The 62,546-nt window shown below is 42.4% G+C and overlaps 4 protein-coding genes and 1 long non-coding RNA gene across 13 annotated transcripts; 2 read left to right on the top strand and 3 right to left on the bottom strand.

Moving 5' to 3' along the window:
- Positions 1-2,374: 2,374 nt before the first annotated feature.
- On the bottom strand, positions 2,375-10,022 carry ropn1l (rhophilin associated tail protein 1-like). 7 transcript variants are annotated; one of them, XM_035618759.2, is made up of 7 exons: positions 9,333-9,489; positions 8,863-8,980; positions 8,604-8,727; positions 7,834-7,957; positions 6,857-7,018; positions 6,031-6,227; positions 2,375-3,298 (listed from the first exon to the last, which is right to left on the bottom strand). In XM_035618759.2, the coding sequence occupies exons 3-7, from the start codon at positions 8,723-8,725 to the stop codon at positions 3,178-3,180; spliced, it is 726 nt and encodes a 241-aa protein (XP_035474652.1). In that variant the 5' UTR covers positions 8,726-8,727; positions 8,863-8,980; positions 9,333-9,489; the 3' UTR covers positions 2,375-3,177. The 7 variants fall into 7 exon arrangements, with proteins under 7 accessions (XP_035474652.1, XP_035474650.1, XP_047185909.1 ...); XM_035618757.2 differs by lacking the exons at positions 8,863-8,980; positions 9,333-9,489 and adding an exon at positions 9,865-10,022; XM_047329953.1 differs by lacking the exons at positions 8,863-8,980; positions 9,333-9,489 and adding an exon at positions 9,865-10,021 and having other exon boundaries at positions 6,031-6,206.
- A 439-nt stretch (positions 10,023-10,461) lies between these two features.
- Positions 10,462-22,662, bottom strand: nup58 (nucleoporin 58). 3 transcript variants are annotated; one of them, XM_035618749.2, is made up of 14 exons: positions 22,221-22,662; positions 21,577-21,743; positions 21,437-21,469; positions 21,075-21,350; positions 20,628-20,793; positions 20,478-20,543; positions 20,148-20,322; positions 19,890-19,969; positions 19,540-19,658; positions 18,918-19,000; positions 18,456-18,657; positions 13,349-13,432; positions 12,515-12,613; positions 10,462-12,103 (listed from the first exon to the last, which is right to left on the bottom strand). In XM_035618749.2, exons 1-14 carry the CDS (start codon positions 22,298-22,300, stop codon positions 11,937-11,939), a joined length of 1,797 nt encoding a protein of 598 aa, XP_035474642.2. In that variant the 5' UTR covers positions 22,301-22,662; the 3' UTR covers positions 10,462-11,936. The 3 variants fall into 3 exon arrangements, with proteins under 3 accessions (XP_035474642.2, XP_035474643.2, XP_035474644.2); XM_035618750.2 differs by lacking the exon at positions 12,515-12,613 and having other exon boundaries at positions 22,221-22,661; XM_035618751.2 differs by lacking the exons at positions 12,515-12,613; positions 13,349-13,432 and having other exon boundaries at positions 22,221-22,661.
- A 1,529-nt stretch (positions 22,663-24,191) lies between these two features.
- Positions 24,192-33,608, top strand: mtmr6 (myotubularin related protein 6). The gene is made up of 15 exons (XM_035619490.2): positions 24,192-24,412; positions 26,322-26,453; positions 27,635-27,797; positions 27,921-28,078; positions 28,823-28,951; positions 29,117-29,251; positions 29,463-29,595; positions 29,756-29,865; positions 30,146-30,271; positions 30,711-30,760; positions 31,242-31,335; positions 31,454-31,560; positions 32,199-32,333; positions 32,477-32,603; positions 32,967-33,608. Exons 1-15 carry the CDS (start codon positions 24,389-24,391, stop codon positions 33,318-33,320), a joined length of 1,977 nt encoding a protein of 658 aa, XP_035475383.1. The 5' UTR covers positions 24,192-24,388; the 3' UTR covers positions 33,321-33,608.
- A 6,881-nt stretch (positions 33,609-40,489) lies between these two features.
- On the top strand, positions 40,490-45,334 carry amer2 (APC membrane recruitment protein 2). The gene has a single exon (XM_035619625.2). The coding sequence runs from the start codon at positions 40,645-40,647 to the stop codon at positions 42,709-42,711; it is 2,067 nt and encodes a 688-aa protein (XP_035475518.1). The 5' UTR covers positions 40,490-40,644; the 3' UTR covers positions 42,712-45,334.
- A 2,917-nt stretch (positions 45,335-48,251) lies between these two features.
- On the bottom strand, positions 48,252-49,866 carry LOC118291387. The gene is made up of 2 exons (XR_004786651.2): positions 49,515-49,866; positions 48,252-48,893 (listed from the first exon to the last, which is right to left on the bottom strand). It is a non-coding gene; the product is annotated as an uncharacterized LOC118291387 (long non-coding RNA).
- Between the last annotated feature and the right edge of the window lie 12,680 nt (positions 49,867-62,546).

The raw sequence follows: 62,546 nt of genomic DNA, 5'->3' as shown, positions 1-62,546 counted from the left end.
CGGAAAACAATATGCAGTATCACAAGTTAAAACAAATGCCATCTGTGTCAGATGTGATCTTGATCAGGCCCACAAGATATGGCTTTGAAACTTGTCCAAAGTCTCTCATATGCAAAAACATCAATATTTAAGTTCATTACATTTTCAATTCAAGTTTTCAGTTCAGCTTATTTGGAACCAAATCGTAACTTCAAAGCATTATCGCAAGACACTTTCCAGATCAAGACCATACAATAAACCGACAGTTCCAATGAGCAAGCACTTGGTGACGGTGGAGAGGAAAAACAGGAAGGAACCTACTGCAGAACCAGACTAAGGGTCGGCTAGAGAAGGAAGAAGAGAGTGCCCATTGTGCCATGGGAGTTCCCCCAGCAGCCTCGGCCGATGGTGGCCCAACGGAGGGAGGGTTCAGGGGTCACGCCAGCAAGTTCTAACTATAAGCTTTGTCGAAGAGGAAGGCTTAAAGCATCCCAATCAGAGAGCTGTTTCCACAGGAGAGGAGCCTGACAGCTGCCTCCCATTTTACTCTTGGGAAATCTATGAGCCACAGGTAAGCTTGCATTTTGCGAGAATTGATCTATTGGGGTAATAGACAATGAGGTCTTGAAGTAGCTTGGTCATTAAGGACGTTGTTCTCTTCTGGATTTTACAGGGAGCCAATGTAGAGAAACTTACTCAGGAGAAATCTGATATATTTTTCTAGTTCCTGTCAGTTGTCGATCTACAGCATTTTGGAGGCATTTCAAAGACTAATTGGGACGTTGTGATAATAAGGAATTATAGTAGTCCATTGTAGAGGTAACAGATTCATGGACTGTTACTTACACTTAACTGCCAGATTGACAGATGGTCCCTTTTCTCTCAGTAATTAATAACATCACTTTGCTCACTTCAGCTGTTATGGAAAAAACAAAACGGATTGCACAACAGTCCCAGTGTGTACCCATTATTGTTCCCTCATCTACCCCCAGCTGAGAGCTCAACTCTCGTGCGACTCTTCCATCTCTATGGTGTCATTCTGCTGCTGTGTGGGTGAGAGTGTTAGCAATATATATATATATTTGTCTGTGAAAAACTGAAAAGTTTCATTGGCCGGTCAAGCCACGGACACAATCCGAAGAGAAATGATGGATGATAAATTGGAGATGTTCCTCTCCGGTATTAGAATAAGTTCAAATTTGGTTAGTTCAGGTTAAAGTCGGGATCCTTGATCTGATGTAAACAGCTCATGGACCTGGGTTTAATGCACTGGTTCACTAATACATGCAATCACTCATGTATAGCATGTATAAAATGTCCTCAACAGTCCTAACAATGCCCCTAATCCATGACACTAATGTTTTCTGCTATTCCAAAGCTGTGCCGTGGTCCAGTTTCCACCAGCGGTTCCACTGCTGCTCAGTGAAACGTTCAGTAGGACACAGCTCCAGTGAAGTCAACAACTAGCTCTCTCAGTGAAAAGGAAATAGGCATATCTTGCAAGTCAATTAAATTGTTTTGCCTTTTATTTTAGTCAGTTATATTTTCGTTCCTCGGGTTTGATAAGTAGGGTTGATCTCGTCTGTTAAGCCTCTCAAGTCACTCAAGTCTTTGATATTTTCATTACTGGGGACACTAGATGCCGGGAGAACGCTCTTCTCTTCCTTCATTTGGTTATTCGGAGGATGATGCAGTTCCTTTGTGCTGTAAATCGCATCGTTTTCCTTGAAAACTGCGTCCCGGTGGCCGATAGAATAAAATGGCAAAGGCAAGGTTCATAGGGAACAATATAAATGCAGATGGTGTTGTTTTTCTTTCATCATTACACGTTACAAGTTTTAAGCTACAATGTGTTTTCACGTTTGTCTAATCTAAACTTGCTCAGTAGATCTCATATATGCCACATGGACCTCATGAGCACAACATGCCCTTACACTGCTGCAAGGTTTAGACAGGTTACCTGTATGGTTTCCCTCATTCAGTCATTCATTTATTCCCCCAAAAACCACAAACATCCAAAACACTCCAACACACCATGGCCTCTTCTATGGCGTACCTGGAGCAGGAGTGCTGTACAAAGATCGACTATATACGAGTCCCCTCTTGACACAAGCGCTCAACTGTTAGGTTTGTGTATGAGTGTGATGATAAATTTAATGTGGCCAATATCAAGTGTTTACGTCTCGGTTCTGAGGGGTTCTGCTTGTTTTTAAGATTTGCCTGGAAATGCTGTTTTGACCTCATCATAGTAAAGGCCCTAATGTTGTGACTATTAATAGCCTGATTAGAAAGTCTCCACATTATAAGTCAATCAGTTAATGAGGCCCAGACAGACAAAGCTGTCCAAGCAGAAGTTAACACCTACTGTAAATCCAGAGACAGAAAAAGCTTTTACTCTCAGTTGAATTAAGTTTTAATTAAGTAATCAGCCTCCAATGGCGCTTAATTAAGTTCTGTTTGAGATGCCTGTTTGCATATGTAAAAACTTCCTGGACAGAGTAAATTAATTTGTGGTCACAATATTCTGCAAATTATCTCAGACCATAAACAAAAGTCACAAAAAACATAGACATAGGATTTAACGATATATACCGTCATGCGAATTAGGACATTTTCTCACAAATGAGGCGAAAACAATTAGGTGTGACAGCACTGAGTTACACTTGATGATAAAAGTCCAAGCCACCTTGCAGATGAACTTGTTTGTCCACACACGCCCACACATAACCTCGCTGTAATGGTGAGGCCACGGGGTAAAGCCACTGTGTAGGTGAAATAACAGCGTGTTGGAATCAGTGGGAACATTTCACCAACTTTACTTGAAATACACACATTTCTTCAAGTTCAAGTCTAAATAATTAATTTCCCACCAGCTTGTGTGTCACAGTGAGGATTATTTTTACATTAAGTGGATAATGAGGCTTTGGAGGTGTTCGCTTGATTGACGAGTGCTTGTCCTCGTCCCACCTCATCATTAAGATGTTAAACACAAATCCTCAGTGTAAAATATTTCTTGCGAAAAATATGGGTTGTGTCAATAAGCATTACATCCATGTTTCCAGCAAATTTTGAACATGATATACGGTGTAGTGGTAGGCAAATTCTCTTTTCGATACACCTTGACAATGCGCCAACAGATCATTGAGGATTTGGCTCAGCTCTCATTGATAGACAGTTTCATTTTAAAGCTGCTGTCTTTCATAATTCTTCATCATCTCTCGACGTTGCTCCGGCCAGGGTTGATGAGTCAGGAGGAGTTTGGTACACGTAGTCTCGATGGATGAAGTCCAGAGGCGTTATCATCCCATGTTGGAGCTCCCTGGAAAACATAGTGCAGTTAGACATCTGTGACATTTGTACAGTACAATCTCTAATCCATACATTTACAACTGAACTGCTAATGCAAAAGCGCTGCCTTATATCTCACTGTCAAATTATAAAATCACTACAATTGTTCAAAATTTTGCAATTAAAATAGATGATTAAGATAAATGAATATTAAATTGAGCATTATAATCATGTGAATTCTTTTTTGAAACAATTCCCTGACAAATGCTGTAACCAAAATAGAGTGTAGCAGAAGAGGGCTGACTGATAACATCCATGTTCTGTGACTTCACAATACAGCATGAATCATGTTTTCCCTTGTCCTCACCCTGAAGTCTGTTACACAACAGTTAAAGAAAGGAACGCCTAAAGGGAGTTTTTGTGACCGCCCCTTTTCTCTCCTGTCTCTTTTGCACAGCTCTGCTAAATTCATCGTGTCCCTGGAGAAGTGACGTTACATGCAAAGCTTGAAGGAAACAGCAAAGGTTGTGCAACGGGGTCCAACCCTGGAGCTGAGACTCCTAAACCACTAACATCTTTACAATGACGTCATGTTTCTTCATCCAACAGCAGTGGAGCATTCATCTGAACTGTGACCACTGCACAGATGAACATTAAAATAAGTGTTAGTTACATGGAGGTTTGAGGATAGGCCCAGAAATGCTCTGTGATTAACAATAAACTGTTGACGGTGAGCAACGGTTCATTGTTATTCAATATAATATGCAAGGACAAGCACGTGAAACGTGGACAGTATCTGAACAGGAAGGCAGAACAGGAAGGGGCGGTCTGGCGTTTCAACGAATGATCGGAAAGGTCCGCGTCTATCTAGAAAGAATTGTCTGCCAGAATAGGTGTGACGTGACATAGTGTTGACAGAAACCAAGTGGTTTCACTTTGACACAACACAGAGTGGTGTTCTTAGTAGATATTGTGAGACTGCGACTTTTAAATCATTGCTTGGAGAGAGATTTGCAGAGGAAGCCAGGGATATTGAAAAAGCCCAAAAGGGCAAGGCACAAATGAGGAGTTTCTTCTGTTTTTCTGTTTTAATACATGAAAACAAGTAACATTGAACAAAATCCCCCACCAGAACTCCGAAATTCATAGTAACAACAGTCAGGGACTGCCTACAGCTTGAATGAATACAGTTAACACAATGTCCAGCACTGACAACACAAACCCAACCGCTTTCGTGCCACATGAAAGTGTACCAGAGCTGACGAGCACGGACTTTTTAGGGGAGAAGAAACTTTTCAAAATGGGGCAAAGTGAGTCAAGGTCTAAAACCTCTCTAATTCTGTTTGGGGAAATTAATCTTTATTTAATATTGTTTAAACCTTCTTGGAAAATGAGATTAGTTTGATTTAAAATTCAAAGTTTCTAACTTTTTTACTGAACGCTGAGTCACCCCCATCCCCATGCATGATCCTTGATTGATTTCTTGTGGTTGTGTGATGGTATTTAATGAACTAATTAGTATTAGTAGTATATTAGTAGTAAATTCCAAAATGCAGTTTTGACAGCTATAGTGCGAAATCTTTGATACCCAATATCTCAGTCAGAAACGATCTATCACAATTTGAATTTAAATGAATTCCGAACAGATCGAAATGAACACTGTTATTTTCAACATGCTGTGTAACTCAATTATATTGTCAGATTCACAGGAATATCTGTTCAAGCCCTGACAAAATTCATTCTTTGCTGTGTCACATGGGTGGAGAGCCTGCAGTCGTCAGACTATCAGGGATTCTATCTGTCCTCTGATCCCCTTTGACTCGGCTACAGCTGCAATCCTTCAAGGGGTAAGCTTCACTATGTGTGTGTGTGTGTGTGTGTGTGTGTCAGGGGAAAACATGTTTATGAGAAAACATGAACTTCATATTGTGCCTCCGTGACCAACCAGAGATTATGTTCTCACACACTGACATGTGAAACAGCATCTTCTGAAAATGTATTAATGTAAAAGCGAGGAAACAAAACATAGACTGGGTGAGACAGAGCATATAAATATAATATTGCACGGAGGAGTGAACCAAGCACAGGAGGTTTTAGGCCTTTAACATGAGCTGGAAATCACACTCTTGGGCCCCCAGGGGCTTATCTCTTTACCGCTCCTCGTTTTCCTCCGCTGAGTGAAATGAATACGCTGGCAGAGGGGCCAAATGCACTGAGTCTGCAGGCTGAAAGGTTGTGCGTATGATAAATGAACTTTGGCTGATCCAGACATAAGGGAATGGGCAATAAAAAAAAAAGCATACACACAAAGTCCATCTGACGGTCTGTGTGAGGCGGCTTCGAGTCTCTCGCTGCTCATTAAAATATCCTAACCTGACTTGAAAATATCAGCTGGACGGAGATGAATAATAACCCACTGTGCGTGATGCTAACAATTCATGGAACCAATTTCCAGGTAGTGAAACCACAGCTGTGCTTGAAGGAGAATTAGTGGGCCCATTTATTAATTGAACACAATCATTTCTGTTCCTTCCTCTGCTTTCTGTCTCTCCCTCGCTCGTGTCCCGCCAGGTCTAGAAGTTTGAGACCTTAATCGCGCCGTTCTCTTCGTTGCTGTCGGACACAGACAGTCAGTGCATCAGTGCACCGCTCGGCAGCATAAACGTTTTCAGAACCGTGTCAATCTATCTCATCTGAGCAGACCATGCACATACACACACACACAAAAACACAAGCGCGCAAACAGACACAAATGACACCTACACTTGTGGCTGCAGGCTGCTGAGGAAGTTGTCAATGTGGTCCCGTGGTATGTCCCCATCCAGCTGAGCCAAGTAAGTGTAGAGTTTGACAAAGGTGTCGAATGGGATCCTTGCGGCCCCGCCCTCCTCCTCCTCAGTCAGGATCTCACAGGCAAACTTCAGGGAACTCATGAGGGTCTGAGGAAGTGTATACAGAGACTTACACAGTAGGACTTATTTAAAAAAAAATAATAATAATACCAAGACATGCATTCAGCTTTCATGGATGATCACATGCCATTTAAGCATCTCAAGGAAAGATTGCAAGTAAACTTACATGTTCACAGACAGTTAAAAAAAAACTAATCATTATAGAACAAGACTGCCCTCATGTGGTTAAAGTGTTCAGAGGCTTTATTCACGCCAGCAAAATTGCCCAAACTACTGACACTGAGCACACAAAGTCGTTAATGCTGATCTGCATTTGGTTTTGCAGAGTCAAAGTCATCATGTGCTCTGCAAAGTTCCTCAAGATATTCTCTTTGATCTGTCTCCGCTGCTCTAACTGCGTCTTCTGAGCAAAACCCTTGGCCTAACAGAATAGCAAAGATCCACATAGTCAGAGAAAAGGATTTATTCAGTCATTCTTCCAGGAGTCTGGGGACCCTGGTTAGAGAAGTCTGCCCCACAGATGCCTGGATCTCGTTTAAACACCGGAAGACAAGACTGCAAAACTGCACTGGGCGCGGATCTCCAGCTGCGCGCGGCCTCACATTGGGTTTTAAGGCGCAAAGGAAGTGGTATAAAGTGGTATTAGCATTTAGATCAGGCCTTATATAACATCTCACCCCTCCCAGGGCACTGCAGCCCAGGGCGAGAAACTCCATCCAGTCAATGTCTGAGCTGAAGCTCCCCAGCGACAGCAGGGTCTCCAGCTGATCCACTGGTAGACAGAGACCCTTCCATTTCTTCTGCAGTTCCTCCTTGCTGCAAGTTTCCCCCAGGGACAGCTATGATTGGGTAAATTAAGTAAGGGTTAGGAGAGTTGAGGAGAACAACATCAGGCTATCTAGCCGATAACTGTAAAAACATATGACTTCTAATTATTCAGTCTTATGTGTGTAAATAAACAGCAGTATTGGATCTGGGAAATATGTTTATCAGTAAGCTCCCCTTTGCATATGGTCGACTGTTACACTGTATATGGGGAGCAATGTAATTAGGAGGAGTTTCTGAGTGTCAATGTTGCAAATCAACAGTACATTTTTATGTCAGTGGAAATTTTGTAATAAGCCAGCAGACTTTTTTTTTTAATTTACCAAATTTGCTTAAGTCTTAATTGTTCCAAATGTTAACATTGATATTACTGACATGAAAAGAGGCATCCTCACAAAGTGAAAACTGTTGCTCAAGTGCTGACCTTTAGGGACCTATTAATTATTCATTTATTTTAATGGGTCCACTGCATCAAGATGCCAGTAGATGCCCCAGGTGAGATGAGAATAGGCTTACAATAATATGAAACTTTAATGATCCACGTGGGGACACAGGATCACTGCAATAGTTAGATACAGAAAAAAAACCTAATATATGTGCAGGCAAATGTGGATATTAATAACACAACCAATAATTACACTCACAGAAACACAAAAGGTAATCAAATACAAAATGTAGCCTGTGCACAACATTCAAATTGAAAACGATAAAGCAGTCTGGAAAATATGCAGTAAATTAAATGCATTGCTTATCTTCCAGCTGCAGAAATGTGAAGATTATGGTCATGTGATCAGTTCCATGAGGTGTGGCACCGCCGTGGAGAGCATACCTGTTTGTGAAGAGTCTTAAGTAGACCCGGAGTCAGCCCAGTGTCTGTCTTCTGTGTGGCAACGTTCATCTCCAGCCGGTCCTTGACAGGCAAACGCTCTCCTGCAGAGAGTGCACTGAAGTATCTGGGAACGGAAACGCACATCATTAGCACTCGCCTTAGCTTCACCCTGTTTGTCTTGCATCTCACCTCCCTCCTGAGCGAGCCAATCAAATGTGGTGTGAGGTGGACATTTGCACAACATCTCATGCGTGGCATCAGTTGAATCCTTGTGTGTAGTAGTTTTCTTTGTCTGAAGTTTACCAACAAACTCTCAAAAGTTAAAGGGCATATTGTGGTTTATCTTACTTCAGTTTGAGTCCCCATTTTCGTTGAACTGAGAGGCAGCAGTTTCACTTGCTGGTGTTTTTTTCAAAAGCATGTTGTAACCCAGAAGAAATTTGAACTACCAAGCTACACTGGCTAAAAACAGAGCAGAGGATGCAAAAAAAATCTTGACATATCTAAATACCATCCGCTGCTTAAAAGGAGTTTTTCTTTGTTGCAGAAAGTCAGATAGTATAACCGCCGCAGCAACACGGAAGCCCGCGGGATGCAATTATAGCTATTCAGTGCAAATATGAGAGATTCACAGGTGAAAAAAAGGCCTGGCCTTTAGGTGGAGTGGTACTGTGTTCTTTAAGAGATCAAGACTGCAATAACACATCACAAAATCACATGTCTCTTCTACCTGAAACCCCCCCCCCGGTGTCACAGACACTGACACTTACGCCGCAGACCACAGCAGCAGATCCTTGGGCTGCGTTCGGATGGCTGCCTTCGTGAAGTTTTTGAGGAGGTTGGGCAGCTCAGTGGGGATGCTGATTTGCTGGGCACAGTACATCTTGTCCATAGCTGCAAGATAAAAAAAATGCAATGCAGAACTTTGAGATCTGAAAGAAATGTGTGTCAGCTCCCCGGCCGCATACATCTACCCAAACTGACAATTACAATCAACATAAAAAAGAAAAAAAAAAGATGGTTCCTTACACTTAACTTGCCGTTATACAGGGGCAGTAAACAAGATGAATGCACGAGGGCAAAGAGATACTAGCTACAGACATGTGTGTTTCCTGGTAGCAGTCTGTATCAGCAGGATAATAGGAGCCTGTTGGAGAAGATCCCAATCATACGGCAAAGGGATGCAGCTATTATCCTCATTTTGCATTTATCCTTGAATAAGAAATTGGGCATGAAACTAAATCACCATGATAATGTGTCCGGGGGTGTGTTTACAGTAACAGCTGCCGATCCATAGACGGTGAATCAAAGCAACAGACTTTATGACATCACTGTAGTTTCAAGTAGCTAGCATCTTATATTTATGTATTTTGTTTCTACTTTACCAACATGACTATGGAAAGAACAATAACTATTTTTATCAGAATTTCTGCATTTGTCTTCAAAACGATCCTTAACGAGCATGTAGCCCTTTTTTAAATGTTTATAATGGTACTGACCTCAAGCTAAGTTGGCAAATGTTGGCATATAGAGTCAAAAGTAAAAAAAAAAAATAGCAGAAAGTTCAGCTGAAATATGCGTGGCTTGCTTAAAAAAAAGGAAAAGAATTTAGGCCTTGCACCATCACGGCTTGTCAGGGGAGGCAATGTTACATGTGATGATAATAGAAACTGTGTGTATTAACTGAATAACTATGGTGCAATCTCCTTCAGGTAGGTGACGTCACTGTGTGACATCACACCAGCCATCAAAGGAGGCTTGAAACGGATTTGCCTTCCTTGGTGAAAATAATAACCAATCACACTTAAGTTCATTGCTGTTGTCAGGTAGAATTCTGTATCTCTAACATAGTTAGAGACATAGTCAGCTGACTTTTCGACCAATCAATGAGCCGTTGATAGGTCTGCCTGCTAGTGACATCATATGTTGTGTATGTCGTCTGCTAACGTCAAAGATACTGAAGGGAATACAGACACACTGCAATATGTACTTTTCAATACATTTAAAATAGCAAATAATGAAAAGACTAACCTCTGTACTTAAATATAATTCAGAAGACGGCAGCTGGATACATACTCGAACGGTTCGCAGGCTCGGCAGCTCGATCGTAGGGGGATGCACCTACAAAATTTAGTAGGCGTCCGTATGTGTGCGTGCATCGTCGCCTAGCAACGACATTCTTCTTCTTTTTACATTTAAGGGTGACGGAAAACGCCGCTTGAAGCGCATTAGCGCCCCCTACGCGTAGAGTAAGTCCTTTTCACAATTTCACCCTTACTTCCATCATTTACTATGAAGGACAAGTATAAATAAATGTAGGAATATAGAAATGGTCATTTTCATTTCAAACTACTTTTTCATTTATTCACGCATTTAATTATTTATTACCGCATGTATTTGTCTGTATGCAACCATACATTGCATTTTTGAAACTCACTTCTGAAGAGGTTACTTGTTTTTGCAATGCCTAGGAAAATATACTAGATGCAGGCATTGGCAACGTTGACATAGTCCACTGACAGTTTTAAAAGTCGGTGCAACCAGGAATGGGTCTCTATTTTCAAATTTAAGTTAGAGGTGTTGCAAAGTCGGTGACACATTAGGACAAAAATATATTGACAGACATAATTCTGTGTCAACACACACATTTATTGAAGTGATGCCACAAACAGGCAACACATCGTCATATTGAAGATTTTATTATTAAACAGCTTCTTGAAAATACAGGTTTACACAGACTTTGATTTGAAAATAATAGTACAACTACCAGTATTTGGTATCTGAACCGACAGACAATAAAAAAAAAAAAAGCAGAATATATCTCACCCAACCGCAGAAGAAGTTGAGCAACAATGACAAACCACAGAGACAAATTCATACTAATGCAATAGGCGCAACATGCACATTCACATGATCACTGTCAGGTCACATACACTGGCAAGTGCAAACCTGTTCTAGCACATGTATAAAAACTGAGTCGAGTTGGTAGAATCTGCTTGTGAAATCCCTTTTAGATTCAGGTTACTTAACATCTAACGGGAGCCATGTAAAACAAACAGCACAGAGTTTACTCACCCAACATCTTACAATGGCGCACGGGGCAAACAGAATGTGTCTAAAAAGTAATCATTAAACGAAAAGGATGGAGTCTAGCAGAAAACAACACAATTTATGTGGACTAGATAATGGGCTATCCCACGGTGGTAGTCCCCTTTTACCCCTCCCCAATGTCTCTTTCACGGCTTGGTACAAAAATAAAACTGTGCTTCCCCAAAAACCCACCCTGGACACTCCTGTGGCTATAAAATGATCTAGAATCAGATAATACTCCCACTGACACCCCCGGACAGTCTGTTTTACCCCACCATTATCCCATAACCCTCTTCTCCTTAACCTTCCCTGGACGAGACTTGGGCCGAGTCTTCATTTTGAGAGGGGTCCTGGGGCAGCTTTCCAATTGATAGAATTTGTGTAAAACAATGGAACAAACTGCACTGTCCACCTCAAGAGCGCAAAAGCAAATGTATTTTGTGAGATATTCCGGCTAAAGCATTTTCTCATAACTGTAATGACCTTGTAATTGACCCACCTCTGTCCATGGCTGGCAACCTCAAAAGCATCGCAGTGTGACAGATCATGGTGTGCGGGGAAATCGTGTTTAAAATTATGAAACCATCTTCTACATTGATTCAGAGCATCTGACTATCAAGGCCCAAATAAAGTAATTCAATTAGTTAGCTTTATCTGAGAGGAACATAATAATATGGGAACTTTTTCTATTAATACTTGCTAAAGACACAGAAATTTAGAATAAAACTAAATGAGAACAGATCCCTGTAAAACAGTGGAAGAAACAGAACAATGTATGAGAGAAAGATAATGCTGAACGACCAATGCGATTTTATTTTTCTCAATCCTGTGTTGCTGTTTGACGATGCATTCAATCACATCCCCGTTGCTTTTCTTATATGTACATTTTCTTTCATCTGTAGTTGGATGACTATTGTAGCGCTTGAGTGCTTTCTGGGACACCAGGCCTTACCCAGAACAAAAAACCCAAGGTGGTCAGCCGGTCAGTCACAGGGTTCTGCCTTTCCCTGCTTCTATCTCTTGCCTCTTTTATTACCAGCAGGGGGCTTCTTGAGCTGGAGAAGGGGCCCTCCTGCTGCAAAGCCTGCAGCCGGTGGGTTCGACACCCCGAAGGTCAGACCCGCCGAGGGGTTGATGCCTGGATTGCTGAAGTTGAAGCCTGAGCTGCTGCTACCGAAGCCTAGAAAAGTAAGAACATACATAGGTCAGACAGAAGAGAAGAATAAAGGAGCGGTTAAAGAAAACGGTAACCAAATGATTATCAAGGATGCCCAGGAAATATAGAGATTTACCATTTATAGTATTTGCTGAGTTGTGAACAGATTTTGTCCACCTGGTGTAAAACCCCATATCTTTAAATGCGTTGTGGCCTAACTGCCCGCAAACTTGTGTACAATGCCTTCAAGTCTGTAAAAGGATGGTGTTGCTGGCAAAGCCTTCTCACAGCATATAGGAAAAATATATATATGCATTTCTCAGGAGTAGCTTTAAAATATCAGTCTATTCCGACTCCAGTTGCACTTTAATTATTCAAGTTGCCGTGAGTTCTGGGGTGGGGGGTATGAATGGGGTATATACAATATGTATGTACCTGCACTCAGACTGCCTCCTGTGGGCTTACTGGTGGAGGAGAAGGCAAAAGAAGACCCCCCAGTCCCCACCCCACCAAATCCTGGCCCACCACCAAAACCTGTGGGAGAAAAGTAACATGGGAGTAAGTTTGGACTTACACAGTCTACACTAGAATGAATGCAAGCGGATGCGGGGCCTCAGAAGGAAATAGAGGCAGGCATTAGCAAACATGGATGCAAAACAAATGCAAAAAAAAAAAAGAATGAATACAGCACTACACAGTTTAACGGCAGATAAGGAGGCTGCAGAATGAACATGACCCGCAGAGCGCTGCATCATGGCAAAGCAAAGGTCAGGGGGAGAAAAACACGAGGTGTTTTTCAAACCAGCTGCAAGAGAACACACCAACTGTGTGTGCGTTCAGACCACTTGTTCCCACACTTTCAAGTGGATTTGCCAGTTTTTTAGCAACAAAATGTTTTGAAAGAACAGACTGGTGATTTTTTCTTTTCCCAGCCAAATTTATCTTCACTACGGACAAATATTCTACGTGTCACATGTAGGTGCGATTACACAGTGACACGTGGATAGGGTTTGTTCAGCTTTCTTGTGGTGTGAACGCACTTGACTTCTTAAACGTGGAAGAACAGAAAAAAACAAAAACTGCCAAGCATTAATTGCACCACTCTTTCAAGACACACGCACACACACTGCCTATGCTATACTTTCGTACACAAGAACACAAAGACTCAAACAACAACAACACACTGTCTGACATCGAACAACAAAGTTTGTAAGGAAAGGGCAAAATAAAAGGGAACATTGATTATTAAATAAAATCTAGAGGTAATACCTCCAAGTGTAGAAGAGCCCAAGCTAGTGCCAACTGCCGTGGCAAAGGGGTTTCCATACCCTGCCCCCAAGGATGCCTGGGACCCTAAGGCATGGAGAGAGAGCATATCCTTAACTCCTCTGAATGGGTTGTGTGTGTGAGGTCAGTGATGTTCCTCTGACAGAAAAAGATGGCAAGAATGTTTTTCCATGACGATAAAATTGACTTTTTTTTCACTTTGATATATACCATGCTTTGACATCAAAAAGTTACAAAAAAAAAAATCCCAAATATGCCGGTTTTCAATATCTTGCTTTGATTGCATCCATAAGAAACAAAGAGTGTGTGTGAAGTAGATGGTATTGGAGTAATCTAGCACACAGTGGTTGTGTTTGCAGTGAGACCAAAAGATTGCACCAGCTAAGCAACTTCTCTGAGTAATCCTCACATGGTGCTCTATGTCCTTTATGAATGTTGTTTTAAAGGTTTTAATCTTTAACATCAAAGCTACTTTTGCTGACAAACTGGGGAAAATGTTGCTAGTTCTTTCACTCAGAAACTTGTCTTTCTTTTCTATATACAATTTTTTTTTCTTCTTTTGTGTAATCAAATTTGGCAAGGCTTCCAATTGGTCTACATTCTTACATCAATTACAGTCGAAAAGAAACAAGGACAAACGTTTCTTTGTTTAAAAATGGATTTATTGTCAATTTAATATGCAAGTCCACTTACATAAAACACAAACAAACAGCTTAGAACAGAATTGATTGTTAATTGCTAACTGCTACTGCATTGGACAAGTTTCAAAATAGTTTCAGAATTTCTGAGAGTGAATGAACTAGCACACGCAAAAAAAAGGAAAAATGAATCACACAATTGTTGAATATAGCTTAAAAAGGCACACCATATTATATATTAACTATACTGTATCAACAGGCATTGATTATATAGGTTTAAATACTCATCTACTAGTAAAATCACTCAAGATTTAGATAAGAGCTGTGGATTTGGCATTTACGCCTGCGTCTCAGTGTAAAACAGTCAGAATGAATGAAACGTACTGATATGTTTGCATGTGGAAGTCATTATATGGGTAATGTTTTGGGCCATTCATCCAAACATTATGTTTGTTTAAATACTTTCACCAGTGTAGTCCTAGACATTCTTTGTGGCTATGGTCCTTTTTTTGAAATTACAGGCTTCTTTTGATTACAGGCCACAAATTATTTTCTTTCTTGGACCAAGTCAGACTTGGAATTATAACATATAAGTATCGTTTTCAGACGAACGTGTAGCTTGTGAGAGATAACGATTGACGAACCGCCCCCCCCCCCCCCCCCCCCCCCCCCTCGTAGTACCTCCACGTAGAAAAACCACTACAAAAAAGCGTTATGTATGTGTATGATAGAGTCAAAAGAAATGATTGAGAAAAGAGAATAAGAAACATTCAACAGTAAAAGTTAAACACTCAAACGACCAGACTCTCTGATTTTCGACTAATCCAGCCCATTTTGGTGAACTGCTCTGATGAAGCTCAACACCACACACACCAAAAAAAAGAAATTAGAAGATAGAAGATACCATATAGAATTCATAAATCTCGAGTTTCAGAATAACTCGTTTAGTTGAGCACTGTAGGCAAATTGTGGTGCTAGAAACTGCGTCATGTATCAAACAAATTAAATAAAAATCACATTTTAATTCCTTCACTTGTTTAAAAAATAAAAAAGAAGAGGTAAATGGGATTACTCCTTGTGTTCAAGAAAATACAGCAATCAGCAATTGCATACATATTACTGACAGATATTGAGAAGATGCAGGAATTGGGTGATCTACAATCACGTCGAGGTCTTAAAGACTAATAGTTATAATCATTATTATCATCATTATTATAATTGTTGTGCCAAGTACGACTGTAGAGATATGGAAGACAATTATGTTTAAGACTAAGCTTAACTACACAAAAGTCAAAAAAAAAAATTCTGGGCAACTTCAGCTAATGGACATTCAGCTCAGTCCAAAACCTTCTCTTAGCAAAAAAGTTAGAGTTGTCTGACAGAGGACTGGAATGTCCAAAGCAGCAGTTTATCTATTAACACGCAGCGGCTTCCTCAACAATCGCCACTGTGACTGGCGGAAATACACAAACGAGTGCTCTAGAGGAAACGGGGGAAAAAAGTTTATATGACAACACTGTAAGCCACGTTTTCTCTGCCAGAAAAACGCCGGGCTCCATCAGAATCAACATCAAGCAACACCGTGTCCTTTCATCATAAAACAGTGGGAGACAAAGCCCCACACAATAAAGAGATGAGGACTCTGACCACACTCCCCCGTCTGCTTCATTTGGCACCGATGGATCTTACTGGCATAAAAGGAACCAGTGTGAGCAGCAATAAAGAAAAAGAAAAATTCACCCTTTCTCTGAACTACCAAGCTAATTGGGCTCAAATAGAAGGATTTTCGACACAACTGCGAGATTTTTATCTCTGCAAAAGTCTGTACAAAGTACTGCCGCCTTGGATAAAATACCTGAAATTACATCTCGTGAACAGCATTTTCACACGACTCAACGGAAATAGAAAAGGATCAAGCCCCGTTACACTGACAGTAGCCCTTATTTGAAATAGCTTAAATCAAGTAACAGCGGTATGGCCTCATACAACCAAACCGACACAATGCCTTGTGAGATAATACAGATCCTTCATGTTTTACATAAGCCTTAAATTACCAACTTCTGCTCTTTGTTCACGACACTTGATTGTATACAAACACACTGAGCACACCGGCTCATGGAGTCCGGCGACAAAGCAAGAAAAAGGCCATCAGTGTCACTTCCACAAGTACATGTGCAGGAAAGAAATTTTAATTTTCTGGTAATTAAATAGATTCAGTCCTGAGTCTTTTGGCACCTTTCACCTCATGTCCAACGAAGGACAAAGTCCAAAACAAGCTTTTGGCAGCACAATCATCAACGGCAACGACAAACGTGTGTCGACCAAGGATCTGCCTGGAATGAGCTGCACACTTAGTGTTGTATGTGATTTGATACCGGCCACTCGCCACTCTGCTGTTTCAATTGTGGACTAAGCTACACAAATTTCCAAAACACAAACTAGAAATAAATAGGTAATAAATACTGAAGAGACCAAGACATCCACTAGTGATCAGGCTTTGTTTATGAGTCAGATATTAGAAAAAAAACAACCAATCTTTGGCAATAGGGATGAGAATTTATGCTAAATAATGACAGTCACAAGGGGTCTTGTTTGTGAAGTGTTTTTTTGTGTGCAATACATGGTTAAGCAATGGATTTATAAAATATTCCAATTCCTACTCGAAAATATTAAGTCACATTCATTGTCTGGTCAACAATTAGATCTAGTATGTCTGATTTTTGTTAAAAAAAAAAGGAAGCAGGAGAAATTTGCAAATGAAACCTTGCACAAGTTTCTGTAATTTGCCACGTGAGAGTTTTTAAACCACGCTGTCTCTGCAACCCCCATCCAATCAAAATATTGCTTTCAAAGTCTGTTATATACATCATTTAAATTTACAATCTTGCTAATATACATAGTAGCTTATTTTGTTAATCAAAAGTGGGTGCCCTGATATACCAGTGAAATGGCCTACAAATCAAAGCCTACAAAAAAGGCTGAACATGTGTTTCAACACCTCAATGATGTGGCAACAACCATAATGGAGACTACTCTTAAACAAGTCATTTGTAAAATGTTTAATAAAAGTTAATTTGTGTACCACTGAATGCTGGCAGATGTGGCTGAAACAATAAGGTTTTCCTAAGTTATAACTAGAGCTGCAACAATTAATCGATTGGTATCGACTACTAATTAGTAAACGACTGACTAAATTAATCACCAACTGTTTTGATAATCGATTAATCTGTTTTGATCGTTTTCATGAAAGAAAATAATTCTCAGATTTCGGCTTCTTAAATGTGAATATTTTCTGGTTTCTTTGATCAACACTTTTCACCATTGTATGTCATTTTAAGGACCAAACTACTAATAGATTTATCAAGAAATATCATATTTATCAATGAAAATAATCATTTTTGCAGCCCTAGTTAAGACATTAGTGCGTGGGGATTCTCTAAATACTGTTCATCATCACCAAGTCGTAAAAAATGTCAATCTACCAACACCGCTCTGACACTGAGCAAGCAGCATGTGTAGTCATAGAGCTCAGTCTTCTTCTGTATGCTTATGCTGAATATTAATACTGTGTAGAATAAATTCTATTAATACAGTTTTTATTTGACCATCATGGTAGGACCCTGAACACGAGAAGCAGCGTGTTTCTGAGAACAGTGGCAACACAAGCTTTATATAAACTCTGTTCTAAGAAACGTTTCAGAGTCCTGTATTTTCAGTGAAGATGACATTTGGCACCTGATCAATTGGAGATTCCCTACACTGGCTTAAGAGTATACGATAATACACTGACGGATCACCCAGACACATTCTTTTCACAGGAAATGTCTAATGCACCTAACCGCACAACGAGTGGGCTCACTTCAAGCATCCATCGAATAAAACTAACTCACTAAGAAATAGAAGCTCTAATAATAACTTAAAGATTCAAGTCGATAAAATAGAGATAGCTGGACTTTATCTCCTGTTATCTCATGTATCCAATAATGTCAGCCTCGTGTACCTACTCTTTTAGAGAGCACAGGAAGGACGGGAGAATTTAGGCGGAGGAATTTGCTGTAAAAGTGTATGTATGACATTCAGTGTTTGTATGTACAGGCTTCGTACCAACGCTGCCAGATTCTGGTATTACATTTCACTCTGTAAAATGCCACTCTGGTATTGTAAAGCGCATTACATAAACATGCCCAACTCTTCAACAGAGTAAGAGACAAGATGGTAAGGCAGCTCGAAGGTTTCCCGTTAGAGTTTAGCAACAGATTTCTCTTATCTCGCCCTCTTTTTTACACCAGCTAAGGCTTTTTTCAGTTTTTAATTTCCTGTGATCATCATCTCTGTCCTCTTTTGGCCTTTCTGTTCACAAGGTCTCTTTCTCCCCCCCCCCCCCATCTCCCTCGTTCATATTTTCTAACAAGGTAAAGCGGAGAACTTCTAGAACTTGTAGGCAGTCAGACCTGGAGTTGGCTGCTGTTGCTGGGTCAACGTGGCTGCCATGGCAACTGCTGCAGCATTGGGCACACTGGAGAACGGGGCGGGCCCTGTTGTGACTCGCGGCGTGCTCTGCCACTTCCGGTTGGAAGTTCGTTTGGACTCAAAGACGTCCGTGGAGTCTTCAAGGAAGGCCCGTCGATAGGAAAGGTACTGGTGCTTCAAGATCTGTAATACAACATATGACATGAGAAAAGAAAGAAAAATACTGTAATCAACATGTTGTCCACATATTTAAAACTAAACTAAGTGTTATAAGTACAGTAGACTTCAATAAACTATGATTACAACCAGTTTGGAATCTGGACAACTTCACAATAGACATGATTAGATTTTACTCAACTTCAAGCTGATAGAATATTTGTGCATTTCCAAGTTAATAATAATATTTAATCATTTTCAGACAAAGATGGCGGAAAAGAACTGACCTTGACATTTTCATGAACTGACTGGAGCTGGGCAGCCTGAGCAACAAATGTCTGGTACAACTTCTGCATGGCCAAAGTCAAGTCTGGAAAAAAAACAAAAACATACTCAACATCATCATCTGGATTCACATTTGTGGCGAGGTAAAAAAAAAAACCTGCTTTGCAAGAATCAGAAACAAATGTAAAAAAATGCTTTTTTGACACTTTTATTTGATTAAATTCTGATCAGTGTTTAACTTGGTTATTAATAGAAAAAATATAAATAATATCCTACTTTGAATAATTATGTTAAAAGTCCCACTAATATCCTCGTACCAGGGTTTTCCTTATCGGTGTATGAACAGAAAAACAACTATACTGAGAGTTCTCTACCGCTCTGGAGATAAAGGATACTGTATTGGCCCAAATATAACACTATAACACTGTTTTGGGAATGGAGAGAGTTTGTATATCAAGAGTGTTGCAATGTGGGTGTTTGTAGCCTTAATATTGCTGGTTTAGCAGATTATTATTGACACATGGGAGGATGAGAAAACTCGCAGTTGAAATCCATGCGCTACAAAGCCTTGTTTTACAACTGTGCGCCTAAGCCCTCCGTAAACCTGTAGAAAGCGCCGCTCACCCTGAGGAGTGATGTGGGAGCCACTGCTCTGCGTTGTCAGGTGGTTTTCCAGCTCCTCTATCTGCTGTCGGTACTGCTGCAACTGCACTTCAAACTGTTCCACCAGACTGTGGAAATATCTAAACACAGAAAAATGATTAAAAGCAGACATGAGTGAGGAGAGAGACATCGGCTTTCTCATGGGTATCCAATGCAACAGATCACATTTCAACAGTTTCAACTTCAGTTTCAATTGAAAACATAGTCAAATGCAAAAAAAATAAGGCCGGGATTAAATATACCAAATTGATTGCAATACTGCACACCCCTCTTTCATTGGCTTTGGGACTGTTATCTAGGCGCCTACTTACTCAGATGGTGCAGTATTCTCGTGTTGAAGTCCAGGTGGAGTCTTTTGTGTGCGGAGTGCTATGTCAGCATTTTTCAGCTCCTTAAGAAGAAATGAAACAAGATCAAGATCCATTCCACATAGACTTGCAGACATGATGGATATTTCACAAGCACAGAGCAGGCCAAGTAACCCACCACCACACATACTTTAAAATTCTTTGGGAAACACCTATCTCCCACTTAGGTTTGAGTGTGAGCTGTGCTGTACTGTTTTTTACCTGTGCCGTCTCCAGCTTTAACTTGTCGATAGCCAGAGCTTGGCGCTGCAGACCGCTGGCACTGACAGAGAGAAGCTGTTTGAGACTTTTGATGTCATCCTGGACTTTCGAAATGGCCTTAGATGACATCCGGCTGATGTCTTCCTGAACCTGTTTCTGCTCTTTCACAAATTTTCTATAAAAGGAAGAATGAAGACCATTAGAAAACGTTTTTCTAGTTACACATCATCAGGAGACTGGCAACAAGTGTTTATAAGTTAATTAATAATTGATTTTATAAGGCAATTCACCAGGACAAAACACATGACAAAGACACAGAACAACACTTACTGGAAATTCTCGACATCCTGACAAATGACTGGGGGCAGGTTTTCGTCTTTTAAAGCTTTACTGTCCCTGAGGGAGAGAAGGGGTGATTTTAACAATTGCGACGAACCCAAAAGACAAAGCCCTCTGCGTGTGTTGATCAGCAAGACCTACTGTGCGTTGGCTCCGGATGATGAGTCGCTCTTATTCTCAGAGGAGGTGCTGAAGTCGACTCCACCCAGGCCAAGACTGGGGGCAGGGGCCACTGGTAGGGCTGTGGAGGTAGCTAACAGAGAACCTAACGTTAACCCGCCTCCGCCAAGAGTGGCCTGACCCAAACCTACAACACAAAATAAACCCAAAGGTTAGAACGGAGCAACGTTGTTAAGGTTTGGAACTACTTCTCAAATAGACCTCTGTAAACAGTTGAGTCATAACTAAAACTACTGTACTTAATTCAATACCTGCATGTGCTCACTGTTAATCTGAAGTCATAGTTCTAAATAATAAAAAAATAATAAAACATTTAATTATTATCAGTTCCTCTATATCAATAAAAAAAATTCCTATTAGCTTTGATCACGCAAGAAAAAACGCTAAGGCTATCTGTTTGCATCTCACCTGTAGAGAGAGTGTTGGAGAATAGACCCCCACCCAGCGATGGGATTGTTGGTGCTGCTGTCGCTGTTGTTGTGGCACCAAGGCCAAGGGTGAAGGCTGTGGCTGCAGGCTGCTGCGACGCCGTGGATGTCAGGACAGAGCCAAATGTTAAACCTGCCCCGGCGGGTGCCGACGAGGAGGTGGCAGTGGTGGTGAGGGAGAACGGCGTTGCTGAGGCAGTGGGCTTGTTGAAAGCCAAGCTAAAGCCTGAAGGGGCAACCGCAGTGGCCGGGGCACCTGGGAGAAAGTATAGGCACAAATTAGGGTTATAACCTCGTTGACTGTCCAAGATCTTACTACGCATCTCAGAAACACAAACATACCTAATGTAAGGCCTGCGGTGGGTGCAGCAGAGCCTGGAAAGGAACAACACCACAACATAAGACAAGTTTCCAGACATTACACAGGACTTCACTTTGCCACTTGCCGGTGGATTTGTTTTGCATCTGTGCGACATTATTACTTGAGGCGGGTGTGTTGAAAGAGAATCCTCCAGTAGGTTTCTGACCAAAGAGGCTGGCTCCCAGGCCAAGAGATGGGGCGGCGCTGGCGGCGGGGGCAGGTGCCGCCGCTGCCGCTGCTCCGAGAGCACTGCCGAAAGAGAAGCCACCGGTACTGGCCGCAGGTGCACTAAAGAGAAGGAGAAAGGGCAGAGAAATCAGTGGCAGGATCCCAATATCAAATAGAAAAGGAGGAGGAATAATCTGCCATAGGAGCAGTAATACACAGATTATAAGCAAGAACTCTCAAAAATGTGTCGACAGAGCATTTAAAATAACTTGTGGAAAATAAGACATGAGAATTCAGAACACAGACATTGGTCATTATTTATAAGAGCACGTGCCCTCTTACCCTTTACCTGGCGCGTTGTAGTTGTTAAACACAGCCAAAAAGACTATTGATTACTGGGAAAACCAGCAGTTTGCAGGTGTTATACTTAGCGGATCGAAGTTGAAGCTGTGACACCATGCAGGCAAGAATGTCACGGGTTATAAGTGAGAGGAAAGATATCGACAGTGTCGCAACAACACCGCCTAACTTCAGGTCCACTGTGGCTATGGTAACGTTAGCTGCTAACGTCGGCTATCTGGAAAAACATGTCATTACCTGGTTGCTGCTCCAAATGCGAATCCCCCACCCGCGTTGGTTGCACCAAGAGTCCCCGATCCGAAGTTGAACCCAGACATTTTTGTCTCAAGAGGCGCGCATGTATCACCAAACTGCCGCTTGGAGCTCACCGACTCATCGAGATGCCCCTACGCGCGACCCAGCATCACAGCTAACACGCTAGTTAGCTTAGGACGATACCCGCGTGAGAGCCGAATCCGCGGTCTTCTATTCACTCAGAACATGATTCGCCGAAAAGGTGTCGCCTCGTCAAGTGTAGCCCGCTTTATTTTCACTCTTGTTCCTTTGTTGTTGTTGTTGTTGTTTTTTAAAAATATATTTTAAATCTGTCAAATATCACAATGTGAAGTCTCGCATGGGGTTCCTTTTCCTATTGCGCGCCTGGGTATTTCCCGAATGCTATTGCATTCTGGGTAATATTTCCAGTTCCCCGTCGTTCATTCTCTCTGTGGTCTCGCGTGATGTACATACGAGCTTTGGCACTTCCGGACCGTTCCCAAAAGTGACCGTTGACGACAGAAAGCCACACTTTGATTCCGGGCTTTCTTTCAAAATAAAAGGCAATCTGAGACAAAAAATATGGTAGATGCGTGGAAATATTGTTGACTCTCACACACTCACAAGGCTCTATCTTGTCATATTTTGTGCTTTGTGTATTTTGGTATATGCTCCATTTTATTTGTGAGGTTTTTTTTAATCTTGTTGATTTTAATTTGATAATTTTGATAATTGATACTGATAATGAATCATTCCCTTCTCTGTTTTGTTACTGATTATAAACTTTTACATCTGAATGTGTGCTTGTAAATATATCATAGTCAACATTGCTTTATAAATATCTTTACAATAAGAAAAAATGTCATTAATACCACTTCATCTCCAATGTCCTTCTCTGTACAACCTGTTTCTCTATCGTTGTTTTTTTGTGGTATTGGGTAACTGCGCTTTCTCTCGACTCAGTTGCTTGCCATGTGTTTTTATCTATTGTCTATTTTTTAGTTTTATTTAATCTTATCTTACTTTATATAAAACTGAGGCCCTGATCCCCGAAAGGGTCCGGAGGCCCCAATAGCGATTTAATAATAATTATAATAATAATAATAATAATAAATTTAATTCATAGAACACTTTTCATTGCTAAAAGCAGTATCAAAGTGCTACAGAGTAAAAAAAAGAAAAAAAAAAAAAGAAAAAAAAGTTTTAAAAGAAAAAACATTGGTAGAAGAAAAAGTACAAAATGAAGGCAAATGCTTGTTTAAAAAGGGTTTAAGGCCCTTCTTAAAAGAGAGAGTGCTTTGTGGAGACCTTGAGTGGTCTGGAAGGGAATCAGGAGTCAGTCAGCAAAAAAACAGCAAAGTGATCAGAAATATTGAACAAACATCCGTGATAAGAACGACCTCACATGACAGACATATGGAGGGGGCGGGGCTTATGACATTAAGACAACAGGGGGCGATCATGATTATTTGTCTTCATGTCGACCATCTTTATTTACAGTCTCTGATTTCCACAGTGTAATGTAATTTTGTAATGATGTAATTTAGATCATCATGGTCATGATATGATACAGTATAGATACAGTGGAGATTTGCTTGTTAATGCTGAATGCACCTTAAGAGCATATTATAACCTGAAACAACAGGGAGCCAGGCAACACCTACATCATCACAATATCTCAAGGCCCTATTTTAAGAGAGTTACAATCGTGTAATTTTATTATCATCTCAAAGCATATTGTGCATATATGGTGCAATTTACTCAACAAAGTCTAAATATTCAAGACAAAAGAATGCGATCACTAACTACCAATACATTCCACTTTCCACAAGTTACAGTGTGCATTACGTTTGTACCCTATTTGGACCCTAAATGCATAATCCCGTGCTTTTATTTTTGAAAACCCCGACAACGCGAGTGCTGACGTGAATGCCGCGACCTTGACGCGGATGGAGGAGTAAAAAAAAGAAAAAAAAAGAAAATGAATTGACAATAAACATTGCAGTCATATGCCTCCGACAAAGTGCAGGCGGTTCGTGCTGCAGTTCCGCGCCGCCACATTATCAATGCTAGAGTTTACGGCGGAAGGGCGTCGTGTGAAGCTTTGCAGTCGCTGACAGCCGGTGCTTGTTTTGACGTCGGGGGAAGAAATGGAGCACATCCGAACGCCAAAGGTAGCTAACGTTACTAGCTAACGTAACTAGCTAGTCGCAAATGGATGCGATCGCGGGCAGCAGCTCGGCCTTGTCACCGTGTTGAGGGGGAGTTGTTTTGTGCGCGTGATGCATTTCGCTTTGGTTTAGTTCTCCAGATGTCAACGTAGAGACGGACTGTGTGTGAATCAGTCGTGTCAGCGCGGTGGCTAGCAGCGCCGAGTGCGGGGAACGTGACGTGCATCAGTGAACTGAGTGTGTTTTTCTTTTTTGCAGCAGATCGGCTGCGATTCCTTTTTTTTTTTTTTTTTTGCTCATGTCACCACTTTCATGTTTGAGTTGCCGTTGCACTATCCATACAGTCAGAAACACCACGAGGTGGAAACGAGCTGCGCTCAAGCACAATGGCGCATTAATGGACCTATTGGAAAATGCAGTACTGACTGTAAAGTCTTAAAGTGTCACAAGATGACCCCCCCCCCCCATTTATCATTGTATGACTGACATGCTAATATTTAATCTTATTATGTTAATATCTGCACAGTCATCCTTAATGAATAACTCAAACAACCAAGGACTGCTACTTTTCCTACATGTGCAGAATGTTAGTGAGTGGATTAGCCAATCAGCTGACCACTAAAATCACTTCCTGGAGACCAAGTGTTGATGGTTTGCTGCCATACAGGCCTGAGAGAGCATCACTGGGAAAGACACTGAGCAGCCGGTTGGTGTCTGTGGATTGTTGCCTTCAGACTGTAATCATATGTATATGATTTGCAACCAGTTATTAGATATGATGACCAATTGCATTTGATTCTGTAAAGTTAAGGAATCAGTGTATTTAGATAGTGCCACAGTCCAATCAATTCAGGTCACTGTCCAAATACTTCATGACTGCGGTTTATATCATGCAAAGTGCCTTTCCCTTTACGTTTACCCCTCAGACGTCTTCTACATAGGCCTGTAGTTCGGCCCGCTTTTTTCCCGCCCGTGTGATTGTGAGGATGTGCACACTGAAAGGTGAGCTGTCTTTTGTCATGCTAGGAAGCCGTGTGACCTAATTTTCGTGTCTCCGGGGTAATCACACTTTATTGCAAAGTCCGCGCAATTCTTTGCCAACGTGATTGCCAAACGCATCATTGCTGTACAGAAATGTCAAACAGATATTTTCCCTTTGTGTTTATAATACTGCCACTACTTGACATTGTGAAAGTTTTTTCTCGGATGATACTGTCATCCGAGAAAATACCGCTTGTTGCTGGGACTTGGCTCATCATCATATCTGAGACCAACAGGAAAACGGAAACAAAGGAGAGAATGGCTGACTCAACAAGAGGACCACTACTGCGATGAATCATAGATTTGGACAGTTTGCTGCTGTCGTCGAAACTGTCCAGATCCTACCGTCCGTTTTTTCTGGGGGGGGGGGGGGGGGCAGAGTGAGGGTGACAAGTATAAACCAGCATTCGTTGTTTCTTCAAGGAGAAATTATATCGCTGTCATGTTTGGATTTTGTTAAGGTCTGTGATACTGATCAACCAGGAAATATATAACCTCCTGTTGTTTATTACAGCTGGTGCACCGCAACCTACTTCCTGTGGGAAAACTTGGGACTTGAGTAAATGTTCTACTGTTAAAGTGTTTATGTGCATGGATGAGTTGGGGATATGGTTACAGTTTGAACAATAAATTTGGATGTCTGGAAGGTGCATTTTTAACAGCTCTTTTCATTAGTCAGCAACAAAATTTGCAACTCCTATCATTATAAAACTGTTAGCTAATGTGGAGCATCAGGTGCTCAGGGTTAGGTTTGTGCCACCTGTTGATTTTGTTACAAGTGTAATTCCTGTTGGCGAGATCATTTTTCCCCCTCCTCTGCTCAACTGACTAATGTCGTTATGACTGATTCGTGTGCGTGTTTTACTCGCAGGTGGAGCAGGTGCGGCTGTTGGATCGCTTCAGCAACAAATCCACGAATGGCACGCTGTACCTCACGGCTACACATCTCATCTTTGTGGAGAGCAGTGCCAAGAACTCAACCTCTGCAGGACAGGAGATCTGGGTGAGTGGTCCCGGTGGGTGACTGCGTCGTGCCGATATCAGAGGTATTAGTCACAGTCCCTGTTTTCACCAAGCACAGAACCCACAGATTGGGCCGTTTGTGAAAATCCGTTTTTTTTTTAAATCTGCAAGCAGTATGATCTGTTTTTGAGCTCCTGAAGCACACCGTGAATAACACTGAGACACTTAGAAAAGTCTGTGTCGGTGTGTTGGGGAAGAAGGAGAGAATATGCAACCCCGTCTGTGGTAAGAGGAAATAGGGTAGAGGTTCTAAAGCCTCATTATACTTTAGCAAGATGTCTGGTTAGGCGTCTGTGCGTCTGTGCATTTGGGTGTGTGTGTGTGTGTGCGTGTGTGTGTGTGCGTGCGTGTGTCCTGCCTCCCCTTGAAAGAGGATTACTGTTCTAGCACCATGAGAACTGGGTTATAACTGGATGTCCGGCAACAGTCAGTTGGGCAGGGTGATTTGCTGGTCCTGTTTTGTTTTTAAGGCAACACAGTGGCTTCTGTTGGGCTGTGAAATACACATGGAAGAAATACTTATAATTATGAAATGCACACAGTGCTGTCTCATAATGGTCCCTAAAGCCATCACCTGAGACGGAGGATTATTGGGAATTTATCCTTGTGCAAGAGTTTTGTTCTCATGTAAAAACATGTTGTATGATGTAGAAATAAAAAGGGCTACTGTAGTATTTAGATAGCCAGAGTCGCTGGCCTGCATTGTGGAAATGTTGGTAAAAAGTGCTTTAGGCAGCAGTTCCCAGGCTAAAACCCCCTCCCCACCATCCTTCCTGCTTTAAGTGCTGAGATTTATTTTCTTTTACTCCACTGTTTTTGGCGCTTTGTCTGGTGTAGCTTGAAGAGTTATCTCCCATTGTTGTCCCATGTGCGTGTGTGTTATAAATTGTCATTGTCCTTCAAATTCAAACTGCACTCATTGAATATGGTAATGAGTGATACTCATCACAGGCATAAACATTTCCAACATGCTTCATTAGTCCCAATGCGAGCGCGTATGCAGCACTGCCAGGCTGTTTAATTACACGTTCTAAAAGACTTCTAAGTCCTCTTTTAGATTCTGTTGTTCTTTTACACTCTGGACAACATACTTAATATAATCAGCCCCCCCCCCCCCATCTTTCTCTTTGGTCTCTTCCTCTCTCTCTCCCTTTCTCGCAGATTTTGCATCACCATATAGCGTCTGTGGAGAAGCTCTCTCTGACCACCACAGGCTGTCCTCTGGTCATCCAGTGTCGTAACTTCCGGTTGGTGCACTTTGTGGTGCAGAGGGAACGGGACTGCCACGACATCTACAGCTCACTCCTGCGTCTTCTACGGCCTGGTGGGTGTCCGTGCGTCGGTGTTTCTGCTCGTCCGTTCATACTGTACATAAACAGTGTTATACGTCATATCTGTTTGTGTCTTCTCAAAGCATCTCCTTTGGTTTTTCCTCTCCTCTGCCCAGTATCCTATGAGGAGCTCTATGCCTTCTCCTACAACCCCAAACAGAACGACCAACAGAGAGAGGAGGGCTGGCAGCTCATCGACCTGGGGGCAGAGTTCGAGAGGATGGGTGTCCCCTGTGACCAATGGCAGCTTACGGACGTCAACAGAGACTACAAGGTGGGACGTTGGCTGTAGCTTGTAAACTATTAGTGGAGAGGTGGTGTTTCTTGGTAAAGTTTACAGCCAAAATGAAAAAAGTCTTAGTTAAATCTGCAGTCGACTGAGAAAGAATTTATAGATTTATTCATCCCCACTGAAATCCAGCACTCACTATTGGTTTAAGGGACAAACTGTGACTCACATCCATCAAAATCAGAACAGAACAGATGCACACGACTTGGATTATGTCAATGAAAGGACATACCGTCCATGCATAGGAAGTAATTTAAAAGTGGAATGCTCCCAGGTGGTGCCAAGTGATTATGTCGTACAGTAAAATTTGCTTTGTGCAAACACTGTGTTGCAATGAGCTGGAGTGAGGGTGCGCTGGTATTTAAAAAAAAAAATCTGTTGTAATTTATATTGGACAAACTGGTTTGGACATTACCAGGGATTATTAAGGCGTTATGCATGCAGTTCCTGAAGAGGGCCATAGAAATGGCAATAATGTAGCGCAATAGATAAACAAAGCTTCAATCCAAAGTCAAATATTTGTCTCAGAAGAAAATCAACATCTACTTCCAAGAAGTGATTGCTCTCAAGAATTCGCAGAAGATTATGAGCCCTAATTATGGTTTCGCCCCTATGACTGTTAACATTTTGATCTAGTACAACGTGTTTCATCACTTATGCTTGGCGGCCGATTTAGTAATTTTTTTTCATCCACATATTGTTTCTATGTTTTTGTTTCTGGTTTTCCAGGTGTGTGAGACATATCCACGGGACCTGTATGTTCCCATCACAGCCAGTAAGCCTATCATCGTGGGGAGTTCCAAGTTCAGAAGCAAAGGACGCTTTCCTGTTCTCACATACTTCTACCAGGAGAAAAAGGTACTCTGTCAACTGGTTTAGTTTGTTTGACCTCCACCAAGGAGGTTTTGTGATTGGTTTAGTAAGAAATGGAGGGAGGTAATGATGTGGTCAAATTTAGCAGCAGCGTTATGTGGTTTAGCAGCTGCCCCTGTTCTGACCAGGAGCCTCTGTTCACCCTGACAGGCAGCCGTGTGCCGATGCAGTCAGCCTCTCTCTGGGTTCAGTGCGCGATGCTTGGAGGACGAGAGCCTGCTGCAGGCCATCAGCAAAGCTAATCACAACTGCCGATTTGTCTACGTCATGGACACTAGGCCAAAGGTAAGATGCTGATGACCTCAGAATAAACTCTAAAAAGTTCCTTGGAGTGTATTTTCTTTTAATTCACCAAGTTAGAAAAATCGAATGCCTTAAATGTTCTGAATTTATGACAGAGTTAGTGAGCGTACTACATAGACAAATTAAAAAAGTTAGCAGAATATTTGTTATTGCCACCTGTTTCTATATTGGATTTTTTTCTTTCTTCCTGTAGCTGAATGCCTTAGCTAACCGAGCAGCGGGCAAAGGCTATGAAAACGAGGACAACTACTCCAACATCCGCTTCCAGTTTGTCGGCATCGAAAACATCCACGTCATGAGAACCAGCCTGCAGAAACTGATGGAAGGTTTAACACCTTACTTAACATATCAGCGCACATATATGAAATTGTCAGTTCCTTTTTTTTGCAGATTAAGAAGGGTGCTCCTGTTATTATTCAGACAAAGTGCTAGTAGTGAGTAAATGGTTAATCTGAAAGTTTGTCTGTCTATGAACGTGTCTTGTAGTGGTCGGGACTCGGTCTCTCTCCATGAGTGACTACTTGGTTGGCCTGGAGAGCAGTGGCTGGCTGCGGCATATCAAGGCCGTTGTAGACGCAGCCATCTTTCTCACCAAGGTATTTTCTTTTTTATTGTTTTCCTTCTCCTTGTTTTTTTGTTCAGGATATTCAAGTTGTTGTTTTTTCTGAAGGGAATAATCATATTGGTTCATATTTCCATGAGCTTGCAGCAATAACTGTTATGGTATCATCATCTCTACCTTCTAAAAATGTTAAGTGTCCACCTCAAACCTGCCCATCAGAGACATTGACTGTCAAGGATTGCTTAAATTAGAAAAAAGAAGAAAAATAAATCATACCACAATATTTCCCCGTCTATCTTCACTCTTGATCCCAGGCGGTGACATTGGAGGGAGCCAGTGTGTTGGTTCATTGTTCAGATGGATGGGACAGAACAGCTCAAGTCTGCTCCCTGGGGGCATTGCTCATGGACCCTTACTACCGTACCATCAAGGGCTTCATGGTACTGGACACACACACTCACACACACACACACACACACACACGCACACACACACACACACACACACACACACACACACACACACACACACACACTCACACACGCACACGCACACTCACACACGCACACACACACACTTCTTTCTTCATGACGATAAACACTTTGTCACTTTGTTTGAATCAATAAATCGACATGTTTTTACATGAAGATTTTTTCATTTTTACTGTAACTGCACCACAAGTGGGCAGTATAGAGTGGAACACAGTGGGCTCTATAAAGGGTTGCATTTACATCATCCTTACCCACTCATACAGTATGGCACTACTTTAAAGAAGGATCTGAAGAGCTGATGTGAATTTGAACTTTCATCTTCTGCTAGATGTGTGTGTGTGTGTCTTTTGCGTCATACTTGCTCCTCCCCTTTGCATTCGTCTTTTAGGTACTGATTGAGAAGGACTGGATCTCCTTTGGTCACAAGTTTGCCGACAGGTGAGGTTTCAACTGGATCAGTTGAACGACTGCATGTGTGTGTGTATATATATATATATACACGCACATATATATACACACATATATATACACATACTTAAATATATATCAATCTTTCTTCTTGCCTCCCCAACACTTCTCTCTTCCCCGAGGCATTGCCAAATACTGCTAATTCTCAAAATGTTTATAGTTCTGTGGTTTTACTGCAGATGCAAAAATAAATGTCTGAAAAGTAAATACTTTTTGATGCAGATGTGTTGTTTTACTTTCATTCTAACTGATGTTAATCTTAATGGTGGATGTAGCCTTTTTATCTTTTAACATGCATCATTTTTCTCTGTTGATTTTGGCCAGTTGAATGTACTGTATCAGGAACAATTTTTTTTCCCTGCCGACAGCCAGAGTCTGCCAGTGCTACAAGCATACTACTACGTTATAGGTATTATATGAATTATTGTGTATTTCAATTGTGTACCTGTAGGTGTGACCAGTTGGATGGCGACCCAAAGGAGGTGTCTCCCATCTTCACTCAGTTCCTGGAGTGTGTCTGGCAGCTGTCTGAGCAGTTCCCACAGGTATGTGGGAGTGTTTGAGCTACATTACTTGTGTTGCATTTACGCAGATCCACAGCATGCGCCTTGTGCAGTGTGGTATGTTTTATTTGTAATGATTTAATGATAAAAATCTCCTCAGGCATTTGAGTTCAGCGAGTGGTTCCTGCTGCAGATCCACGAACATGTCCACTCCTGTCAATATGGAAACTTCCTTGGCAACAATCAGAGACAGAGGGAGGAGTTGCAGTGAGTCCAGTACTATCACATTTTTGTAGAGGTTTTGTTTTATGTGTTGGACTTGTTTGTCCTCCAACCCTTCGCACTTTTATTGGCCATAAATAACCTGTGTGACTGCACCTACAGCCATCACCAGAGTAATCCTACCTACAAAATCGAAACCAAGGTTAGTCAGTAGAGCAAGTAATTGTCATCATTTGTCAGTTGCTAGTGAGAACGCTGACACAGAAAATATTCCACATTGATTTTCAGATATTTCTCTTGTTGTTTAAACCTTGAAGAGCTCTGTGGGGGGAAACACCCTCATGCTGTAGCAACAAACATCATTTATTGTTTTATTGATGGATTGTAATTCACATAAATCTGTCAAACACTCAATATTTCCACATTTCACTATCTGGCCACATCATCTGCTCTGCTGTATTTGTTAAGTGTCTCAAAGTAACGTTTTCAAATCCACACGAGGCAGCTATAACAACAAAAACAAAAACTGAAGTAAGACCTGTCTCCATATATTCAATCACCTACATTGACATCTAGCTGTGTTTGATCACATATTTAACGCTGTTTTTTTGAAGACCTAATCAATTGCCTCCTTGGATTGTGTTTGAATGTGCTGTATGCCTATCTACTGTTTTGTTCTCAAGGCTCAGAGAGCGGACACACTCACTGTGGGCATTTCTAATGAGTGACAAGGAGAACTACCTGAATCCGTTCTACAGCCCTGCCTACGCTGAGTCGCACCCTGTGTTGGCGCCTTCTACCCTGCCTTACCATTTCAAGTCTGTGAAAAACCTTCCTCACCTTCCCTGATTTGTTGTGATGTATTTATAGCTCTGCACTTCAATTCTGTTTAATTAAGGAATTAATCTGTCATACTTCAAGGAGTCTTATCTCTATGTCTGTGTGCGACTGCATTTCAAAGGTTCTGGAGGAATATGTACCACCAGTTTGATCGGTCAATGCACCCACGTCAGTCTATCCTCAAAACCATTCTGACTCTCAGAGAGAACAGCCGCAAGGCCGAGAGCACATTGCAAGCACTGGAGGGCGTGAGTTGACACGTGCATTTTTACTATGAATCATATGTTTTGATGTGAAGACAAAATAGTTTTGCATAGTCAGTGTGGATAAATACTGTTGATCCTTTGATTTTGTTTGTTTTCCCAATACAATATCTACAGAAAAAAGAGATTGTTGGCATAGACAGTTTTTTTTATATTAGTTCATTTGTTCAGAATTTACATTTAAACATTTCAAATAATTTTCTCCTCAAATGTGCTGTAAATATTCAAAGAATCTGGTGTTTTATACACACTGCAATGTGTGGAGAGAATGTAATGATCACAAAATGAAAAGTACATTCCTGAATTAAGCGTTTGTCTGTGTTGTCCTGTTCCTCCGTCTCTGTCCAGAGGCTCCAGCAGCTTGGTGTGACCCCCGTCGTCGTGACCTCTGAGCCCCCTGCGGCCCCTCCCACCAGAGATCAGCACTCCCGCACCCTCCCGCCGCGGCCCGACTCCCTCATCCTGGGGGCGCCAGTCAACCACAAAGAAGTGCAGCGGCGGGTGGAGGAGGACGAGCAGGAGGAGGTGGGCGAGGAGGCCACGGAGAGCACTGACACAGAGCGGACAGTAGAGGGCAGCAGTGGCAGTGAGAGCAGGAAGCAGAGCTACGGAGAGCTGGAAGGGACATACAACAGCGAGCTGGCCAAGGAAGAGCCAGCTGTTGTCAGTCTGGAGTTTGGAGTGGCACGCATGACCTGCTGAGATCAAACAGGGCTGTTGTAGGATACCGAGGGACGAGCGGGACTCAGAGACGACTTGGTGAAAGTGTGTGCATGTTAAGGGGAAGCTGTTGTTCTGTATGTGGTTATGTGCTGATGATGGGTCGAGTGGATGAAGTTGTGTGTCTTTGAGTCTAAATCGCTATGGAAAGTCTCATAAATATGTCATATATTGCACCTATAGGAAAAAAGGCTTGTTTTTTTTTTAATTAATGTTCAAAGCACTATAGGGAGGAAATGAATAGAAAAGAGAATAAATTCATCCCAAAAAGTTGTGAGTCTTTTAGTTTGTTTAGCTTTTATAATCAATTTTGAAAATCAATGGCCTTGATGTGCTGAACAAATGGTCACATTACTCAACATGCAAAACCCACACAAAGTCACATTTTTGGCACCAGAAATATTTCATTTCATCCTGAGGCTCGAGTCCAGCCTAATCTGAATGTCGCTTGTGACCTGATCGGATTTTGCTCCGATTGGACGGATTGAAAACATCATTGAAGATAATCTAGTACACATAATCTAGTAAATAACGCCCAGACAAAATTTGGCTTCACAGCTAACTGCATCCGACAAAATGCAGTCTTATTTGCTCTTAAGTAGTCAGCTGTCATTTGCTTATTTGACTGTTAATGTGACATCAGACCAGGTCCAGCTGTCATCTGTCGCCCTCATTGATCACTTAATCCTATTTCACCGCTTACATTGATCAGATAATCTGACTTCCTAATGCACATTGATCCCAACATCCTATTGGTCTCTTTGACTTTGTCTGCCATATCAGTGATTTATGATTTATGACAGCTCACTGTCACACACACGGCTAAGGTCATGAGTCTGTTTGTCTAAATATTGTCAAATGAAAAACATAATTTGCTGCACTTTAAATTGGGAGAAAAATGAAATAAAGATGTTTGAAAAGAAAAGGAAAAGTCCCACAGAGGACAGGTATGTGGGAGTGTTTGAGCTACATTACTTGTGTTGCATTTATGCAGATCCACAGCATGCGCCTTGTGCAGTGTGGTATGTTTTATTTGTAATGATTTGATGATAACCATATCCTCAGGCATTTGAGTTCAGCGAGTGGTTCCTGCTGCAGATCCACGAACATGTCCACTCCTGTCAATATGGAAACTTCCTTGGCAACAATCAGAGACAGAGGGAGGAGTTGCAGTGAGTCCAGTACTAAAACATTTTTGTAGAGGTTTTGTTTTATGTGTTGGACTTGTTTGTCCTCCGGCCCTTCGCACTTTTATTGGCCATAAATAACCTGTGTGACTGCACCTACAGCCATCACCAGAGTAATCCTACCTACAAAATCGAAACCAAGGTTAGTCAGCATCGCACGTAATTGTCATCATTTGTCAGTTACTAGTAAGGTCATGAGTCCGTTTGTCTAAATATTGTCAAATGAAAAACATAATTTTCTGCACTTTAAATTGGGAGAAAAATGAAATAAAGATGTTTGAAAAGAAAGGGAAAAGTCCCACAGATAAAGCCTTCTCTAGATGCCAATGCTGGGTGTTGAAATATTCATACAGTAAGTGCATCCAGATAAAATGGGACTGCTTTAGGTTAAAACAAGTTTGTTTTAAGTCATTGCCATGTCTTGGAACAAGATATTATTGTATACCGTTATTTTAACTGGGTAAGATTTGCTGCCCTGGCCGGGATGTAGCATGTGAATTGAGGCCATGCATTCATGTTTATTTTGTGGCCAGACTGTGAACGCATTTTGGCTCAGTCTGTATTTGCTGAGACCGTTTTACAGTAATTCTGTGTTAATTCCAGACTATAAGGTTGTAAATTTGCTTCATATATCAAAGCTCAGAAAGGGATTTGATTTACTGTACAAGCAAACATGTCCCTCAATCAGTTTGCTGGAGGATGTCGCGGTGATCAGAGTTCACGTGCGATGTGTGTCTCTCCGCTGTGCAAACGGATGATCATCTACGTCTATTTCGTGTGCACCGTGCTTCCCAAGGCACAACACCAAAGTAATTTTTTCACTCCTCTGCGTTTTCTCCAGCCTGCATGCTCATAAATACTTGATAGAATTTCTGCTCACAGCTCCGGCAGCGAACTCCCTCCTTACGCACCGCTCTTCACCATCCTCACAAACTGCGGGAATAAAGGGGGGTCTTTGTGCTTTCGACGCTCGATCACGTTCACACAGCCGTCAGGCAAACTGACACACTACTCTCAGAGAGGACATTGTCTGAGTAAATAAACATATAATTCTTCAGCTACACACACAGCTTGCTGTGACGATTGCCTGGCAGTGCAATGTGATGTATGTCCCACTTGTCTCGGCTTTTTCCAAAGCTTCTTATTCTGTAAATTTAAAAAGGCTTAATAACTGGTGCAAACACATAGCAGAAATATGAACTATAGGGTTTTCATCAAAATCTGTTTCCATGCTGTAATGTTAACGTTCTTTTCTTAGACTCATTTCTTCTTACGCATCGTACCTTTTTGATCAAATCCTATGCATTTGTCCAGCTGCCCCTGATTCCCCAGTCGCTTAACCTTCATGGGACACGTTGTTGGCGCCAGCACTTCACTTAATGTCCAAGGACAGGACAGGACAAGACAAGATAAGATGGCCTGTTACTGATAAGATACTGTTTCTGTACTCACAATGTTGATAATGTGTTTCTCGGAAATTAGATAATATGTGAAATTAGATAATATGTGACCAAACTTGTGGGTTTAAAAAAAAGAAGATGTTCCCTTTCCACATCTCATGCTTCTTTACTCAACAGAAGTTGCGACCACACGCTTCCGAGCTGCACTGGACAAAGTAAATACGTTCCAGAGTGTCAGTTCGGATTACTCATATAGAAGTTACAGATGTGGTTGAAAAAACACCAAGGACACTACAAAGCAATTCAAAAAAAAATTCTCTCTTCACTGCGATTGAAAAGGTACATTCTCAAGAATACCACCCAACTAGTCATTTTAGTGCGTGGGGTCACAGATGAGTTTGATATGTTTTTCGCATCTATGAATTGTCTCGCAGGTCAGATCCAATTCTCTGACTGGCCAGAGGCTGAAAGGTCCCTGGCCTCCGTTTTATGATAATGTGGTCAATGTGGACAAACTGCTTAGTCCAGTAAATGCACCAGCCACACTTTATATCACTGCCCAGGCAGTCTTCCATGTAGCCTACTTGGGCACTTTATCTCACATTAAACATTGAGGAGTCTCTTGCAGCGACAAGCTGCCGGGGGCTCTCTGAGGGTTTTGAATCATTCAGATATGTACTGCACGCCATGCTGGTGGAACACAACTGAGGACAAGCGGGGAATACACTCAACAAAAACACATTCAGCGCACACACAAAACATCAATGCACATGCACACAGCTCACATATGCACATACTGTACACACACACACACACACATCCAGAGGTGGTGTACGTGTATGTCGGGTCTGTGTCTCTCTTTCCCTTTGACATCTGACTCATATCCTCAACCTCCTGATATTTCACTCGTTTTGAGATCAGTGTAAACAGTATTATGATTATCTTGAGCTTTAAAGTACAATTATGTAACGGTTTACTGCAAAAGAAACATGTTTCTGTGTGACAGATTAATATATAAATGTTACATAGGGTTGCAATGTTTTGGGCACGCAGGGCAGACTATATGAACATCATTTTTCATTACATGAACCTCGCAGCTGCTCTCCTCTATTTACTCACATGTGTAATTCATTTCTCTATCAAATGCCATATCTTTGATTTTTATTTGGGGGGACTTTTGTAGACAAATGTAGACAAAGTGGAAAACAACACATTGCTTGTGTCTGTTGTACTTCTGAGGGAACTGCGAAATACCACGAGTCATCATGTTCCTCCAGTCGGGGGCCCGTGGTTGAGGGTTCTTGAGTGTACGCGAAAAAATACTCAAAGACACGCCGCAGTTTTTTGGAATGTAAAAGTGTCCGTGGAGTCCGTGCTAAAACGGATTAACAACAATTAGTACCACTCCCTGTTGATTACTACAGTAACAAAAGGGCAAAGCGGGTAATCCTAGGGGGCTTTAATACTGTACACACACACACACACACATGCACACACACGCGCGTGCACACACACACACACACAATAGCTTAGTTTAATCTGTAAATGGAAGATGCTGATGAAGAACACACACGCTCACAATATTGCTTAACTCTGATTAAAGACTAAATCCACAGTAGTCGTCAGTAGGTTGAAACTTCTGGCTACACACGTTGCAGATCCTCTTCCAGAGAGAAAACATGATGTGTAATGTTGCACTTTCTTTCGTTTTCCTGGGGTACTGCAAGGTATGGTTGTACTGTAGGTTTGACACCAATGTACCCTATACTGGACTATTGCTTTGGTGGGCAAAAATTGCAAACATGTTGCAAATGTCCTTTCTGTTGAGTGTGTTATAGCCGTGTTGGATTTGGGACACAGTATTTGTCACCAAATATCCTCCTTCCCTCTTGTAATAATAATTACGGCCCCTAGACGTCGCCTTGCAATAAAACGTAAATATGGATCGTAATAACCTGCTTTCACGGTTCCACCTATGGGCTCCGTTTTTGCTGCTGGTTGGTCTAATTTTTTTTAAAATTTTAAGGCAAGATATCAATCACTGAATTACGAGACCAGTGAAATTCAAAATTGGTACATTCAGGATCCTATTATCTGATCTAATATTATATTTATAAATCCATCTATCTTTCCTTTAATGCATTTCTCTACCATACACACACACACACACACAAACAAAGTGTTTTTAATACTAACATCGATATTTGCATCCTGAGGCTCTTGGCCAGCAAAGCGTTGAGAGTTTCAAAGCGCATTCAGCTGGTAGATGCAGGCATGGTGCACAAAGTTGCACGGAATGCATGCACACACACGCGCAAGTCACAGTATTCGACAACGCAGTGAGAGGAAGAGCCACAGAGAGGGAAACGTCCTTTAACTGTCCCACTTAGTGCCGAGCTTCACTCAAGGGGCTGAAATGGGAAGCCTATTTAGACAAAAGGGGGGTGGGGTGTGTGTGTGTGTGTGGGGGGGGGGGGGGTTGCTTCTTGAATTGCATGTGTGCAGTCTGTCTTCTCTTTCACAGCCGAAAGACACTGAAATATCCACAGAAAGCTTAGAGACCACAATTCTTTTTTTTTTTACATAGGCAGGTGCCATCTTCATTTTTGTTGAAGTTTAGCCTAACAGTTACCTCAAAATTAGAGCAAGCTGTTGTTTCCTTTCAAATCTTGGTATCGTCCTCTAAACCCTGTTGCTTTCCGACAAAATTCAACCAATCCGATTAGTCAGATTTATGACAATGATGCCTTGCTGATGTTGGATTATTTTGAAACAGCATACTATACCATGTGCACTTCCACCCAAAGAACTCAGCAAAAATCATCCTTTGTCTCATCATGTGATGACTGAGCCCACTCATCAATCCGCCAGCCATCTGCTGCTCAGTGTCAGCTTCAGGTCCGTCCAGTTGCCAGCTGACCCGCTGGCTGCTAGCCGTGGGGCACTCGGCCTGAGTATCTGATGTACCTGAAAAACTGCACACTGGGTGACTGGCTGTCGGCTAGGCCGCCAGGCTGGGTGACTGACTCGTGGGCTGAGTGGGCAGATTGTCTTTCTCATTGGGGGAGAGCATGAGGAAGATGCGCTCCGGTGCTTCACTCTGGGGAAGCCCACAGAGTGTGTTTGTGTGGGTTTGAGCACGTCCGTGGATCTGTGGGTGCATGTGTGTGTGTTGCCTGGGGCGGATGAATGCAGACATTGTTTGATAGCAGTGGGCTGGAAGAGGAGAGTCTGTGCCAACAGTGACTGAGGAGGAGGAGGAGGAGAGAGACAGAGAAAAGGAGCAGGGGAGGAAAGGAAGGTGGGGAGAGGAGGTTTGTAAAGTGGGTCGGGGTATCTGGGAGATTCATGGGGGTTGGGAGGATAGAATAGGCAGTAAAAAGAGCACCCACAGTGGATCACGCTTAGCATGGAGAACAGGACAACTCTGGGTGAATCCACTGCAGGTGAGGATACGATATATTTTAAGAGAGGTGCCTCCAAAAACAGTGGCTTACAAGGAAAAATGGGGAGCACCCACCTAAAAAATACCCTCTATTTTTTCTTAAATCTATATATCTAATGTTCAGAATCATTTGTTTCATCAAAATACTGTAAGACTTGGAAACTCTGCTGGTTTGCCAAGGTAGGAGCCGTTGTCCTCTTGGCTACATGAGTGGTAACAGACACACAGACACACGGACACAGGACTCTTAGGATGACAGTTAGATGTGTTGTCATTGGCTCCCAGACACCTGGCCCTGTGTCCATATGGGAGAGGGCTCAAGGCCATATGGCCTTTATGTCTGGCCCAAACTGTGTTGCAGGCATGTCTGTGCTGTGTGTGTGTGTGTGTGTGTGTGTGTGTGTGTGTGCGTGTGTGCGCGCGCAGAACAATACAATTTCTTTTCCTAAATCTATATCCTGGATTAAGCCCACTCATACTGTTGATCAGCAGGTCTTGTATTTCAGCCCTCTAATTTTCTCTCTCTGCCTCTCTCTCCCTCACACACAAACACACACACACACACACACACACACACACACACACACTAACGCTAAGGGCTAGATGATGTAAGTAATAACAATGCTGTTATGTTGAGGTACTGTTTGCATGAAACTTGACTTACCTGGTGGGATGATACAGTCCGAAACATCCACAAAAATATTCCTATAATATAAAACTTGCCATGCTATTAAGTTGTCTGTTTTTTCTTCACTCTTGAGATGTTTCCCACCTTCCCACGAATCCAAACCTAATGCACCAAGACACGTACAGTACAAACATGCGGAAAGGGATGGCTGAAATGAATTGTGGCCTCGGTAATTGATGAACAGTTAAGAGGAATGAGCGAGCGGTGTATTGGTGACAAGGAGGGTGGAGGAAGAGAGGAGGAAGAGGATGGGGGAGGGAGTGGAGGAAAAAAACGGTGGCGCCCCGCCAACGCTGACGAAAGCTGCTTAGCCCACCCAGTTGCCATGGATACAGTGAGGAGCAGCACCCAGCCTGTGTGCGTGTGTGTGAGAGAGAGAGCGAGAGGTGGGGGGGAAGAGGGAGGGAGTGAGGCAGAGAGAGAAAAACCAGCAGGCATGCTTTAGAGTAAGTCAGAGTGGGAGTGAAAGAGCACCAGACAGCAGGGTGGAGAGAGAGGGTGAGTGTATGTGTTGCCAGAGAGAGAGAGGAGAGCAGCTAGAGAGCTCGGGGGAGACTATAGAGTGGGAGTGATAGAGTGCTAGATAATGGAGGTGCAGTCTGAGTGTGCAGAGCCTCCTGCGGCCCCTCAGTGTGACCCGCAGCCCACAGGGAAGATCAACAAAGCTGCCTTCAAACTCTTCGGAAAGCGACGCACCGGCTCTGGAATGGCCAGCTTCTTCTCCTTCAGGAACAAAGGGGCCACGAACAGCGGGAACAACGGGAATTCTGACAATGGGAATTCCCTGAATGGAAACGGCTCCACAGCAGCGCCGGAGCTCGTTAGGAGCAAAACCCACGATGGACTAACGAGCTCCAACAGCGACACCGATGGACAGAGAGGGGCCGGGCCTGCCGGCCTGGAGGCAGTGCCGGTGAGGTCTCTCAGCAAATCACTGAGTTTCTTCTCTCTACTCCGACGTGGGAGTTTTAGGTCAAGTGAAAATGGGGGGTCTGGACTTGTCAGGAGAGGGAGGGGCCTAAAGGGCTTTTTTAGCAGCATGCGATGGAGACGCAGGGACAAAACAAACGAGGCAGACGGGGAAGTGCTGGAAGGTAACAAGGAGAAGGACGGCTATAGCACAGACTCTGAAAAGGTAAAAGATATTACCCTCACCCTTGAACCGCCTCCGCATCATCACCAAGAGGATTGTGAGAATGCAGAGGCAGAACATAACCTCCAAGCAACAGAGACTGCCATTACCAGTGTTACCATGACACCCCCACACTGTGTTGCCATGACAGGGCCATCTGTTGAACCAGACTCCTCCTTTCCGTACACACCCACTGACTCACCACTGCGCCCTACCGTTCAAAAAACCAAAGTCTCAGTTTCCAGCCTCACCCCCTCCCTGGCTACGCCTCCGTTGGATCGTTGCAGCACAGGTGACCCACCCTCGGAACCTTCGGTGGACCGACTCTGCTCCCTCCTCTTCACTGACGTTACATCCCTGAAGAGCTTTGATTCACTGACGGGCTGTGGGGACATTATTGCAGACGCAGATGACGAAGGGCCAGCAGGTAACGGGGGCAGTGGCACGAGCAGCAGCAGTAGTGGTGGGGGGGGCGGGGCTGTGGGAGCAGGTGTTGGGAGAGCTGTTGCTCTCACCAGTGCTGCATCCCGTGGATCCCCGTCCAAACCGCCTCTCCCCTCCCAGCTTCTGACCCAGCCCATGTTCTCTGTCCCCTCCAGCTCAGTGCCTGCCTCCCTGCCAGCCCGGGCTCGGGCACCACCTCCACCGCAGCAGCACCCAGCTGGCAGTGGGGTGGTGGCTTACATGGGTGGAGGGGAGGAAATGGCGAGTCCAGAAGGAGTGGACGATGCAGACATGCAAGGTCTCTGGCACATGCTGCCCTCCACAGGGGACAACTCTCCTGCTTTGCCCCGATCGCACCAAACTCCCTCCACCACCCCAACTTCCACTTGTCCACCTCGCACCAACCCCTCAAGCAGCCACCTTCCCCTAGCGCCCAGGAGTTCAGACCGGAAAGTACCCCAGGTGAAGGCATTGGGGCTCAGTAAGATTCCAGTAGTTGGTGCAGCAGGAAGTCGTGCAGCTAAGCCTCCCCTCCCTCACACATATGGCCGCCATCCAACATCACCTGGGGAAAAAGAGCCGCTCAGCGACGAGGGCTACTGGGACACACCCACAGCAACACCTACGGCGACTCCTGATGAGAGTGGGCTGCAGCGTGACCAGAGGCTGGCTCTATCACGCGACAGTTACTCCGGAGACCAACTGTATGACCTTTACAATGACCCTGATGAGCAAGGAGATGATGAAGAAGAGGAAGGAGATGATGATCTAAACAGCACCCCCTCTCCCTCTACTGAATACAAACTGAGCCCCACAACTCCTCCGTCTTCCTCCTCCTCTTCTTCATTCCGATCAATGAAAGGCAGCGCCAGCCTTCCACGGGAATCCAAGATCCCGGTGAGCAGCAAACCAACATCACCTCCCTACTCTGTAAGCCAGTCAGCCCTGTCATCCGTCCTGGAGGCAGAATCCCTTCCACCAAAGACCGAAGCGCCTCCCCCGGCTCGCACCAGAATCCCCGTATCCAAGGTGCCTGTCCGTCGTTCTGGAAACAAGCCTGGCAGCAGAAAGAAGTAGTTTCTGTCAGACTGGTGGTTCTCTCCCACTAACGTCCGGACTTGAGTGTACATTTCTAACGTACTGTTTATGCAGAGGTAAAAGTTTTTCCCAGAGCCAGAAAAATGTTGAGCTGTAGAGTTAACAGCCTAGAAATCCCTCTGAAATCCCAAAAGCACTCACTCCTGAAGTGTTTTGGCTAGAATAAGTGGTTTTGTTCACTTGAGAAAGTCACAAGGAGACTCCAAAAGGCTGGGTTAACACTCCATGGCCCTCACAGGAACTTTGGAAGTTGACTCTTGACAATCCATGGACTTGCAATAGACACATTTGCCTTGTAACTTCCTGGAAAAAAACGGACCCTCCGACACTTTGATTCAGCTCATGACTGCACACTGCGAAAAAAGACAAAAAGAAAAATAAGCAGAGCACCTTTTTTATCTTTTATGTTTTTTCTTTTGGAATTCCACGAGGCATAACTCAACTTGCTCGTAAGGACCTAATCTAATCAACGTTTTATGTCATTTCTTTTCTTTTGAAATTGTTATTTTGTCCAACATGTTACCATTTACCTCCTAATCCTTTGATTATAGAGCCAAAGTTAAAAAAGGAAAAACGAAGAAAAAAGACAACAACAAACCAGACTTCATTCCACCTTCTCTAATAGTCTGGAACCGAGCCTGGGATGACCCACTATTTTTCTTTTGCTGTTTTATTTGTAGTTTTTGCTTTTCGACGAGGTTTTTTCTTCTGACCGCCCTGTTCATTAAACTATATGTGCATAAATTAATTCTGAGATCTGAACTGGTTTTACAACTTACCTACAGCTACCCTCGCAGCTACAATACAGCAAAGCTTCCCTGCAGAAGGTCACACAATGTCTTTTGCTTTTCTTTCTTTTTCTGCTGTGGAAGTTTGGATTCAGCCTGTTACATTTGGATTTCGCTGATACCCCGCTGAGCTGGAAGTATCTCATGTCAATCTCTGGGATTTACAACTGTTGAGCAACCGATGAAAACCTGAACAACTATCGCAATATTCTACCCTGGAGGGATCCCTTGCACTGACTTGTACACACACACACACACACAAACATTTGACTTCTCCCTCTCTGCATGCAGTGCCGCACACACTAGGCACAAATATCAGGAACATCATCTAACACTGAAAGATCTTGGACACACACATACACACACACACACACACACACACACACACTATTCAGTCTTTGGCTCTGTCTTTGTAGCTACACTGGATGACTTTCTTCTCTAAAGACACAAACAGCCAATTTCTTCTAGTGAATGCTTTCTTCTTCACTGGATTTCATACTGTTTTTATAGCTCCTCCCCTTTGCTGAGTCATAATGCACGGATCTTAAACTGTGATTGCACCAGCTTCTTAATGCTCTTCTCTCTGCTGGTAACATTTTGGGGACTGATGCTGAATCAGAGCAGAGCCCCCCACGCTCATTCTAGGAACTGCCACAGCTGTGTTTGAATCTGAATGTAGCTTGACATCTCCATAGGTCATTGGTCAGCATATGTGTTCCTGTGTTGGTCTGTTTTCCTCTTTGTCCCTCCTTTGTGGGGGCAAGACAAATTGTGGAAATGACTGTTTTCCAAGTCCCCCGTGGTCTGAAAAAATGGAGACACACTACTGCACAGTGTGTGCAGCCCTGAAAAGCACCACTTGTATAAAGAAGGAGTCTTTGTCAGTGATCCAGTGGGGCAAGTTACAGGGAGCAGAGTTGTCTCCATCCTTAAGAGAAAGAGAGGAGGTTGTTTTGTTTTTGTATTGAAAAAGACATTTGAGACCATGTAAGTTTTCTCTCGTCCTAACCACAAAGGTTCCAATGACCTTTGTGGGTCATTCTAGTCCATGATAGCTTTCCATCTCATTTAGAATGTGGCGATTGATCCACAACACCGTCAAGGTTCAGATATCATTTCAGCCTCCGTGGAACAGGCCATGGAGTAACCCGACCCCAGGTCTGCAGTAAGAGTATTCCTCATCACATTTTGAAAAGGGGGTGGAGTAAAGGTCACTTGGGGAGCCCAGGACGATCATGTCCGTTCTGCGCTCAGCAAGTATTGTTGGGTAAAAGCTGCATTGATGCTTGTGGACTGCTGACCAAAACATTTGTAAAAAGAGTGGTACAAAAATCTAAAATTGTATCGCTATGAATGCGTAAACACACTTTAACCAATCAAATGATAGCAATGCTTAGAGAATACCAAGACAGAGTAGGGGAACCATAAACCAAACAAGAATATTCTATTTTGCATTATCTATTAACAGGTTTTGTTGTTCAAATATATTGTCTTCTTTGGTTATTGTCTTTCTGTCCCACGTGCCACAGTGTGTCAGTTGAACACAGTACAACACACAATATGACATTGTGAAAGTTGAACTTTTGAGCGCTGTGATCTGTTGCACCAGCACTGCACAGTGATGACGTCAACCCCCGGTGAGGAGTTGATACTTCTCTGTTCTCTCCCTGATTACAAATCCGGGCCTTCATGTGATCATCTCATTTGAAACCATGTTATGTTTTTTTGTTTGTTTTTTGTTAACTGTCTTTTCACAGAGTGAAATCCTTCCACTTTTTCATATTTAATGAATAAAAATGTTCTTTGCGCTGATAGATGAGCTCCTGACTCTTTGTAACCATATTTACATGCAGGATTCCTCACATTTTAAAGCCAGGGGCTTATTTTCACTGGCATAATTAGAGTGTAACGAGACTGAGCCCTTGTCTCCTCAACTCCCCTCCTCCATCGTTCCACCATCACATCCCAGTGGCTTGAATCCCCAGGGGGGAAGGTTGGATAGGGGAAACAATGAGGAACAGGGGTGCTTTTGTTGACGTGCAGCGTGTTGCAGTTTGATTGTGAAGTCGCACTTGCGAAGAGGTCCGCTTGGCTTGGGTGTACTAGGTTATCAATACATTTCATTGATTGCTGAGAGGGGAGCCTGATGGATGTGCCATTGTCCAATGTTGGCCTCCTGAGGATTAAAAGAGACCAGGGACAGACAGGTCAACGTGACAACAAAGAACCAGCTGACACACACACAGCTGGTCCATGTGAAAAGGGAAACCTGTGTGTCCGTTTCCAGAATAAAGATGGAATTGAAGCTCTCATCATTTCCAGGAAGACACATGTTGCTGCCGCAAAAGATCACATGCTGTAGGGTTGTGGGTGCGCGTGAAGTGTAGTTGGAGGAGGATTTGGTGCAGTGCGAATCCCCTTTGTAATGGTGCAGCAGTACCCCTCCCTCCCCTCCCTGTTCGGCTTCCACTCTCTGTTTCTGCACGCTGACGTCTGTGTAAAAGCCTTACGTAAGACCATAACACTCACTTTTACCAGCCCACGAGATCAAACCCAGTGATGCTGACAGCGAGGTTGGTGCATGCTGGTGCGCGCATGTGTGTTGGCTGATCTCAACATTAATCTGCTGCTGCTGCTTTTGTGCTGTGTGAGGACATTCTCACTGTGTGTGTGTGTGTGTGTGTGTGTGTTTGCGCGCGCATACATCTGGTATAAGTGCATGACAGGAAGGATTTACTTTGTAGTGAACGCAGGAATTGTATCAAGCACTGGAGAAGATCAGGAGAGAGGATGTGTACAATGTTTGTTGAGGTGCAAGTGAGGGGTTTGTCCTACTTCAGTTGTCTTAAATTAAGCTTTTAGTTAGCCTATTGAACTTTTGTTGCCATGTGGTATGAACGAGGGAACAATATCTGTAGTCACACAAGACCAACTAAGAGAGTAAGAGCTACATTTTTAGGTGAATTGAATTGAACAAGGGTTTGTTTTATTTCTTCAGATTTAAACTTTGAATGTTTACAACTGACTGTGGTATTTCTTACATGGTCTTGCTTCAATATCTCTGGTGGCGTGTGTATGAGTGCTTATATCTGGAGTTAATGTGTGTTATCCTAGCTCGTTTCTACAAGCAGTCTTTGTAAAAAGCCAGTAATGAATGAAATTATTAGTCCATATTCTAAATTGGTATATACTGCTATTTAAAATATGAAGTACCTAATTAGAAGTATAGAAAGTTTAAAAAGCTAAACAGCATTCCACATTTGGAGATTTTTATATTTTTAAGGCCTGCAACACAGTAGTACATCAGAAAATATAATACAGAGTAAAAAACACGGAAACACATTTCAGTTTTTCATTTATTTTCTTTTTTTGCCTTGTAATATGTGTGTGTGTGTGTGTGTGTGTGTGTGTGTGTGTGTGTGTGCGTGCGTGTGTGTGCTTGCTTGCGTGCATGATGGAGCCTTAAGCACCATTCAAAAGCTGTACCCCACATTCTGCATGGCAGCCTCACTACAGTCGTTCCCATAGTAACTCCACTAGGTCAACCAATGAAAAGAGGGGGCCGGGCAGGAAGGAGGATGGGAGAGTGTTGGGTCCCTACGCTGATGGAGGCATGATTGGAGCTGAACTGGTGGCAGTTTATTAATACAAATTCACACACACACACACACACACACACACACACACACACACACACACACACACACCCACACCGCCACCATGTTGCACCACCATGTTTCTACAGCAGCCCAGAACAGACAAAACCGAACACGATGTGCAACTTCACCATTAGATGCCACTAAATCCTAGACACTGCACCTCTGATAGACAGATAACAGTATCATTTCGAGAATGAGGAATTTCATTCCATTCTCTAAACAGTGCTCTTACCTTTAGCACACCACTTCCTCATGTAACATTCCACTTTGTACCACTGTAGATGAGCATTTCTGTGTCGGTATTGTTTTTGCTTCCTCCTGTATCCTGCCACTCTCCTCTCACTCGCCCCTTCGATGATGCTGCAGCTCCTCTCAGGGCTGTGTCGTGGAATCCTCCCGCTTGTCAATAATTCATCAACAGACAAGCTCATGACACCCTGACTGCACTTGCCCTGTGAGAGAAATCCTCAGGAAAGTCATACAGGTAAATCGGGTTTAGAGCGGAGCACAAGGATGCCAGACAGAACCACGTGGGAGCATGTGTGTCTCTTTAGTGACAGGTTCTGGCTTTGACGTGATAACACGGTAGGAAACACGATATTTAATTATGTTCTAAACTGAAAGGGGGCTTTGTGAGCAGCAAAATGAAATATGAATTCAATTATTAATCACAAGACGAATGGCAGATCAGGGACATTTCCTTTTATAATTTGAGGTCAGAGCAAGTTAGTCAAGTTGCTTGAAAGGTGTACAGGTCCCTCCTGTTCTTTGGGGACCTGGGGAAGGAGAGATGAACACCTTTTGTTTCTCACATTCAATGACAAAAAATAACCAAATCTTCTAGTTCATCAGATTTGTTTGTCTTTTTCTCTCACTCAGGTGATCCTCGCAGAACTCTCCCCCGAGTAAAGGTTAAAACTGGAAGCAAAGGAAAATATCCACTGTTGCGAGACTGATGAAACACTGTTTTCTATATCTGTGAGAGGTGGAGTTGGTAAATTGTTAGTAACATTCCAGTTTGCATCCACACATTCACTGAGCAAAGTTAAAATAATGCATCACTCACTCACAGTTTAATTCCTGTGTGTTTAATTTGGCTTTGTGGTTCACTGATATGCTCAGTGCTGGACCACAGTGGCCATAAATGTCATTACATATCTACTCAAATTGCTAAAGCAACATTACAGCTCACAAAAGAAAAGAAAAAAGATACAATCACAACATCCATTTGGAGAATGAAGAGCACAACTTCGTAGGAAAAGGTCATACATAAGTCAAACCAGTAAACAAACCTGTAATACATTTTTTTTTAAACTATACAAACCAATGCATCCCTGCCACCAATAAAGGCATCAAAAAATAATTTTACTTATAATTCTTTACCCACAGCAGTCAGAAGTTTATGGGATTGTGTCAGTAGTAATGTTAGATATCCACAAAACTCAATGTTATAGTGTCCATCAAAACATTTTTACGGGCTGGATTTAAACAGAAAAGCTGAGTGACACCCTCTTATTTTGTTTGAGCACTATGATTGAAATGCCAACTAATCCATATTCAACACCAGTCCAGGATCCTAAGGTTCCGAAGTCATCGATGTTTAAGTATTGGTGCTTTGAACACACCGAAGTCCGACTGCTGTGCCAGCGATGTAGGGTGGAGATGGAACAGCTACTGCTTCAGTTTCTCATGTCGTTTACAGAATGCATTACATCTAAACAAAGGAAATTAGTGGTTAGTATTTGTCTTGTCACAATTGCAGCCCAAAAGAATAGTGACAATTAAAAAGAAGGAAAATAAAATCTCAGGGATCCCTATCAAGGTTGTTATTTATGTTGTGTGTGTGCTTTTAAAAATCAATTATGCCAATAATGATATTTTAAAAAATCCACAATCAGTGAAACTATAGTTTAGATATCAAATAGTATAAGGACAGCAACAAGTGCGCATGTTATTGAGAACAAAAGTTTTTTCATCAAAGTGGGTTTCGGTCGAATGCAGAGTTTGAATTTTGTTGTAGATACTGGTTGAGATATAAAAAATAGCTAAAAGAAACAGACAATCAAATGTAATAAGATAAAATATAATACAACTACACATAACATAAATTAGACATAAAGCTGACAAATACAAAAAAGACCCACTCAAAATATATATTATTTCCAGACAATGTGCCTGTTGTACATGAAATGACAGTTGTTGATTCTGTTCCTACCAATTTCATAAATAAATATGAAGTACCTTCACCTGGATTTTGACACCTATTTAAAAAAAAAAATGGTAAACACGTCCAAATCTGCCAGTTACCGTTTTATTTATAATTTCCTTCACGTACCTTCTGTCCTTGTGACCTAGGGTCAGAGAGTCCCGGTGGCACCGTCCAGGAGTTCTGTTGCAGCCGGTGTGGATGTGTTCCCCTGGGTAGGACCTGGGCCTTCAATACTTTCTGGCTGCACTGGTTGAACACCTCCTTTTGTATCAAAGGGAAGTTTGTTGTCTCCACTTGCCTCATGATCAGGCTGAGAGAAGAAAGTCACAGTTCTGTTTCCGCCGTACAAATGCATCGCAAAATATACCACGGTGAATAAAGCAGAAACTGCCACGACCTTAAAGATTATTTTCAGCATTTTTCTGCTCCCCCTGAAGATGAGCACTGCACTACACGATCAGCAGCACTGGTGTGGCCCCGCAACAAGTTAGACGAGTTGGTGTTTCAAAGAAACCAGGCAGGTTGGGCTGGTGAGGTTAGGGACTCACCCCTGTCCTTAAAATATATCTGCATGTGTCTTCTCCTCAAGTTAGTCAATATCTAGTGACTGATTGTAGGGACTGTCGTGTGTCTGAGTAAAGTATATCCACAATATTATGATATCTGTTCATTTGTACATTATCTCTATATTTATTACAAACTGATGTTAATTAATTTCCACTGTATATTATGATAGCCTTTTTTAAAAACGGGGTTAACAAAGTGCTTCTACAGACGGAGCAGGCATAGGATACTCAGGGATAGTCGCAATAACACTAATAACACAAAATAAATGTGATAAAAGGAAGACGTGACGTCAAAGCATCGAAAACAGTAAATACAAATAAAAGCAACGAGAACAATAAAAAGACAGGGACAGCATTGTGTAAAAGGCAAATTAATACAATAAAGGCAATAGAACATAAAAGATAAAAACATGAAAAGAGAACTGCCTATTAAAAGATAAAAATATCAGCTAAATTGTCTCTGGGGGGAAAAAAATGATTGAATAATGGAGCGATGGCAAAAACTCCCTATCTGTTGCCAAACTGTGCCCTCTACTGGCATGTGATGGACAGTGCTGAATTTATAAATATCACCATGGCAGGGGTCAGTGAGATGAGTCCCATCAAAAATTAGCAAATTGTGAATGAAAGACAAACGGGAAGTGTACTAGTTGCGGTGATCACACCTGACTTTGTTTCGTTCAAAGCAGGAAGCCTTTACAGATGATTGGCCGTTCCAGTTAAGCAAAGTCTTAGACTATCAATGTGATTCTCCAGTGAACTCATCTTAAACGGGAGCAAGTTGGGAAGAAAAAACAGAAAGATGTAAAAAAAATAGAAACTCATAAAATGAAGTTAAAAAACTTGGCCTCAAAGGTTGTGTCAAATGTAAAGCTTCTTTCTGTTCAAATACATACATCTGTGTGTGTTTGATTCGCTACCACCATATAAAAGCATCATTTATAAATAATTTACCTTTTTTTGGAAGGATCGCAGTGTCTGGTCACTACAACCTGATTGGGCGGTGAGTGTAAAGACCTGTCTCAGGGTGCCAAGATGGGGGCATACAGGGTAACATCCAGCAACTGCTATTTCTACTAATTTACATTATTTCCTTTCCAGGGTTCGCTGAGGATAAGTGAGGCCTACAGTGTATTCCCATGCCACATATTCTATCTGCTGGTTATATATGTACATAAACCGTAGACTTAAGTCATAAGTAGTGTTACTGACACTGGTAAAATAAGCAAATGTTGCCCCATTCCATAACATTTTCCCAGGACTTTGATGGAATAAAGGTTTTTTGTCACTGTGGGGGATTCCTTTTTCATTTGATTACTGCTCCAGCCATGTGATATACAGTACAGGGTTAATATGTTGACATTAGTACTCGAAACTAACTTGAGCTCTGAGGACTGAAATAGCCAGAAGGGGCCAGCCAAGATGTAACATGTTGGCTTAAATCATAGTTCTGTGTAAAAGTTCTCTGATAGAACAACCCATAAAAGCTGAACTATTTTAGCCCCTCAAAAACTGGAATAGAACTTGGAGAGATGGGAACTTTTCCAGGTTCATAAATTTTACTATTAGCTTGTGGTGGACGCTTGAGAGTTTAGTGGGGGTATTTTAATTTGAAGATTATCAATCTAGTGTAAATTAGAACTTTTAAAAAGGGTGAACTACTTTGTCCATTCCAATTACATGAAAACTTTGTTGCAAACAGATGTGTATATGTATTTACTTTACCTAGGGAACACGTTAGGGTGATTTCTTGGGAGGCTCACTAACACAAAAGTGTAACTGCTGCCAAACTTTGAATGGACAACATGTACACATCTACCATATCACAGTAAGTGTACCTGTGAGCGCAGTCTTGCGTATCACCACTAGAGGGTACACATGCATCACCGATGAACACAGGACATAGGAGCCACAGGAGCCACACTACAGTGCAAGGAAAGTCTTTTTGAAATTAAAGAGACTTGACATGCCTTGGTGTAGGTTGCTGTACACTCTCAACGCACATACATATATTTATATATGTATATATGTACACACACACACACACACACAAACACACACACACACACATATGTATTTATGTGATACCTCATTTTGCAAAAATTATGCTTTCTGTTTTTAACCACACACTTGGCCCGCTGTTTGCAGAGAAACCTGATCCCAAAAGCCTCCATAAATGGAATCCAGCTTTAGTTTGAACATTTTTTATAGATTTTTCCACCTCAACACACTCTTCTCTTTTGCTTATTTTTTCTGCTCCCGCCGATTTGACTTGAGGAACGAGAACGATACCTACCGAGAGACATTCATATCCAGAGAAGGGGGCTTGTTGGACGGACTTTCAACCCAAACTGAGCTTAGCAAGACGGGTATTCCCCCAAATGGTTCAGCCGCACGCTGTGGCATCCCTATAGAGCTGGGCGGGTCTGCTTTTTTTGGACACACATTGTACTTGGCATGCTTGTGGTAGCAGAGTGACATTTATGCCTGTGTAATTTCCTAATTGAACAAGTGAGACAGAATTTTAAAGATAGTGCCTTGTCTCTTTTTTCTCAAAGTTTATGAGTCTGATCTACGATTTTTTTATTTGAATTCTTGAATTCTGTGGTGATGGTAAAGAATCGTTTTCACACTTTTAATCAGGCTTAGTCAAAGTTGTTCTTCTTGGTATAATACGAGAGGTTTAATTTCATATTGGTCAAAATCTATTTGATACAGAAACAATTGCAAAGTAGCAGCATGGCTCAGACCACAGTGGTGCCCACAAATAGAATAACAATGCCTGGTCTTAGGTAGAGGAGACGCAGGGCATTATTCAAAAAATATACTGTATACGTAAACATGCTAACAGTTACTTAAAATGTCCAAATATATATTTTGGTCTAGTGTCGACTCTCAGAGAATATCCAAAGCTCGCTAGAGCCACGACAACACATATTTTCCCCCACGATTAAAAATATGAATACATTGCATACATACAGTATAATCCTCGCCGTCATATCGACAGATGTGAACACATACACAGACACACGAGCATGCACATTTGTACTCAACCACAGCTCTTAAAACAGCCCTTACAGCACAGAGAACTCAGCAGTTTAGTGAAACATGATGCCCAGACCATAAAAGTCTGTGTATGTGTGTGTGTGTGTGTGTGAGCTTGGTTTTGAGTGGTCTCAGCTGTGTAGGACACACCGCAATGACAGCCAATCAGAGCTAATTCAGAATCAGAGTGGTTTTGATGGCTCCATGGTCTATTCGAGGGAACAAAGCACTTTGTGTGTGCGCATGTATGTGGTTGTGTGTGTGTGTGTGTGTGTGTGTGTGTGTGTGTGTATGCGCACACACCTCTCAACCTTGCTCGGCACTCCACCTGCTTCTCATTGCCCAAATGGTCTGGCAAAATCTGCTTTTTTTTGGTTTTTTGTTGATATATTAGCATTTGTATACCACAGCTTTTATTTCATGGGTGCAAACCATAGACTGTATATAAACGGTGCAAACTGATGGAAAATAAAGTTATTTGAATTTGAATAGAAAATAATCAAATACATTGATTTAAAAGGACTTCATTAATTCTCTTTTTCAAGCTTAATATTCACAGCATAGTTCTCAGCCAGTCAGATTAAACATCAAACTTCCTCTTGAAGTGACAAGATAGAAGACAAATTCTAAGGGAGCGTGCTTTATTGAAGTGTTGGGCCACCTTGGTTTGGATTCTAAAAGTCTCTGGAACTCTACTTGAGGGATGGATCACCCTTGTTCCAGAAGATATTCTTTCATGTGGTATTTTCATGATGTCAATGAGAGCGCTGTCGAACACGTCATTCCCAAATCAGAGTGGCAGTTTTCAATGTCATATGCATATTGGTTTTGTAGAAAAGGTCACAGTTTCAAGGCAAAACTTGTGCATGTGTCAGTGCCCTTGTCTATACACCGAACTTAAACAAACCGAGCATTACGCGAACTGTATGTCGACTCTTTTGAAGACGTGTCATCCAGTATTGTTAGAGCAGCATGGACGTGAATAGGAAAATGAAAAAATAAATCTATTTTGGTGGCTGACGAGTCACGCTGCATTATAACTGAGGCTGGATTTATCTTCAGTGGTGGCCTGAGGAGCAAAGTTATAATATTTGGAGATGAACATTAGACCTCATTGTTAGAGAAATTACTATTTGAAAGAGGAGGTGGAAAAGATGTAGACCAGAGCTGGGGAAATGACAACTGTTATTAGAGGGTGAATCAGGTGAATGTGTCAGGTTTAGGTTTTGAATTCGTACACGTGTCACACGTTCATATAAATCCAAAATAATGAGCGCACTTCGGGGTTGGATTTGGGTAGGCTAAGAGTTTTTGATTTATCTCCTAGTTATGCAGGGTACATATTAAATATCTATATTTGTCAAAAGCAGTATTCCTCCACTGTCATATCCAAGTATTTGATCAAGCACTCTGCGGTCATAAGTCTGCCACTCCTACATTTGCAGCTGAGCTGGCGACTTCATTTCTTCAAGAGTTGGAGAAAGATCAGCCCGAGAGTCACATGGCTGCGTTTGAGAGTGCAGGACAAGCAACGTCCTCTGCTCCCTTTATCACCCATTGCCCCTTTTTTCCCCCTACATGACATGAACCCAATGTTCTCCCAGTAGGCCTTGGGGGGCAGCAATGTGCCAGTAGCAAGTGGAGATTTACAGAAAAACTCTTAACTAGGACCAATTGACGTATGATCTTCACACCAAATGATCTCTTCTCCTATCCCTGATAGGTAGCTCTGGAGAGGCCTCTCACTCTCTCACTTGTTCTCTCAGGTAGATAAACTTCCATGCTCATTAATTTGCCTGTCACCATTTTAAAAACGCCCCTCCTATTCGTCACTGCTGAATGACAGCATCTACAGTATTCAGCAACACTGTCACTTGACCTAATCGAAGCGGGTTGACACAATCACAGTATGAACAAATAAAGTTTGCGATTCTCATTACAAGTTAGATGAAGAGTTCCATGCAAAAGTGGAAGGTAAAGGCAGTCCTAGAATTTGGAGACCACAGTAAGTAAACAAAACAGATGTGGGTCAGCATCCGTTTTGATCTGGGACAGATGTCATTGGACAAATGGATCTGCACCGGTACTGGATAGTTGTTCCGTAAGGACACAGGCCCGAGTCGGTTTACCAGATCTGGGCCGAAACTTCTCTGGCATCGCTGTGCCAGATATGGGCCAAATGATTTTTGCTATCTGTGTGTATTTCCCAAAATGTCTTTTATTATTCCCTTAAAATATAAGGGAATTTAATTCAAGATTTAAATTGTTATTACCCTTTGGGATTAGCACAAGTAAAACTTCAACCTCACTTATTATAATTGCAAATGTTTTAATGAAAATTCCCAAAATCCAATGCAAATTACCAAACACTCAAGGCCCTGTAAGTACTCTGTTTGAATGATCTTCAATTTGTCCGGTTTTACATTTTACTGCCATGATTTCTTATTTTGATAGATCACTTAAAAAAAAAAAAAAAAACGTTCTGAAAAAAAAAACACAGGTGCAATTCCCTTATTCGCCAGCAGGACTTACTGAGACACTTGATCATGTCACAGAGCCATGACGATTTTTATAATACACATGCGAATTTTTCCAACAACAGCAATAAACAAGCAAACAAGCAAGGAAGCAAAAAAACAATAAATAAATAGATAAATAAATAAATAAATGAATAAATAAAATAAACTCCTGAAAGGGTCGTGCTGATTTAGTTATGCAGTAAGGTTAAAGGTCATGCAGGGGTCAGAGTAGCCACTGCCAACATGGAGGACAACATGAGGTACAGCGACGCTAGGAGAGAGGGAGAGAGAGAGAGGGAGGGAGAGAGAGAGAGGGAGAGAGAGAGAGAGAGAGAGCAACAAAGAGAAAACGAGGGAAAATAACGCGCGGAAATATGTCAAACTAAAACGAATTGAAAGTCAGCTGTTTTTGTGGAGACCATCGACAAGTGGACGTCACTCACCTGAAGAGGAATCTCCTGCTGCAGAAGAACATCCCGGGTGCCAAACTTCTACAAGGTAAGAAACTATCTGTGCACATTATCAATGGAGTTTAATGACTCAGTCAACTAAACTGAAGGAGGGTTTATATCGTTGTGGCTCTCTTGGCTTATTCTGGACCAGGCTGCCTGCCTGTCATCATATTGTTTGTTGACATTGCTCTTAACTACAGTGAAACTCTTTGTGCGCCTATATGTTTTTGAATGATTTCCTTATTGATGTGGTTTGTCTTTTTATACCGCTTGCTGTGGGAATTCTATACTGCTTGTTTTCCCCTCCCAATTCTGATGAGCAAGTCTGATTATTATATTTCCCACATAAAACAGCTGTGGGGCCTACTGCGGTTAGACTGTTGAGATAAGCAAGGCCCACATGCTGTGCATGTGGCAGCAGCGTTCCTTTTATGGTTGAAATATAGCTGGCAACACATATTTGTATTATTATTAAATGTTTCCTAGTGTTTTGCATCATTGTTTGGTTGTCACATCTATAAAGTGCTGTGGCTGGAGGGTGCAGACAGGGCGTGGAGGGCTTTTCTTCATGAGCGGCGTGAACAGAGAATAGATTTATTGAACACTTTTAAAAACAATTTAGTCCTTTTTGTGGTCTGATTTACCTGTGGTGTTGCCCGTCGCCATGGGGCGAAGACGGGATGCAGTCCCTCCTCACCTCACAGTCAGGGGTGCATCTGTTCAGCAGCGTATGCTCATATAGTACAGTCTGATACAACTGCTTGTCCGCACGATGGCTTTTGTTTGTTGCCCCAAGTAGGGCCGCTTCACCTATGCAGAGATCATTTTTGCAATATGTATGCATGTATGTACCCCAAAAGGTACAAACCTCACCTGACACCACCCATCACAAGTTAACGTAGACATTCAGAGGGTGTTGAGTGGAAAACTGGGAAACAAAAAGTGGAAATAAGACACTTTTCATCTTTGTGTTTCTGAATGTAAGGATTAATATAATAGGATGAAAAAATTCATGTGCGTGTGCAAAGTGAATGCCATAACTTTACTCAGTCGTCCACAATTCAGTCACAAGTAACAATTGAGAAATGCTGAATGAAAGAAAAATGAAAATAATAACTTTATTCACCATAGATCTGTCATTTAAGACGAGGCCCTATATTGCACCCAATGCAAAGCATGTAATGTGTCTTTATTAATTTCAGACGCAGTTTTAATTTTTTCTGTCCAGTGCCCATGTTGTTTAAACAGAAAATACACTGGAGACGACGCTGTGCTTAGATTGTTAAAATGGAGCCCTCGAACTTCATTACGTCAAAAAACGTGGGCTCAGTCTTCGCTGCCTGTGCGATGTGATGTGTTGCAAGTAACTCTACAGACTCTACACGAACACTTGTAATGCATCTCGGGTTTCTGTCTTTCTCTTGTGCTTTACTGTGCCGAATTAATTTCCAATAAATAATGGGAACAGTTCTGCGCACTTAGAATCTCCGACAATCGTTTGAATCATCTGCGAGCAGCAGACGAAACGCCTCTATTACTGCTCCTCTCCCCCCCTGTTCTTCTTCTCCCTTTCTCCCTCCTTCCTCTTGACATGTGTCACATTTTGGGCTCCTGCTCTCGAGGGATAAATGCCAGATTACATGGTGTAGTATTTTTATCCGTAGTACATTAACCGGCGGAGCTTACAGCATCAAAGCTCGACGGAGATCAGCGAGCACACACACACACACACACACACACACACACACACACACACACACACACACACACACACACAAGAACTGAAACAGAGTGTAAAGTGCTTTCTTTGATCTCTCCCTCCCTCCTCTTCCTAATTACCCCAGTGACACGCGTACATGCCGACACACATACACACACACACACACACACACACACACACACACACACACACACACACACACACACACACACACACACACACAGAATGCACAGATGCCCTGGCACGTACTCACACAAAGAAATGAATACATCCCTTGAAACCATGAAATCTTAAGAAAAAAATAAAATAAATGATAAATTAAATGTCTTAACATTCACCTGCTAAAACCTCGCAGGGTGCGTGATTACACATCACTAATTCTGAAATGTTTAGGGACATTACAACTCAATACCCAGAAACACATCTGGTGGTCTGATCAATAGTTTTTTTTCAATAGAAAAAAAAATTGCAAAGTAAAACTCACCAGAGGCACAACTCTGGAGGAGGAAATTAGAAAAAAAAGCTATTCTGTCTAGGTCTTGAAATTGCTAATCAGCCATCAGCTCGTCTCATTCCAGTGCTGAGAATTTTTTCTCACGAGCTCACCGGGTTTGCCAACTGGATGGGATGTGGGCCGCTCAGCAGGGGGCTGTCAACTGTTCAATCAGGGGATTTTTTCATTTGATTTTTTTCTGCTTCTTTTCCACCACCGTCGTTAGACGCGTGATGATGAGCCTCGTCCTGCTTCGTGAGGTCATTCAGAGCTTGGGGTTGGTGGGGAGAGGGGTTCGCTCCGGCTGTGTACGTGCATGTTCATGGTGTTACATGGTTGGGGTTAAGTTGCAGCAGCAGTGAGTTGTGGAGAGGCTGCATTGGACCCCTACAGTACAAACGGTGAAATCATTCAGGATCTATTCAATGAGTGCCTCGGGCTTGTGTACCATATCGAGTGGCAAGTGGAGCAAAGGTGTTATTGTGTGTGTATATGTCAGCGTGTAGGTGTTTATCTCTCTATAAAAGTGTGTGCCCGATCATCGTATAACCCCTAGAAGGGAACTTTGACCCCCCTAGTTTGACCTTTCCCCCTCTGAGGTTAACTCCTGTATTTCTCCAGGCCTCAGTTGTTGCCTCCGATAAGTCATGAGGCCTTTTCTTTCCGCCCTATATGCTAATGTGGTTCACCATTTCATTCATTATTAAAAAGTTTATGCTGTTTGATCGAACCTCAGATGATCTGTTGTGCACCACAGACAAGTGATGAGATGATTAATCAGTAAGTCGATCAAGAGAAACATTTTAATACTTCATTGTTTCAAATATTTTTTATCAGGCAGACATGACCTTTATTTTTCTGGTTCCAGTTTAACAGAAGTGATTATTTGCTGTTTCATATCACTTAAAATTACGTGTCTTTTGGTTTTGAATTGACAAAATAGGCCACCTTGAGACATCACACTGGGCTACGGCAACTTTCCGGCTAGATTAAACAAGAAATCCCCAAAAAATAATGAGCAAATGAATTGACAATGGAAATAATCATGAGTTGCAACTGTACAGTCAAGTTTAATGAACTCTTTAACATCACATATTTTCACTTTTTACTGTGATGGGCTATTTCCTTTACACTTTTTGCATGTTGGGTAGAGTCATTCGAGGTGGAGTGGAGTGTTAATGTATGTCTCTGTTTCTCCGTGTGGGGTACACACTCCCACCAGGGGTATAGCTGACAAGAGACATGTGCGGCTTACCACACACTGCGAGTGCTGCTCTTCTTTAATCCACCCTCCCTCTCCTTGTCTCTGTGTTTCTCTCTCCCCATCTTAATTTATCTCAACTCTGACACGCAAAAGAGCCTTCCCCCCCATCTTAAACACGGAGCTAATCCGCCGGCAGGTTTTTTCAGGGGGTATCGTGCTGTTTTGGGGCTCTTGGACTGACACAACGGTTTAGTATCATAATGGCGAGTAAACACCTGTCCAATTAGGCTGATTGTGATGCACCTCAAACTGCCAGACACATCCTGCGGTATGTGGCGCGAAGATTTAGCAAAACATACTAAGTACTTCTGCTATAGTGGGGTGTTTTTGCCGTTTTTGCGACAAATGTCTTTCTGTAAATCCAGGTTTAGTGAAGGATAATTGAGGGGACTTCAAGAGTCAGTTGTCAGAAAAGGACAAAAGCCTTCCCACTAAAATTAAGTCGCAACGTCAGTTTTTGCTCTGTGTCACCAGCAGAGAAAATTATTAGTTGTCCAAGATTCATGGGGAGGTTTCTTCAGGGAAAAAAAAACAACACAACGCTTTTCAGTAGAATTCAAACACGTCTACACTTAAAAGTAGTTCACTGGCTTAAAGATTTTTTGTGTTTCTCCCTAAAAAGTAGCTGACGAAGCGATGACAAGATAAGAGGAGACATTTTAGACAGAGTGTATTTGTTGAAGTTTGCAGAATTCATACGCAAGGTTATTTCTTTTTTGACAACTCGGTCACAACGTTTTGTGACATATTGTAACACTGCTCTTTGAACCACACAATACAATTATGAAAACCATGCTTCCTGTCACTATCACCTTCTTCATTTTTTCTTTACTCGTCTCCAAACGTACAAAGGGGGTTGTTATTTGATCAATGCCAAGTTGTCATGGCTCACGTGTGCACAGGAACGGGATGTCTGGGGGAGGGGATAGTGCTGAGCGATATGGACCACAGTTTTCTTTGAAAGGCTGAGTGGCGATACATGATACATATTTTCTATGAAGTCAAAGCCATACGCACGATGTCACAAAAACATTTATTATAACGGACTGCCATCGCAATAAAGTGCAAAGACGGGCTTTCCTTCCTTGTTCGAAATATACAGCTGCAAAACAGTTGTTTTCAGCAACCAGAACAGGCTGATTGAAATAGAGTTCTTTAGCCTTATACAATCCATACAGTAGCAGGCCCACTCGATCTGACAATGTAGTCAAGTTTTCTTGTATTTCCTCATATGTAGCCCTGGTCATCTCTAATGGTGCATTCAGACCAAACGCTACGCAAAGTTGCGAGGTGGGAGACATGTCACCCAGCATTAGTTTAGCATTAGGTAATATGTGACCCAACCAGAGGGTATGAAACACTGCTATTTATCTTCTCTGTACTCATTTACAGTACACACGTTTGTTGTTAGTCCATCGGCAGATGCCGAATTTAACTTGTTGTTAACTACTGTGTCAGTGTGGTGCCGGTTGCCACCCTCTGCTTGAAGAAGCCTGCAGGTGACTTCTCCTTCTTAGCTGTTGGTGGCACTGCTGCGCCTCGGTCTGCAGGCCCAGGCACCGTGGGCACGGCAGGTGTAGCGGCTGACGGCCACCCTGATCAGCCGGCAGAGAGTTCCACCTCCGAGACGTCTTTGCATTTCAATGCGTCAATCTTTTCACCCGGGATGCATTGAGGAAATCCACAATGCAATGTTTTGATTTGCACCGCCCGCTTCACGTGCTCAGACAAAGGCGTTGACACATGGCACATGAGAGTTGTGACAAAGTCCTCACCTGACAGAACATCGATGACGTCCTGAAGGGGTTTGGGAGCTCTCTGTACCGCCCCGAGCACCTCTATGTCCTGTCATGTACGGCCGAGATGCTTGGACTTTTTGGCAGCAGAAGGGGGTTCTGTGAGCATTCCTTCCTGCTCCTGGAACCTCTTGATCATCTGTTGCCCTGATTGCCCAACATGTGGCGGGCTCTGTGATGAGCTGGTGAGCCGGCCGACCCAGCTGAATCCGGACTGATGTCAGCTCTTTGCTTTTCCTCCAGTTGTGGATGCTGCTGACAATTTCTCCTCCACAGACAAATGGCCAGGGTGATGTCTGACATCTCCTGTCAGAGTCACGGGTGCTCACACACATGTGTGCTTGTGCATGACATGAACTTCACTCTGGTTTTCTAGAGTGAAAACATTTTTATGATAAAAGAAATACACATGAATAATATATAGAATACTGGAGGTAAGAGGAAACAACCCTGAGCCGGGCAATGGCAAGCAAATAGGCTAGAAAGGAAGTGGGACGGGGGTTACGTCAAAAGTGTGAGAGTCTAACGCATCATCAAACCATATAGATATCAATTGTATTGTCTCGTTCTATATTTCATTCAACATTAAAAAGATTATGTACTGGCTTTGTAAGGTATTTCATTTCAGGACAGAATATACATTTTGTTTTTCTTTCCTTTTTTTTGTTGTCCATTCGGAAACTCTGACAGTTTTAATATTGTGTGTGTGTGTGTGTGTGTGTGTGTGTGTGTGTGTGTGTGTGTGTGTGTGTGTGTGTGTGTGTGTGTGTGTGTGTGTGTGTGTGTGTGTGTGTGTGTGTGTGTGTGTGTGTGTGTGTGTGTGTGTGTGTGTGTGTGTGTGTGTGTGTGTGTGTGTGTGTGTGTGTGTGTGTAATAAATGGTTAAGCTGATGTGTGTGCTGCAATTAGTGTGAAGGTGGTGGCGGCAGCCCGCAGGGCTCTGGTGCTGGTGTACGAAGACATCACTCTCCAGGCCTGGCAGATAATGAAGCGCAGTGCACAGACCGACAGATAAGATGGCAGACTTATGAACATCTCTCTCTCCTTCACCCCCACACCCTCTCTCATTTGGTCACTCTCCCATCACATGCACACATACAGTAAATGCAATCTGTTTCTTCCTTCCAGCCAAACGCACTCTTCCTGAGCATGATTAGGAGAGAGAGGGAGAGAGAGAGGGAGAGAGAGAGGGAGGGAGAGAGGGGGGGAGAGAGGGAGAGAGGGAGAGAGAGAGGGAGAGAGAGAGGGAGAGAGAGAGAGAGAGAGAGAGAGGGAGAGAGAGAGGGAGAGAGAGGGAGAGAGAG

Source organism: Scophthalmus maximus, chromosome 21 (genome assembly GCF_022379125.1).
Source record: "Scophthalmus maximus strain ysfricsl-2021 chromosome 21, ASM2237912v1, whole genome shotgun sequence".
NCBI classification, from domain to species: Eukaryota; Metazoa; Chordata; class Actinopteri; order Pleuronectiformes; family Scophthalmidae; genus Scophthalmus; species Scophthalmus maximus.
This window is presented reverse-complemented; position numbering and strand designations above follow the sequence as displayed.

Coding starts and splice junctions, on each gene's coding strand:
- mtmr6 (XM_035619490.2), top strand. CDS start 24,389: ATGGAGCACATCCGAACGCCAAAG. Junction 27,798..27,920: donor CCTGCGTCTTCTACGGCCTG/GTGGGTGTCCGT, acceptor TCCTCTGCCCAG/TATCCTATGAGGAGCTCTAT. Junction 32,334..32,476: donor ACCCTGCCTTACCATTTCAA/GTCTGTGAAAAA, acceptor TGCATTTCAAAG/GTTCTGGAGGAATATGTACC.
- nup58 (XM_035618749.2), bottom strand. CDS start 22,300: ATGTCTGGGTTCAACTTCGGATCGGGGACTCTTGGTGCAACCAACGCG. Junction 21,744..22,220: donor GCATTTGGAGCAGCAACCAG/GTAATGACATGT, acceptor CCTTCTCTTTAG/TGCACCTGCGGCCAGTACCG. Junction 19,001..19,539: donor CTCCCACATCACTCCTCAGG/GTGAGCGGCGCT, acceptor TTTTTTTTCCAG/ACTTGACTTTGGCCATGCAG.
- ropn1l (XM_035618757.2), bottom strand. CDS start 8,725: ATGGACAAGATGTACTGTGCCCAGCAAATCAGCATCCCCACTGAGCTG. Junction 7,019..7,833: donor TTAAGACTCTTCACAAACAG/GTATGCTCTCCA, acceptor ACCCAATCATAG/CTGTCCCTGGGGGAAACTTG. Junction 3,299..6,030: donor AGCAGCCTGCAGCCACAAGT/GTAGGTGTCATT, acceptor TATGTTTTCCAG/GGAGCTCCAACATGGGATGA.
- amer2 (XM_035619625.2), top strand. CDS start 40,645: ATGGAGGTGCAGTCTGAGTGTGCAGAGCCTCCTGCGGCCCCTCAGTGT.